We start from the raw sequence: 72089 nt of genomic DNA, 5'->3' as shown, positions 1-72089 counted from the left end.
TTTTCTCTCCTCCCTCCTCCCTTGTACCATCACATATCACCACCACATCCACCATTTTATTATCAAAAATTTCTTGGATCATCAATTAAAGTGCATCAACGCGTTCCTCATTCCGTTCTCTACGCGATTATACTTGTTGATTATTGATTAGGGTATAAACCCTAACCCTAGAACTTTTGATTTTCCTTTATTTTTCTGTATTTTGATTATATTTTAATAGTATGATGATTACTTTTTGTTGTAATGGTGTTTGTATGCATAGAATTACTCATAAACACATGTTTTCGGTTTGATAAAATTGGGACAGCAGCTATTTCGTGTATTTCTGATATTGTGACTATTATAAAAGTTAAAATAAAGTATCTAGATGAGTTCCTCTCATTAAGACATTAATTTTAGACTCCGGATTCATGTCGTTTCGATTCCCGGAGCCCTGGATATGATCAAAGTGGTATTTTGTTAAGATTGAAATGTGATATTGGTATGAACCAGGTTTGGTCCGACTTTGTGACCATATTTGGTGACTTTAGGGTGTGTTAGTGTGTTAGGATCAATGATGGGACGAACTTTCATGTTCGGGTCATCTAAATCCGAGCCATGAATCACCCGTTGCGTCTAAAACACGATTTTGATTGAATTAAAGTTTCAATTGATGTCTTGGCTGATCACCACGACTTATGGGCTGTTCTTGGTGTGTTCTTGAGTGTACCAAAGTTTCGGGTGGTTTGATTAGGCGGAGATATATGTAAGGCTCGCCGAAAACCGACACACGGGGCTCATGATACGACCCGATGAACTTTTGATTTAAAACTTGTGATTAATTATTAAACTTATGATATAAATAATGAATTTCATTATCATTTAATTACTTATGATATAAAAAGTAATTATTATAATTTAAGACTTATGATATATATTTATTATATCATTTAATTATTACTTATGATTTAATTAACATTTTAATTAAACTTATAATTAATAATACTTTTATTATTAATGGAAAATACTTATGATAAGTATTAAACTTATATTATGAAATTATTATAATAAGACTTATAATAAGGATTAATTAATTATTTAATTATTATAAGGTTTAGTTATTATTTAATTATAATTTAATTATTAAATACTTATGATTTAATAATTAAAATTAGAAACTTATTGTGACGACCCGGAAATTTCTGACCAAATTTAAACCTAACCTTTATATGTTTCCGACACGATAAGCAGAATTTGTAATGTTGAATCTCAAAAAGTTTGGAACTACATTCATGTAATCAATTACCCTTTGACCATGTTCGACGATTCACGAACAATTATGTGTATATAGATATGTATATATAATATATAATATTAACTAAAAATATTAACAAAGTATTAGATATATGATACTTTAAATGAACGTATTTGTTTCGATATATTTATTGACATAATTAAGAGATAATATCAAATGATTGAATTATCAGATACATTATGATATGATTACGGGCCAATGTTATGAGGTCCACTGTGATTTAAGAAATCTATTCTTTTTGACAATATTCGGAAAATGGTAAAGTGATCTATAAGTAAAAACGTAGAGTGTAAATAACTTAGATGTTGGATATCGACAAGTTAAGTAACTCGACATTTTTCATTAAGATGATTTCATACGTTTATTAAACCTTTGGACTTTATCCCATGCTTCACCAACAGACTGTAATTTAAAAACTTGAAACCTATTATGAATATATATAATTCTACTTTTCTAAAATATTTTATGATATAACGATTTAAATTAATATTAAATATATTTATACGCGTATTATACGTACATAGTTTTATACTTTTACTATACTTTAACTTTACATTTACTTTACTTTTACTTTACTTTTACTTTAATAATTCACTTTAATAATTCACTTTAATAATTCACTTTAATAATTCATACTTTAATAATTCACTTTAATAATTCATACTTTAATAATTCACTTTAATAATTCATACTTTAATAATTCACTTTAATAATTCAAAAATCTATTATAAATAGAATTCAATAGATTTTATTATTTCATAGAAACTTGAAAATATATTTCTCTAAACTCTCTCAATCGAATTACATATATATATTTACTTAGTATTATTTCAAGATATTATTAGTATACATAAAATACTACGACGGAGTTATATTCAGACGATTTCAAAATAAATTTTCAAACGGGATAGAGCTAAGGAAATTATGGGTTATAGTTATGGAGGTTATGGGTATTGTTCGAGGGTATTGCTCGTGAGGTCAACCTAACGTTTATCATTTTCGTTGCGTCTACGTACTTTCCTGCAATATTGAATCACAATATTGATACGTGAGCATTCATATCTTATCTTTTATATATTAATAGTGTATCCCTGACTAGTGCTCGAGTATATATGATTATGCATGTTTGTATGCTTAGTTTCGTCGTTAAATAGTTTATGATAAATCACGAATTTGATACATATGCTACTGAGATAAGGTATATGATATGCATGTCGTTGAAAAGCTAAAGAAAAATTAATAACTTTTCATTTAGAAATTGTGTGGGTTCGATGAACGGATTAAAAGATATGGTCAACTGAATTATTATTAATTTTAATATTATTATTAAAACGATTATTATAATTGTTATCAGTTGATGTTATTACTAAAATTATCTTTATTACTAAAAATTAATATTTTTCTTGAACTATCATTTTATTATTTTTATCATTATTATTATTATCAATATTATTTTATCAAATAAATATGCGTACAAAGATATTTTTACCACACGTAATATAATTACATTAATAATACATACCACTATATTTTTATGATATTAAGTGAATTTTATAAATTTTATTACTTGAGATATATATAAAAGTATATTTTTATCATATATGAATTTAAATATAAATTTTTTTTTATTAATAAATGACTTGTATTATTTAGTATAATAAGATCTGATAAATATATTTAAATATATAAAACGACTATATATAAGTTATATAATAAACATGTATAGATTTTGGAAGTCATTTTGGGTTAATTTGACTTTTGCTGACTTTTGCATGTCGGTCTCGAGCATTAGGATTGTGATACACTACGACTTGACCTAAATTGTTAGACAGATATTAACCAATATATAAATATATATATACTTAATATAGGTTCGTGAATCCGAGACAAACCCTGCACTTGTTCAGTGCCGTCATATACATAATTGCTACAAAATACAGTATTGTGAGTTTCATTACTCCCTTTTTATATATATTTTTGGGCTGGGAATACATGCACTGTTTTATAACTGTTTTACGAAATAGACACAAGTACTAAAAACATATTCTACGTTGAGTTGTACCACTTTGTATATTTTTCCCTAATAGCTTGGTAACTACCATTTACATGCGGTATTGTAAACGCGAATCCTGTTGATAGATCTATCGGGCCTGACAACCCCAACCGGACTGGACGACCAGTATTCAACGGTTGCACAGTACTTCGTTTCAGTGACTACACTTGGTACAGTGTAGTGAGATTTCATAATAAAGGGAATATGCGACGTTGATTAAATGTTAAGTATGGTTACCAAGTGCTCAACCACTTAGAATATTTTTATTAAAACGTTTATGTATATGAAATCTTGTGGTCTATTACTATTACGAAAATGATTGATTATGATAAACTAATGAACTCACCAGCCTTTTGGTTGACACTTTAAAGCATGTTTATTCTCAGGTATTAAAGAAATCTTCCGCTGTGCATTAGCTCATTTTAAGGATATTACTTGGAGTCATTCATGACATACTTTGAAATACGTTGCATTCGAGTCATTGAGTTCATCAAGATTAATATTAAGTCAATTATAGTTGGATGTAATATGAAATGGTATGCATGCCGTCAATTTTAGATGTAAAGAAAGTTTGTCTTTTAAAAACGAATGCAATGTTTGTAAAACGTATCATATAGAGGTCCAATACCTCGCGATGTAATCAACTATTGTGAATCGTTTATAATGTATATGAACGGGTCCTTTAAGTTTGTATCAGAGCGGTGGTCTTAGCGAACCAGGTCTTGCATTAGTGTGCCTAACTGATAGTTGTTATGATGCATTAGTGAGTCTGGACTTCGACCGTGTCTGCATGTCAAAAAGTTTGCTTATCAATTCTAGTCGGAAATCATCTACTTATCATCCTTAGGAAATTACCTTCTTATCATCTTAAGTCTAGACGCGTTTTCCTGCATTTATTGCATAATAGTGTATAGACGGATTCTTATCTTAGCACATCTATTACTGTGAACTTTGATTGACATCTTTTCAAAGATTCTCCGTAATTTACGAAATTTTGGTATTATATATACATATGCAAATTATGTAATTGAAGAATACCAAATCTAAATTCTACAATCTATTTCATACCAAAATTTCTTTCCCTGATCCTACGAGATGGATCCCTCAACCAGTTCGAATTCCTCAGATTCTGACAGCTATTCTGATATGGATATCTACCTGAGCTCCGAAAGTAGCATCACCGGAATGGATCAACCAATTTCCCATCATCTATTTTGGATGAATTGGGGATGGGTCCGTAGTCAACTCAACCATTGGAGACAAGAAGAAGGTGATCCCTTCCATCCACCACATTGCCCTCTTGGCGATGAACCTGAAACACTTACCGGCGAACCTGTTCGAGACACCATTTTCTCACTCATTGCTAGAGTATCTCGTCATGATTATATACTATCCCATATTGCGAATCTTATTCATCCTCTCGTTCCAACCGCCAATCATCCCGGTGTACTAGCAGAAATTAATGAACTTCGCGCCCGAGTAGTGGCTTTGGAACACATGGTGCAAGGATTACAAACACCATCAGCAGCACCAGCAGCATAACCAATACCGCCAGTAACATCCACATCGCAAGCCTCAATACCACAAGCTTCAGCAGCATCACCAGCAGTTACCGGCAGTATCATCAGCATCAACAATATCGTCAGCACCACCATCACCGTCAGTACTGTCAGCATCATCAGCACTAGCAGCACCTATAACATCACGAGTTCCGTCAGTTCAAGAATCGCCGTGGACGTCATCATTGATCAACAACGAGTATTTTGTATCAACGAATTATGAAGTATTAACTCATTCTTCTGAAGAAATTATATATATATATTTTATATATATGAATGTTGAAACTATAAAAATCTTTCGTACTAAGCTATTGAATATGAATTGAAAAAGGGTAGATACTACTCAGTTAAATTCATATTACTAATATGCTATGATGTACATCCTTCGTTAACAACCTAACCATCGTAACTACAATATTTGATTCAATTAAATGAATTCGGTTTAATAATAAACCAAGTGTCTCATTCAATAACATGTTTGATTTTACACTTTCATCTTCAATGTACTCGAAACTTACTGGAAAACAACATTCGTATCTTGTGAAGTTAGCAAGAGTTCTTTGAGCATCAGCATAATTCACTAAGGAAATATCTATAAGAATACATATTGAAGTATAGATTACATTAGCGAAATACTCCGCGAAGATTATGTAATCTCTAATGTTTTGGAGATTATTCTTTACTAACCCCTAGCCGAAAATCAAATGAGCTTAATATGATATTAACTCATTAAATCTGTATTACATCTGAAGAAAATATACATACATATATTTTCATAAAGACTGTAATGAAAAATTCTTGTTCAAAATATTATTTGTGACATTTTTTTTAACGGGTAGGTAATACCCGAGAGATATATAAATGCAAAATTAATATATTACATTCTTCGATTCTAATTCAGTAAATCATCAACTATACTCCCTATTTTCACAACAGTATACCTTCTTTTATAAGAAATCAAAACAACCATACTCATTCAAATTCAATCACCTATTCTGATTTTTGAAATCTCAGAATGCAACTCGAGATATAAGCAAAACCATCACTCTTAGATCCTTACATTTTTTTCAAAGCTATACTTTGACTTCAAAACTGTGATAGAACATCACTTTTAATTGTAACACTCAAAAGGATACGAGAATCAATCGAGATTTATGACGAATTTATCCTTTGGATATTGACAATGACAAGCTGCATTTATAACGCTTCGAAATTTCGGAAGACACTTCAAATAAGGAACAATCGATATGATGATCCAATCACACATTACCCGAAGTCTTGTACCTGAAAAACTCTCGAACCCAAAGTCATAGTTTAACACGTACCCGCGTTGAATTCTTTAGCATTTATTAGTAAAAACAACTTTACGATTCTTTTCAAAGTAGCCAGTTTTGTCACAGCTCCAACAAGTCAACTTCGACTTTTCAGTAAAACTAATTTTATTATAACTTCGATAGATATGCTGCCCTTTCACCATCGTTACTGGGGAACCTTTCATATCTCACCACATTAGCAGTAAACTTATCAACAACTTCATTAACCTTCGACTTAAACCTCTCCGAAAAGTCACTATACTTATTCATTGAAACTCCATCTCTTACTCATCCGCATCTTGCAACAAGAATTGCCATACCAATTACTGAAAATCAGCAATCAGTATTTTAAAATCTTGCAGCGTTTCTACTTCAATAGTTATATATACATATAACGTCTATCTCCTAAACTTACACACTTCGAATGTGAAGTTTCTGAAAAACATCTCAAATTGTGAATTAGTTCTCGAAATGCTAATGAAGCAGCAGAAACTGTAAATGATGTTAACAGTCAAAAGTTTGATGACAAAGAATAATGTGTTGGTAAAGCCCAGAAAAAGAGAAGAGTTGGTACTGAACAATGGATTGAGCAGACCGTGAAGTAGAAAAAGGACAAATACAAGGACCAAAGTCTGTATTTAAAGAATCTTGATGATTCTGTTTCTGACAAAGTCATTAACGAATACCTTGCTCCTGACTCTAAACCTTTGCGGACCTTATTCTTCATCATCATCTTATCTTAAATATTATAAGATATCTTCGTATCTCTCATTATACATATTCTCCATATTTCTGAAGATATTTTCATAACTATTCTTATCTGAGATCATTTATCTCTCCATAATATCTGCAACATAAAAGAAACTGTGTTGGTTTCTAAATTCTGAAGAAAAAAAAATTCAAATATGAATGTTTTGAAATAGTGTTGGGAACTGAAGCATGAGTTAGTATAATATAATGACACTTGATCAACGTGATTATATTACAGTAATTCATGCTGAGTTTCTAATGGAACGTGATGATTCACAGAACATACCGTCATCATGTGCTATTTATACGACTCTTACATTCTACCAAATCTCCAAACATATTAAGAACATATCTTCTTGATAGTTCTATCTTTCCGGATATTCTGGTAATTTGCCAAATCAAGATTGTACCATTACGATTTCCTTCTAAGAACATTAACTATGTTCATCCAAAACTTCATACCTACTAATTCTGGACCATTATTCGCTTGACTTAAAGCCGGGAAGAGACAACAAAAGTATGAAACTCTGAAATGTAAGGGAGAATATAAAGTCCAATAACAACACATAAATTACAACCGTGTATATCAATATTTATCGCAACATAAAGACACGGAAGAATTAAAAACACTATAACCCCAAGGGCGAAGTAGAAGAAAACAGATTCCTCCGGTGGAAGTTGGAAAAGGAGAATGATTGTTGCGATAGTAAGGATAAGGACAAGGATTAGAACTGGATTAAGCATTTTCGCAATCTTTTGAAATTGGAATTGAGTATAGAAGTGGTAAAAACTAATGGAATGAAAAAGGTAAATATATAAGGGAAATATCAGACGTAGTAATCGGGACAGATCATCGCATTTAATTAAAGAGATCCTAATTTCCTTAAATCTCGAAGAAACAGATCTTATAGATTTCCAAGATTTTTTTTTAATCCCTTGAATTCCGGAATTCAACCATGACTACGTCAAAAATTATGACGAAACTTATTTTCCTCATTCCACTATTTTGTGATAGCTTTACTCATACGCTTCGAGTAATCGGATCATTTTATCCATATTACTCTATGGTAATAAAATCCTATCTATCAAAACATATCCGTCATGAAAACATTTTTATGGTTAGCCATGACGACCTCGATCAAATTTTGGGACGAAATTTCTTTAACGAGTAGGTACTGTGACGACCCGGAAATTTCCGACCAAATTTAAACCTAACCTTTATATGTTTTCGACACGATAAGCAGAATTTGTAATGTTGAATCTCAAAAAGTTTGGAACTACATTCATGTAATCAATTACCCTTTGACCGTGTTCGACGATTCACGAACAATTATGTGTATATAGATATGTATATATAATATATAATATTAACTGAAAACATTAACAAAGTATTAGATATATGATACTTTACATGAATGTATTTGTTTCGATATATTTATCGACAGAATTAAGAGATAATATCAAATGATTGAATTATCAGATACATTATGATATGATTACGGGCCAATGTTATGAGGTCCACTGTGATTTAAGAAATCTATTCTTTTTGACAATATTCGGAAAATGGTAAAGTGATCTATAAGTAAAAACGTAGAGTGTAAATAACTTAGATGTTGGATATCGACAAGTTAAGTAACTCGACATTTTTCATTAAGATGATTTCATACGTTTATTAAACCTTTGGACTTTATCCCATGCTTCACCAACAGACTGTAATTTAAAAACTTGAAACCTATTATGAATATATATAATTCTACTTTTCTAAAATGTTTTATGATATAACGATTTAAATTAATATTAAATATATTTATACGCGTATTATACGTACATAGTTTTATACTTTTACTATACTTTAACTTTACATTTACTTTACTTTTACTTTACTTTTACTTTACTTTAACTTTAATAATTCACTTTAATAATTCACTTTAATAATTCACTTTAATAATTCATACTTTAATAATTCACTTTAATAATTCACTTTAATAATTCATACTTTAATAATTCACTTTAATAATTCATACTTTAATAATTCACTTTAATAATTCATACTTTAATAATTCACTTTAATAATTCATACTTTAATAATTCACTTTAATAATTCAAAAATCTATTATAAATAGAATTCAATAGATTTCATTATTTCATAGAAACTTGAAAATATATTTCTTTAAACTCTCTCAATCGAATTACATATATATATTTACTTAGTATTATTTCAAGATATTATTAGTATACATAAAATACTACGACGGAGTTATATTCAGACGATTTCAAAATAAATTTTCAAACGGGATAGAGCTAAGGAAATTATGGGTTATAGTTATGGAGGTTATGGGTATTGTTCGAGGGTATTGCTCGTGAGGTCAACCTAACGTTTATCATTTTTGTTGCGTCTATGTACTTTCCTGCAATATTGAATCACAATATTGATACGTGAGCATTCATATCTTATCTTTTATATATTAATAGTGTATCCCGGACTAATGCTCGAGTATATATGATTATGCATGTTTGTATGCTTAGTTTCGTCGTTAAATAGTTTATGATAAATCACGAATTTGATACATATGCTACTGAGATAAGGTATATGATATGCATGTCATTGAAAAGCTAAAGAAAAATTAATAACTTTTCATTTAGAAATCGTGTGGGTTCGATGAACGGATTAAAAGATATGGTCAACTGAATTATTATTAATTTTAATATTATTATTAAAACGATTATTATAATTGTTATCAGTTGATGTTATTACTAAAATTATCTTTATTACTAAAAATTAATATTTTTCTTGAACTATCATTTTATTATTTTTATCATTATTATTATTATCAATATTATTTTATCAAATAAATATGTGTACAAAGATATTTTTACCACACGTAATATAATTACATTAATAATACATATCACTGTATTTTTATGATATTAAGTGAATTTTATAAATTTTATTACTTGAGATATATTAAAGTAAATTTTTATCATATATGAATTTAAATATAAATTTTTATTTATTAATAAATGACTTGTATTATTTAGTATAATAAGATCTGATAAATATATTTAAATATATAAAACGACTATATATAAGTTATATAATAAACATGTATAGATTTTGGGTCAATTTGACTTTTGTTGACTTTTGCATGTCGGTCTCGAGCATTAGGATTGTGATACACTACGACTTGACCTAAATTGTTAGACAGATATTGACCAATATATAAATATATATACTTAATATAGGTTCGTGAATCCGAGAAAAACCCTGCACTTGTTCAGTGCCGTCATATACATAATTGCTACGAAATACAGTATTGTGAGTTTCATTACTCCCTTTTTATATATATTTTTGGGCTGGGAATACATGCACTGTTTTATAACTGTTTTACGAAATAGACACAAGTACTAAAAACATATTCTACGTTGAGTTGTACCACTTTGCATATTTTTCCCTAATAGCTTGGTAACTACCATTTACATGCGGTATTGTAAACGCGAATCCTGTTGATAGATCTATCGGGCCTGACAACCCCAACCGGACTGGACGACCAGTATTTAACGGTTGCACAGTACTTCGTTTCAGTGACTACACTTGGTACAGTGTAGTGAGATTTCATAATAAAGGGAATATGCGACGTTGATTAAATGTTAAGTATGGTTACCAAGTGCTCAATCACTTAGAATATTTTTATTAAAACGTTTATGTATATGAAATCTTGTGGTCTATTACTATTACGAAAATGATTGATTATGATAAACTAATGAACTCACCAGCCTTTTGGTTGACACTTTAAAGCATGTTTATTCTCAGGTATTAAAGAAATCTTCCGCTGTGCATTAGCTTATTTTAAGGATATTACTTGGAGTTATTCATGACATACTTTGAAAGACGTTGCATTCGAGTCGTTGAGTTCATCAAGATTAATATTAAGTCAATTATAGTTGGATGTAATATGAAATGGTATGCATGCCGTCAATTTTAGATGTAAAGAAAGTTTGTCTTTTAAAAATGAATGCAATGTTTGTAAAATGTATCATATAAAGGTCAAATACCTCGCGATGTAATCAACTATTGTGAATCGTTTATAATGTATATGAACGGGTCCTTTCACTTATGATATGGTTAATAATTCTATATTAATTAATAATACTTATGATATGACTTAAAATTTATTATTAATTAATAATACTTATATTATGATTAATATTTAATTAATTAATTAAATACTTATGTTATACTAATTATATCATTTAAACTTATGTTAACTTTAATAATTCATTTTAATTTAATTAAACTTATGTTATGACATAATTATACATATTTGACTTTAATAAATATTATAACTTATATTATTATTATAACTTACACTTTTAAAAGTAATGTTGACTATGTTTGACCAAGGTTGACTTTTGAGTTGACTTTCGGTTGACTTTGACTTTTGTTGACTTTCTAAATAAGGAAACTTTCCTAACTTAAAACTTTCTAAAAATAGAAACTTTCTAAATTTGGAAACTTTCCTAAAATAGAAACTTTCCAAAAATAGAAACTTTCCAAAAATAGAAACTTTCTAAAAATGGAAACCTGCTAAAAATAGAAACTTTCTAAAAGTAGAAAGTGTGTGTCCGTATTGGTTTAAATTATTCATTGTGAGTTGAACAAAAATATTCCCTAGTCTGGTAACTGTAATCACTGGTTTCTACTGGTGAACGCGAATCCTACGGATAGATCTATCGGGTTTGACAACCCCATTTCGAGCTAGTCGCGCTAGCAATTTATAATCAGAATGTTTAGTACTTCGTAATTTGTTGTAGATACACTTGTTCGATGTATATTATTTATTGTGTTTGGCAAGGGTAAATAAATGGTTAAGTGGTTACCAGGTGGCTCACGGAAAATGGAATAATGTTTTTATATGTTTTCTAACATATAATTTAGTGGTCCAAAAAGGAGTTTTTATGTTTTCAAACATAAATTTTTATGGTTTAAATTAGATATTGTTTACAATATTAAACCTATAATTCACTCAACATTTTTGTTGACCGTTACTCGCATGTTTTATTCTCAGGTTCATGATTGATTGCTTCCGCTGTGCTTAGAGAGTCTGCATATTTATGATGGCAGCTTTTGTTAAACATTAACTTGCATTCTATTTTGATACATTTAATAGTGGATGTTGTTGACTTTGTTTTGGTCAACTTTTGGTTAAGTAATAATGTATGGTTTTTCTAAACTTACACATTTTGGTAGGTTTCCTTTATAGGAAATCATTTTTAAATAAAGAATGCAAGGTTATTTATTAAATTCATATAGAGTTATGATCAAGCTGTGGGACCAAGTGACGGAGCCGTTAAGTGTTTTGACGGGGACATCACAGTTGGTATCAGAGCGTTAGTTGTAGGGAATTTGGCTGCATTGATGTCGTTACCCGAGTAGATAGGGTGCATTAGTGAGTCTAGTCTACAGCCTGACCTATTATATATTATTATATGTGATTATTTGTATCGTATTGGTATGTATATTGTTATCATACATACATCTCTTTTATGTTCTGAATCCAGGAGGAACTCCCATTCCGATTTAAACGTATTCTCCGACTCACGCGAGTTTATCTTTCATAAGAACACCTCGGATAGTGAAACCGAGGGATGTCATTCTTGACTTCTGAAATTCTCGACATTCCTATGTCATATAATATGGTTATGTATATAATGTTTGAGTTATATTACGCGAGATGTCATTCTTGACTTCTAAAGGCTCGACATTTCAATGCCAGCTATTATGTTTAGGTATATAACATTCTTACTATATTACGTGCCTTTGTGCCGTTGTGCTTTGGTTTTTGAACCGGAAAACGTCATTCTTGACTTTTAGATATTCTTGGTACTTCGAAGACATTTTTATGTCATCGTTACTCCTATTCATTACTTTTGATGTTTTGTCTCTTGTGCTATCCTTAGCACATTGTTTAAGAAATCATTTTAGAGAAATTGTGAGGAAATTCGAGGTTGATCGCGTGTCCTGACCTCATGTAGTGCTATTGGAATGGAACTATGAATTAGTGAAATATAATGGCGTCAGGCCAACGTGATTATATTACGTTAATTCGTAAAGAAGTCCCAATATTGTGACATGAGGAATAGAAAGCGAGTCAAAGAAAATTTTTACACCACTCATTCAGAAATTCTGATGTATTACATGGGTAGGGAAAACATTCGTTATCTTATTTGTTGATATATGAGAAGCTCGTTTTAACCGGATTATCTATCTCATGCCCTATCCTCCATAACTCGCTTGTTAGCAACTGCTTCGTACGGGAACAGTTTTGGCCCAAGGACTTATGTCCTGATAATAGTCAAAATAACATTTAACTCATTGGTTTTCATGACCTCGTAACATTTGTTGGTCAAATGTCGCACGACGATTCAAGTCATTTACTCGATCTTTCACGATCTTACTTCAACTTGTAACCTCTGAAATACAGATACTCTGTTTATCATTGGGAGTTTTACACATTTGTTTAATTGGGCGGTTCTCACGGGATTTATGGGTGAATAGAAGTAACGAAATATTTTGTCATGTATAAAATTTATAAAAATCATATATGTATATATGGATTCAAATGAATAAATTTACCCTTACCTATTTTGGCTAGTATATTCTAAATTATACCTACAAAATTATTTTAAGACCACTCATTTATTGAGCTGTTTTGACTAAGTCAATTTGTTTTATATAAAATGGTACACGTTGTACATACTTCTAAATTTACTAAGAACTTCGTTCCGTTTATGTTGTCACATCAAACGTTCAAAGCTTTTTCAAAACTCCTTTGATTGATTTTATCAAATTTTCGCATTACCCTACAGAGTGTTTGGATCACAGTTCTTCTCATCCTCCGTTTAAGGATGAAACTTACCCTTAAGTTCATTGATAGAAACTCTTACACCACTTTGGATTCCGCTTTTACAAAATTTGTAGGAAAGTCTTTGCGCTCATAAAATTTTCCCCTCTTATGGTTGGACATGGCGCTAGGTGGGTTTCTACCCCAACTGTTGTTATAGTGGGTATCATGGATATATATTTCACTAGACTGTTTGAGGAGTTTCTACTCTCAATATTCGCTGTCAACCACAACACCCTCGTAAATATCAATCCTAGGATTCAATACTTTGAGGTGCACGAAATTATCTTTGGAGATTCATCTCACCTGGAGGCGGCCATTATTTATAACCCATGATTCGCATTCTTTTCATCCGCACATAAATTTAAGAATATGGATGAATCCTAGATTTCCTCGCTCATTGTACAAGGAAGTACACTCTCGTTGAAATATCATACCTTTCGTACGTCTTCCTTTCAGAAATGTAATGAAAATTTACTTTGAAGTCCATGATCCTCGTTATCTCCTTTGAGAGGATTGCCTTAAATATTTATGCCACCGATGTGACTACTCCATATATTTCTTCCTTCATTGTTGTAACTATATTTCATTCGTTCCAGTTCGTCCCCTTAGGGAGCTTCTGTTTTGTTTGTTAAGAACAAAGGTGGTTCATTCCGATGGTGTATTGATTATCGCGCGTTGAACAAGCTTACGATTAAGAACCATTATCCTCTTTCAAGAATTGATGATCTGTTCGATCAACTTCAAGGTTCGTCCATTTATTCTAAGATTGATCTTCGTTCCGGTTATCACCAATTACGCGCTAAAGAAACTGATATTCTGAAAACCGCTTTCCGTACCCGTTATGGTCACTGCGAATTTCTTGTTATGCCGTCTGGATTGACTAATGCACCTGCTGTGTTCACGGACCTCATGAACCTTGTGTGCAGACCCTATCTAGACAAATTCGTTATCGTTTTCATCGACGACATCCTTATTTATTCCAAGAGTGATGAAGAGCACGAAGAACATTTGAAGTTGGTGCTTGATTTGTTGAGAAAAGAAGAATAGTACGCTAAGTTCTCTAAGTGTGCTTTATGGTTAAGAGAAGTTCAATTTCTTGGACATATTATTAGTAAACATGGAATACAAGTTGACCCTGCTAAGATTGAAGCGATTGAAAAGTGGGAAATTCTGAAAACTCCTACTCAAATTCGTCAGTTCCTAGGTTTGGCAGGCTATTATAGAAGGTTCATTCAAGATTTCTCTCGTATAGCGAAACCTCTGACTGCTTTAACGCACAAGGGGAAGAAGTATGAGTGGAATGATGAACAAGAGACTGCTTTTCAAACTTTGAAGAAGAAGTTGACTACCGCTCCGATATTGTCACTACCTGAGGGTAATGATGATTTTGTTGTTTATTGTGATGCTTTGCGTCAGGGCTTTGGTTGTGTTTTGATGCAACGAAAGAAAGTTATTGCATACGTGTCACGTCAGTTGAAGATTCACGAATAGAATTATACAACCCATGATGTAGAATTGGGAGCTGTTGTGTTCGCACTCATGAATTGGAGACATTACTCATATGGGGTCAAAAGTACTGTGTACACTGATCACAAAAGTCTTCAACATATCCTTGATCAGAAACAGTTGAATATGAGGCAACGAAGATGGATTGAGATGTTGAATGATTTTGATTGTGAAATTTTATATCATCCGAGGAAGGCTAATGTTGTGGCCGATACGTTAAGTCGTAAAGAGAGGACTGAACCTCATAGGTTTAGGGCCTTAAATATGACCATTCGAACAAACCTCGCAAGGCAGATTCTTGAGGCACAACAAGAAGCCTTGAAGGAGGATAATTTTGTAACGGGGAGGTCCGAGGCTTCAGTAAACAGTTAGAGGTACGAACCGATGGTACTCGATATTTTACGGGACGCCTTTGGGTTCCGAAGTTTGGTGATCTGCGACAACTTGTTTTAGATGAGGCTCATAAGTCTAGGTACTCTATTCATTCCTGTTTCAGGAAAGATGTATCATGATCTTAAGGAGTTGTATTGGCGGCCTCATTTGAAGGCTGATGTGGCCACGTATGTGGCTAAGTGTTTGACCTGTGCTAAGGTTAAAGCTGAACATCAAAACCGTCAGGACTTTTGGTGCAACCTGAAATTCCCGAGTGGAAGTGGGAAGGTATTACGATGAACTTTATTATGAAGTTACCGAGAGTTGTGGGTGGTTATGATACCATTTGGGTGATTCTTGACCGACCCACTAAGTCAACTCACTTTTTGTCGATTAAGGAAACGGATTCGATGGAGAAGATCACTCATTTATATTTGAAGGAGATTGTTTCTAGATATGGTGTTCCTGTACCTATTATTTTAGACCGAGACAGTCGATTTATATCGAGGTTTTGGCAACCCTTTACCGGAAGCTTTGGGAATTAAATTGGATATGAGCACCGCTTATCATCCGCAGACGGATGGTCAGAGTGAAAGGACCATTCAAACTTTGGAAGACATGTTACGAGCATGCGTAATTGATTTTGGTAATGGTTGGGATAGATACTTGCCGTTGGCTGAATTTTCTTATAACAACAGCTATCATGTAAGTATTAAAGCCGCACCGTTTGAAGCTCTGTATGGTAGAAAGTATAGGTCTCCTGTCTGTTGGAATGAGGTTGGGGATGCTCAACTCACAGGTCCAGAAATTATTTATGAGACTACCGAGAAGATCGTACAGATTAAGAAAAGATTGAGAACCACCAGAAGTTGGCAAAAGATCTATGTCAATAGGAGAAGGAATGATATTGAATTTCAGGTCGGTGATCATGTTATGTTGAAGGTATCACCTTGGAAAGGTGTGGTACGTTTTGGTAAGAGGGGAAAGTTGAATCCTCGTTTTGTTGGACCGTTTGAGATTATTGAGAGAGTTGGACCCCTGGCTTATCGTTTGAAATTGCCACAAGAACTCAGTGCTATTCACGACGTTTTTCAGTCGAATTTAAAGAAGTGTTTGGCCGAGGCCGATAAGACAATTCCTCTGGAGGAACTTCATGTTGATAAGCAACTTTATTTTATTGAGGAACCTGTTGAAATTATGGACCGAGAGGTTAAGACTCTGAAGCAGAGTAGAATTCCTATTGTCCGGGTTAGATGGAACGCCAGACGCGGTCCCGAGTTCACTTGGGAGCGTGAAGGTCAGATGAGGCAGAAGTACCCGCATTTGTTCCCAAATGACGAGGAAACCCCTGCACCTTCTTAAATTTTGGGACGAAATTTCCGTAACGGGAAGGTACTGTAACGACCCTACTTTTTCCATTATCTTTTACCGTTAATTATTTAATGATCGTTAACTGTTATTCGTGCCACATCATTTCTATGACCTATATTATTATTTTTGTAATAATATATTAATTATTATGTGTTAAATGAATATTTGTATTCATATTTTAAATCGTACGTTTCTACGTGTCGCGGATTTCTGTTCGGCGAATCTTTTCGGTTTTCAAACCAACGGGCAAGTTTTTGGGATATTTAAATCCTAATTATTTTAAATATGATGTTTTAAGATCATATTATTATATATAGTATTTATATTTATTTTTCGTCGCGTATTCGTTATCTCTCCGAAATTTTAATCGCGTAAGCGTGTTTTCGCGTTTCGGGTTTCGTTCGGGCATTCGGGCCACAAGGTTTCTTCCATTTATCAACTAGGCCCAATATGGGGCCCACCCATCCCATTTTTAGACGAATGAGGGAGGAGTAATACTCCCTTGTTTGCATTTTTGCTTTTCATTTTATTTCACACTCATTTTTAGCAATATACTTAACCTAATATTTTCTCTCCATTTTTCTCTCCTCCCTCCTCCCTTGTGCCATCACATATCACCACCACCTCCACCATTTGATTATCAAAAATTGCTTGGATCATCAATTAAAGTGCATCAACGCGTTCCTCATTCCGTTCTCTACGCGATTATACTTGTTGATTATTGATTAGGGTATAAACCCTAACCCTAGAACTTTTGATTTTCCTTTATTTTTCTGTATTTTGATTATATTTTAATAGTATGATGATTACTTATTGTTGTAATGGTGTTTGTATGCAAAGAATTACTCATAAACACATGTTTTCGGTTTGATAAAATTGGGACAGCAGATATTTCGTGTATTTCTGATATTGTGACTGTTATAAAAGTTAAAATAAAGTATCTAGATGAGTTCCTCTCATCAAGACATTAATTTTAGACTCCGAATTCATGTCGTTTCGATTCCCGGAGCCCTAGATATGATCAAAGTGGTATTTTGTTAAGATTGAAATGTGATATTGGTATGAACCAGGTTTGGTCCGACTTTGTGACCATATTTGGTGACTTTAGGGTGTGTTAGTGTGTTAGGATCAATGATGGGACGAACTTTCATGTTCGGGTCATCTAAATCCGAGCCACGAATCACCCGTTGCGTCTAAAACATGATTTTGATTGAATTAAAGTTTCAAGTGATGTCTTGGCTGATCACCACGACTTGTGGGCTGTTATTGGTGTGTTCTTGAGTGTACCAAAGTGTCGAGTGGTTTGATTAGGCGGAGATATATGTAAGGCTCGCCGAATACCGACACACGGGGCTCAAGATACGACCCGATGAACTTTTGATTTAAAACTTGTGATTAATTATTAAACTTATGATATAAATAATGAATTTCATTATCATTTAATTACTTATGATATAAAAAGTAATTATTATAATTTAAGACTTATGATATATATTTATTATATCATTTAATTATTACTTATGATTTAATTAACATTTTAATTAAACTTATAATTAATAATACTTTTATTATTAATGAAAAATACTTATGATAAGTATTAAACTTATATTATGAAATTATTATAATAAAACTTATAATAAGGATTAATTAATTATTTAATTATTATAAGGTTTAGTTATTATTTAATTATAATTTAATTATTAAATACTTATGATTTAATAATTAAAATTAGAAACTTATGATATGATTAATAATTCTATATTAATTAATAATACTTATGATATGACTTAAAATTTATTATTAATTAATAATACTTATATTATGATTAATATTTAATTAATTAATTAAATACTTATGTTATACTAATTATATCATTTAAACTTATGTTAACTTTAATAATTCATTTTAATTTAATTAAACCTATGTTATGACATAATTATACATATTTGACTTTAATAAATATTATAACTTATATTATTATTATAACTTACACTTTTAAAAGTAATGTTGACTATGTTTGACCAAGGTTGACTTTTGAGTTGACTTTCGGTTGACTTTGACTTTCAGTTAACTTTTGTTGACTTTCTAAATAAGGAAACTTTCCTAACTCAAAACTTTCTAAAAATAGAAACTTTCTAAATTTGGAAACTTTCCTAAAATAGAAACTTTCCAAAAATAGAAACTTTCCAAAAATGGAAACCTGCTAAAAATAGAAACTTTCTAAAAATAGAAAGTGTGTTTTCCGTATGCTGTTCCGATCAAACCGATGCATGTTGAGTATTGTTCTATGTCTACTTACAACATGTACAATAGCTATCATAATAAGACTTGACCTAAGTTAGTTATTTATATCGACCTGCTTTATTTATAGGTCGGCGTTGTGATCATTCCTGATCACTTTACTTCGATTGATGTTCGCTTATTTGTATGGTTACTTCATTTGCTATTAAGGTGAGTTATAGTCCCATTTTCTATTTTAAATCTTTTGGGATGAGAATACATGCAATTTATTTTATATTTTGGACACAAGTGGAAATTGGTTTAAATTATTCATTGTGAGTTGAACAAAAATATTCCCTAGTCTGGTAACTATAATCACTGGTTTCTACTGGTGAACGCGAATCCTACGGATAGATCTATCGGGTTTGACAACCCCATTTCGAGCTAGTTAGCAATTTATAATCGGAATGTTTAGTACTTCGTAATTTGTTGTAGATACACTTGTTCGGTGTATATTATTTATTGTGTTTGGCAAGGGTAAATAAATGGTTAAGTGGTTACCAGGTGGCTCACGAAAAATGGAATAATGTTTTTGTATGTTTTCTAACATATAATTTAGTGGTCCAAAAAGGAGTTTTTATGTTTTCAAACATAAATTTTTATGGTTTACAATATTAAACCTATAATTCACTCAACATTTTTGTTGACCGTTACTCGCATGTTTTATTCTCAGGTTCATGATTGATTGCTTCCGCTGTGCTTAGAGAGTCTGCATATTTATGATGGCAGCTTTTGTTAAACATTAACTTGCATTCTATTTTGATACATTTAATAGTGGATGTTGTTGACTTTGTTTTGGTCAACTTTTGGTTAAGTAATAATGTATGGTTTTTCTAAACTTACACATTTTGGTAGGTTTCCTTTATAGGAAATCATTTTTAAATAAAGAATGCAAGGTTATTTATTAAATTCATATAGAGTTATGATCAAGCAGTGGGACCAAGTGACGGAGCCGTTAAGTGTTTTTGACGGGGACATCACACAACGTTTATATCATAATCAAATCATCTTTTACTAATCACCTTATAATCATGACATTATACCTCATCAATAATATAATGAGCCCCATCCTATAGAAAAAAAAATAACAAAGCATCACCCATTAAAAATCTAAATAATTGAGTGATTGGATCCACTAGTCCACTACAAGGAAACTTTCGGTACCTTTACTCTTTTTTTTTTAAACCGAATAAAAAAAATAAAGTAGACAACATCATCATTCAGTTTACTTTATCTCATTTCTTCATGTTTCTTTTACGGTGAACTAAAGAAAAAATATAGAGTTAGCAAAGAACTGCAGAAAGAAGGAGAATTTTATTGGTTCAATCATTTGGTTAAGGAATAGAAAAATATGACGCAGGTAGTTGGTGATATGGTTCGAAAACTGAAATAGATAGCAGGTGGATGGTGTTTCTTTTCGGTGGTTTGAGGCTGGAAACAACATAGAATAAGGGTGGTGTTCGTTGTGTCGAAACAGAATTAGATACAGGAGGTATACGCATCTTACATATATAATAAATGTTTTATTTTAAACCGATATAAAATGGGCGAAGAGAAATAGGAAAAACAGAAGAGATATAGATGTAGAGAGAGAGAGGGAAAGAGATGAAGGTTTGTTGTTCACGTTAAATAGAAGTCAGGAAACAAGCATTTTCAGTAGGTCGTGTGATGATTTGGGTTGTTCATAGTGGAAATCATGTATCAAGTATGTGCGTAATTTATTTCTAGCTATATGACTATATATAGAGGATAGGTGATGATCGAAGTGGTTTAGAAGTGGTGAAACGGGTCTTCGAATCACAGCAACAACGGTAGATGGTAAAGGTTATAATGAGTGTGTTTTGATTTCTTTAACGTAAATGGAAACAAACGGGAGTGGAAATGGGTTGTAGTTTATGGTGATAGTTGTGATAAATGAAGTGGCGATAGTTTATTGTGGTGGTTGTCGGTGATCGTACATGGTGATAAAAGAAGATAGAAATGGAATGGAGATGGTTATGAGAAGTGATGGTTTAGGTGGTATGATGGCTCAAGTTGACAGGAAATAAGAAAGTAGCCCGAGTTGTTGATTCCCATTTACACTTGTAATCTACATATATATATATATATATATATATATATATATATATATATATATATATATATATATATATATATATATATATATATATATATATATATATATATATATATATATATATATATATATATATGAATATGTATATTGTATATGTGATAGTGGGTTAAGGAGTCAAAAAGCCAATAGTAAAAGAGTATCCATAATTTAAATCTCGTGAACTCTTCTTGGTTGTATACTACCGACAGTTCTCACGGACTGTGTATCGTGCGAAATCAGTGGCGGATAAAAGTGTTCAGAAAAATCCCTAATTTTTATATTAATTATCTTTATTTATTTTGGTCATTATGGTATAAAATTCAGTCATTAACTATTAAATAAAAATTACACTAATTATTCACTCCTAACCCCAAGTAAAATATAAAAAGTTTTAAAATTTAATAACTAGATCCTAAATACATTTTTAGTAAGCCTAAAGTTTATAGAACTCATTTTCGAATCACCATATATTTTAAAATCATATAAGTTTGAATTTTAACTTGCTTAATATCAATCGAATGACAATTGAGTGTTACTGTTGTTTACTAAATAGATTCGAAATCACAAAATATATATTTAATATACTTTATTCATATATATATATATATATATATATATATATATATATATATATATATATATATATATATATATATACATACATATGTTTTAAATATTAATTATCATAATATCATATTTTTATTTTTATTTCACATACTTACTTTTAATAACTAAATCATATAATCTCTTTCAAATTTTATATATATATATATATATATATATATATATATATATATATATATATATATATATATATATATATATATATATATATATATATAAACTTATATAGCATCTATTTACAAATAGTTATTCGTGAATCGTCAGAACTGGTCGAAGGTCAAATGCATCAATGTAAACATTTCAAAATTTTTAAGACTCAATATTACAGACTTTGCTTATCGTGTCGAGTTCATATTAAGATTAAGTTTAAATTTGGTCGGAAATTTCTGGGTCGTCGCAGTATCTACCCATTAAAGAAATTTCGTCCCGAAATTTGAGTGAGGTGGTCATGGATAACAATAAAAAAAAAATTATGAACCATACGAGCTATAAATTAAAGTTTTATCATCATTGAGTAATATGGATAAAACAATTCGATTACGCGAAGAGTATAAGTGAAGCTATCACAATAGAGTGAAATGAATAAAGTAAAGTTTCGTCATATCTTTTGACGTAGTCAGGGTGGATTTTTCGGAATTCATGGGATTAAAGAAAATCTTCTAAATCTATATAAGATTTGATTCTTCGGTAAATCAGGAATAAGATCTACTTTGGTTAAATGCGATAATCTATCTTGATTGTTCTGTTGGGTATTTCACTATAAATTCACCCCCTTTGTTTCCTTTATATTTTGGAGTTCCATCCTTTTGTTTTCTCTTTTCGACTTTAAGTCAAGCGAATAATGGTTTAAAATTTGTAAGTATGAAGTTTTGAATGAACTTAATGTTCTAAAGAAGAAAATCGTAATGGCACGATCTTGATTTGTCAAATTACCAGAATACAAGAGAGAAGATAGAACTATCAGGGAGATATGTTCTTGATATGTCTATATATTAGATAGAATGTAAGAGTCGTGTAACATGGCACATGATGACGTTATGGTCTTTGAATCGTCACGCTCCATTAGAAACTCAGCATAACTTACTGTAATATAATCACGTTGATCAAGTGTCATTATATTATACTAACTCGTGCTTCAGTTCCCAACACTACTTCAAAATCATTCATAATTTAAACTTGAAGGTTTACAGAATATAGAAACTAAACAGTTTCCTTTATGGTGTAATACAGATGACGTGAAAAGATAACTGATTTCAGCTAAGGATAGTTATGAGAATATCTTCAGAAATATCGAAGATATTTATGATGATATTTTGGAACTTCTAAGATCGAAGGTTGATGAAGAAAATTCTTTCGCAAGGATTTAGAATAAATAAGGAACAAGATATTCGCTGAAGAGTTCATCAGATACAGAATCATCTGAATTCGTTAAGTACATGTTTAGTCCTTGTGATTTATCCACAGTCTCCCTTATAGTTTGCTCAATCCATTTTTCAGTTCCAACTTTTCTGAGCTTTGCCAACATACTATCCTTTATCATCAAACTTCCGACGGTTAAGGTCGTTTACCGTTTTTGCTGCTTCATTCAACTTTTTCAACATTTAGAGTATTGATTCGTAGACTGGGTGCTTTTCAGAATTTCAGAATGGAAGATCATGATTCTAAGAGATAAATGTTATATGTATACATATAACTATTGATGTAAAAATGCTGGGAGATTCGAAATACTGATTGCTAATTCTCGGTAATTGATATGGCAATTCTCGTTATAAGATGTGGATGAGTATAAGGTCTTAATGAATAAATATAATGGTTCTTCGAAGAGACTTAAGCCAGTGAGTAATGAAGTTACTGGAAGTTTACTGCTAATGTGGTGGAATACAAACGGTTCTCCGATAATGATGACGAAGGCAACTTATATATCATAATTATAATAAGGCTAATCCGAATGAAAGTCGAAGTTGACTTGTTGGAGCTGTGACAAAATTTGCTAATTTGGAAAGAGATTTCAAAGTTATTTTTGGTAATAACAACGTTAAAGGAATTAGCACAGCTACGTGTTAAACGTTTACTCAGTTTCTGAGAGTTTTCAGGTGCATAACTATATGCATCTATCTTTTCTTCCGTAGACGAAGTGCGGTTGGTTTCTCCTCTCAATCTAGGTGTTTCCAAGAATCATGAAAGGTTTGAACACAGATTGTAATCATCAAGATACAAATGAGGTTTAAGATGAAATCAAGTGGCAAACTTGAAGAATTATTTAGTTTCATATGTTATAATCAGTATTTTAATTCATTTTAATTGTCCAATATTATTCGTTCACAGTCGATAGTCCACAGTTAATAGTACAATCATTCATATATAGTTTAATATATAATATTCGAATTAATTAATACGTATCGTGACCCGTGTACATGTCTCAGACTCGATCACAACTCAAAGTATATATATTATTGTAGAATCAACCTTAACCCTGTATAGCTAACTCCAGCATTACTGCATATAGAGTGTCTATGGTTATTCCAAATAATATATATAGATGCGTCGATATGATATGTCAAAACCTTGTATACGTGTCCCGATATTTAAAGTGCGTAAAATAAATAACAGAAATTAAATGACGATAAATAAAATTGCGAGAATATAAATTGCGATAATTAAATTGCGATAAATAAAATGTAATCAGTTAGCTAGGAATAGTTAGCTAGGAACAGTTAGCGTGGATTGTTAACAAAATTTCTCATAGTTAATTTGTTTGTTTCTAACAAATTTTATTTTGTCCAACGTTTTCTTCTTTATGCCACTTGTTGGATTCTGATTTGTCAAAATCCAAATATGAAATTGAATGAAAATGGTTATTCTACGGTGAACGGATATGTATATCGGTGGTTGTAAATAGGATAGTAAATGACTGTTGAATCAGATTTGAAGAATGTACAGTGTAACTTATTAATGTGAAATCTAAATATTCCTCGGGTATTACCTACCCGTTAAAATATTTTCACCATTAACAGTTTGTACAAAAGAATTTCTAATTACAATCTTTATGAAAACATATATAAATATATATTTTCTTCAGATGTAATCATGGATTTAATGAGTCAATATGATATTAAAATCATTTGATTTACCATTAGAACAAGAATATATAATCTCTAAAACATTAGAGATTACATAATCTCCATGTCGAATGAAGATAAAATAGATAGAACGATATGTAGTACGTTGATTATACTCGAGGTACAGAATGAGATGTTGAGACATGGATTGTTGATGGTACTGGTGCTGTTATTGATGGTACTGTTGGTGCCGGTGTTGTTGCTGAAGCTGGTAAATTTTGCACCATATTCTCCAAATTGATTACTCGAGCGCGAAGTTCGTTGACTTCTTCTATTATTCCGGGATGATTGTCGGTAGGAACGAGTGAATGAATAAGGTTTAGAATTGTAGATAGTATATAATCATGGCGGGATATTCGGGAGATGAGGGTGAAAATGGTGTTTCAGACTGGTTCGCCGGTAAGTGCTTCAGGTTCATCGCCAAGAGGTAAATTCGGTTGGAGAAAAGGATCGCCTTCTTCGCGTCTTCATTGATTAAGTCGACTACGAACCCATCAGATGAATTGATGATGGTTGGTTGGGTGATCTATTTCGGTTATACTGTTTTCAGAGCTCAGGTGGATATCCATATCGGAATAGTTGTCGGAATCCGAGGAATTCGAACTGGTTGAGGGATCCATCTCGTACGATCAGATGGAGGATTTTCGATAAGAATTAGATTATAGGATGTAGATTAGTATCCTGCAATACATAATTTACATATGCATAAATAATACTAAAATCCCATAAGTTACAGAGGAATCTACAGAATCTGTCAGGCAAATGTAACAATAACAGATATGCTAAGATATGAATTAGCAGATATGCTAAGATATGAATTTTGTCTATACACTATTCATGCAATCCTTGCAGTATGATGTTTCTAGACTAAAAATGATAAGCAGGTAATTTTTTGACAAAAATGATAAGCAAAACTTTTGACATGCAGACACGGTCGAAGTCCAGACCCACTAATGCATCTAAACAACTACTAGTTAGACACACTAATGCAACCTGGTTCGCTAAGACCACCGCTCTGATACCACATGTCATACCCCGTCCTAATCCATTTGGACGAAGTCACCAACATCTGGTCCCATTGCGATGATCGACTCCAAGTAATGTCTTTAAATTGAGCAAATGCACAGCAGAAGATTTCTTTCATACCTGAGAATAAACATGCTTTCAAGTGTCAACCAAAAGGTTGGTGAGTTCATAGGTTTATCATAAAATAATAAAATTCATCATTTTAATAGACCACAAGATTTAAATGCTGCATGGTGCAAATGGGCCCGAATCCTATACCCACCTGTAATGTACATGCGATATCTTTTAAATACAGTACACCTTTCTTGTATACGAAACCATTTTTCATAAATCTTAGTAACCGTACATATCTCGTGTACAAAATATCATACACATAACCCGTGTATAAAATCAATCTCTCGATACATAACATTCACTTTGCTTTCATAGCTTGGCTTGGTAACCGACCTTAACATATAATGCGCATAAATAATATCCCCAAAATAGAACATCTCGTCTGTATAATATATAAACCTCGAAGTACTAAACACCACACCCACTAGCTCTTCCGTCTAGTGAACATTCTGGGTGGGGGTGTTAAACCCGGTAGCTACCTTTAGGATTCGCGTGAATTAGGGCCATACCCGATTCTAATTCTTAGGTTACCAAGCAATAATAATCAGGGAAAATATTCACAACAATTAGTGGCAATTATAACGTCCAACTAATTTAATAATAATCCACGGAACTTATGTCTGCATAATAATTCATTCAAGGAATGTTTTGCTTGTGTCTATCTCGTCAAACATTTATAAAAGCATTTCATGTATTCGCAGTTCAAAATATATTTCAAAAGCATTTAATAAAGCAGTTGTAAAAACAGCGCATGTATTCTCAGTCCCAAAAATGTAATGAGTAAAAGGGAGCAAATGAAACTCACCATACTGTATTTTGTAGTAAAAATACATATGACGACATTTAACAATGCAGGGTTGGCCTCAGATTCACGAACCTATATCATTTGTATATTTATTAATATACGTAGTTGTAATCCAACAAAAATATATATATAAATTTATCAGTTATATTTCTTTTTATATTAAAAATATATATATGTTTCTTATATTCATTTTGTTATATAAAAATATTAATCTTGTTATGTTATGTATTAAATAAACTGTTAATATATATATATATATATATATATATATATATATATATATATATATATATATATCAGTTGTATATTAATAATAATAGTAGTCAAAATAATATTAATAGTGGTAAAAATGATAATAATTATAATACTTACTATTACTAATAAGATAATAATGTTAATAATTCTCTTAATGATAATATAATGTTATAAATAATTATAATTGTAAAAATTTTACTTTTTCTGTTATTAATAGTTATGATACTTATATTTATGATAATAATAATAAATTCAATTATGATAGTTATAATAATAAATATAATATTATAATAATAATAACATTAATAATCACAATAATAACAATAATAAACATAATAATAAACATAATAATAACTAATAATAATAGTGATAGAAATAATAAAAGTTTATACCCTCTCCAAGCTTTTTCTAAAAAGAAAAGTCCTAGACAAGACTCGAACCCGCAACCTCTCGAAACCCCAACAACCCTCCCAACCATTCCACCATTTTTATTTTTCTTTAATCATACCCACATTAAAATTTATATCCCGTATCTCTATAACTCGGCCCAAATAATTTCGGCCCAATATTTCATCCAGCATACGACTCAAAGGCAGCCCAACAAAAGCCCACTCGATCAAGAAACACATTCTAAATAATGGCCTAGTCCGAGTCATTAATAAGCCCAACAGGCTTAAGACAGCTTCTATTGTTTTAAAATATATATATATATATATATATATATATATATATATATATATATATATATATATATATATATATATATATATATATATATATATATATATGCAGTCGCCTAGATTCGAACTCATGACCTCCTGTCTAACAAGCACATACCCAAATCGTTGAACTACACAATTGTTTCTTGCTATAACTTGCGCCTATAATTTTTTTTAGGCAGTCACAGGCTGTTCTTCTTGACAAAACCAAAAACCCATCGATTATCAACATCATCAATCATCAAATTTATATCATCACCTTCATACGTTATCCATCTCATCATCATTATATATTATCATTATCAACATCAACGTTTATATCATAATCAAATCATCTTTTACTAATCACCTTATAATCGTGACATAATACCTCACCAATAATATAATGAGCCCCATCCTATATAAAAAAAAAATAACAAAGCATCACCCATTAAAAATCTAAATAATTGAGTGATTGGATCCACTAGTCCACTACAAGGAAACTTTCGGTACCTTTACTCTTTTTTTTAAACCGAATAAAAAAAATAAAGTAGACAACATCATCATTTAGTTTACTTTATCTCATTCCTTCATGTTTCTTTTACGGTGAACTAAAGAAAAAATATAGAGTTATGATAATGCTAAAAACGAACATATATTTCATAGCATTATTCCTCAAGAAAGACAAGCTTTTAGTTGCAATTGTTCTATTTACAAGTGATATTCGTTTAAATAATAAAAGGTGAAGACAAAAGACAGATTCGACGAATTGAAGACGCAAACGACCAAAAAGCTCAAAAGAACAAAAGACAATCAAAAAGGTTCCAATTATTAATAAGAAACGTCTCGAAATTACAAAAGTACAAGATTCAAAACGCAAAGTACAAGATATTAAATTGTACGCAAGGACGTTCGAAAATCCGGAACCGGGACCAGAGTCAACTCTTAACGCTCGACGCAACCGACTAAAAATTACAAGTTAACTATGTATATAAATATAATATAATATATAATTAATTATATTAATTATATATATATTATATATATATTATTAAAACCGTCGGCAGCAAGAAACTCCAAGGGTGTGAGCTGTAAATACATCCTCCGCGACTCGCGGAGTTTGAAGGGGTTTTTTTCCGCGAGTCGCGGAGCCCCAATTTTCAACTCTGGCTATAAAGCCAACCGAATTCTGATCAAATTTGATCATCTTTTTCTTCCTCTTCATACGTAAAATTTATATTTATATTTATAATTTATATTTTAATTTTAATTATAATTCTAATAATAAGGGTATGTTAGCGAATGTTGTAAAGGTGTAAGTCGAAATTCTGTCCGTGTAACGCTACGCTATTTTTAATCATTGTAAGTTATGTTCAACCTTTTTACATTAATGTCTCGTAGCTAAGTTATTATTATGCTTATTTAAAACGAAGTAATCATGATGTTGGGCTAATTACTAAAATTGGGTAATTGGGCTTTGTACCATAATTGGGGTTTGGACAAAAGAACGACACTTGTGGAAATTAGACTATGGGCTATTAATGGGCTTTATATTTGTTTAACTAAATGAAAGTTTGTTAATGTTAATATAAAGATTTACAATTGGGCGTCCCTATAAATTACCATATACACTCGATCGGACACGATGGGCGGGGTATTTATATGTACGAATAATCGTTCATTTAACCGGACACGGGAATGGATTAATAGCCACTAGAATAATTAAAACAGGGGTGAAATTACATTCAAGGGTAATTGGTGTAATTGTTAACAAAGTAGTAAAACCTTGGTTTACACGCAGTCGATAACCTGGTGTATTCATTAAACAAAGTATTAAAACCTTGTTACAATTCGAATCCCCAATTAGTTGGAATATTTATCTTCGGGTATAATAATAATTTGACAAGGACACTTGCAATTTATATTTATGACTGATGGACTGTTATGGACAAAAACCAGACGGACATATTAAATAATCCAGGACAAAGGACAATTAACCCATGGGCATAAAACTAAAATCAACACGTCAAACATCATGATTACGGAAGTTTAAATAAGCATAATTCTTTTATTTCATATTTAATTTCCTTTATTTTATATTTAATTGCACTTCTAATTATCGCACTTTTATTTATTGTTATTTAATCGCACTTTTAATTATCGTACTTTTTAATTATCGCAATTTTATTTTATCGCATTTTTATTATTAGCAATTTCATTATCGTTATTTACTTTACGCTTTAATTTAAGTCTTGTATTTATTTTATATTTTACATTAGGTTTTAACTGCGACTAAAGTTTTAAAATCGACAAACCGGTCATTAAACGGTAAAAACCCCCCTTTATAATAATAATATTACTTATATATATGTTTGTATTTTTATAAAAGTAAACTAATATAGCGTTGAGCTTTGTTTAAAGATTTCCCTGTGGAACGAACCGGACTTACTAAAAACTACACTACTGTACGATTAGGTACACTGCCTATAAGTGTTGTAGCAAGGTTTAAGTATATCCATTCTATAAATAAATAAATATCTTGTGTAAAATTGTATCGTATTTAATAGTATTTTCCTAGTAAAATAATAACTATTTTATATACCACCTCGCATAACATCAAGTATTTTTGGCGCCGCTGCCGGGGAACTATCTTAAAAGCCGGAAGCGCAACGCTAATATAAAAAGAATAAAAAAAAAAAAAAAAAAATTTATCTACTTTTATTAAAATTCGTTTTTGTAAAAATACGTTTTAATTATTGAAAAATATAAAAAGAAAAACAAAAATATAAGCATTTTTAAGATTTTGTTAAATATTTAAGTTTTATAAGTTTCTTTATTTTTATTTTAGTTTATAAAAATATAACTTTTGTTTTAATATCTTTTATTTAATTAAAAAAAACAGAAAACAGAAAATAAAAAAAAATATATATAAAAACGCGTAAAAATTTCAACCCTGTCAGCTGAAATTCTGAACCCCGCGACTCGCGGGGTTTTCCTCATTAATCACCGCAACTCGCGGAGATCATCTGACACGCGCACAGGAAGCCCTAATTCAGCATTAATTACGGTTTTTAATTAATTATTATTAATATTTAAATCTAATTATTATTATTATTATTATTAGTTTTAGTTTTATTTTTACTTTTTATTTATTTATGTATTTAGTTTAATTAGTTTTATTAAATTATAAAATTAATAGTTTTATAAAATAAATAATATAAAAATAATATTTTTATAAAAATTGTACTTTTTACAACTTTTTGTATATTTTTATATTTTGTCCCTTTTTAATCGTTGTAGCGTAATATTTATATTTTTCGCTCATATTTAATTTTAAACTTAGTTTTTGCTATAGTTATTTTTACTCCTATATTTTTAGGCTTTGCCGTAGAATTCCTTAAGTGCTTTTCCTTTAGACTAAGATTTAGGTGCTTTAGAATTTTGCGACGCCTTTTTAAGTTTTAGTTTCTTTTTAAGTTATTTCCATTTGGGATTTAGTTTTTCCTTGTAAGCTTTAATATTTTTAGACACCTTTTACTATGTACCAATTATCATTCCAATTAGTAATTTCAATTTGCGATTATAATTTTAAGTTAGTTGTAGTAATAAGGTTAAATTAGTTAAGTATTTTTAAGTTTTTATAAGTTTCTTTTATTTTTCCGTCACCTTTTATTTTTCAACCATTTTTCTTTTTCGACCTTTTGCGACGAACTCTTTTTCTCTCTTATTTCTCGCCATTCTAGTTTTTAGGACTTAGAATTTTTTCTACTTCTTATCTAAATTTCTTAAAATTACGAAAATTTATTTTAAGTGGTTAAATTAATAGACATCAAAATTTTCTGGTTCGTAGTAATAGTTGGATTTGTACGTGGACCGGGTTATTGGAGCCAAACAGTCCTCAATTATATTGAGACCAAACGAATCCTGCCCCTCTGCTGCATCTTTTGGCTATTCGAAACGTGGGCAAAATCAGAAAAGTCTATTGATTGGATAACTTATTATAATTTTTCTTTCTTTTTTAAAACTAATAGGATATTCAGTGAATGCACCGAGCAAGACGTTCACCACCTTTTGTACGTTCACCACCTGTAACTCGATCAAGACATCGTTTAACAAATATAACCGCCGTTGATTTTTCTTTAGAATCGTCATCCAGTCGACCAAGTACTTCAGTTCAAATTTCCGATAATCCATTTTTTGAACCCGACCTCACAATTGAGAATCCAGAGAATATTCAGGAACGGTTCGTAGATCCTGAACCACTAAACTTTCCTCCGGAACCACCAATCATTCAAACAGAGATTGTTGAGGAACGAACCATTAAAACAGAATCATCTAGTGATACCGATTCAACAAATTCAATTATGGAGAATCTGGAACCTTTAAGTATGGAAGACCGAATGAGAGCTAAACGCACTGGCCAAGGTCACGCAATTACTCATCCAGACATTAATGCGCCAGATTATGAAATCAAAGGATAAATTCTACACATGGTGACTAATCAATGCCAATTTAGTGGTGCGCCGAAGGAAGATCCAAATGAACATCTACGTACCTTTAATAGGATCTGCACAATATTTAAAATACGAGAAGTGGAGGATGAACAGATATATCTCATGTTATTTCCCTGGACTTTAAAGGGAGAAGCCAAAGATTGGTTGGAATCGTTACCTGAAGGGGCGATCGATACATGGGACGTTTTAATTGACAAATTTCTTAAACAATTCTTTCCTGCATCTAAAGCCGTAAGACTTCAAGCAGAAATTGTTACGTTCACACAAAAACCAAATGAAACTCTATATGAGGCGTGGACAAGATATGAAAAGTTATTAAGAGGATGTCCGCAACATGGTTTAGACACCTGTCAAATAGTACAAATATTCTACCAAGGATGCGACATCACTACAAGAAAAGACATAGATATAGCAGCTGGTGGTTCTATTATGAAGAAAACTGAAACTGATGCTTACAAAATTATTGATAACACTGCTTCCCACTCACATGAGTGGCACCAAGAAAAAGACATCATTAGATCATCTAAAGCAGCTAGAGCCGATTCTAGCCATGACTTAGATTCCATTTCGGCAAAGATAGATGCTTTCGAGAGACGAATGGAAAAGATGACTAAAGATATTCATGCTATACGAATTAGTTGTGAGCAGTGTGGAGGACCACATTTGACAAAAGATTGTCTAAGTATTGAATTAACAATGGAACAAAGAGAGAATATTTCATACATAAACCAAAGGCCTGGAAATAATTATCAGAATAATTATCAACCGCCAAGACCGATTTACAATCAAAACCAGAATTATAACCGAAATATTCCATACAATAACCAACAAGGTCCTAGCAATCAACAAGTATCCAATAATACTTATAATCAGCAAAGACCTAATTTTCAAAACAAACCACCACAACAAACCGATGATAAAAAGCCGAATTTAGAAGATATGATGACAAAGCTAGTTGAAACTCAAACGCAGTTTTTCACATCTCAGAAACAAACAAATGAACAAAATGCTCAAGCATTTAGGAATCAACAAGCTTCGATTCAAAATCTGGAACAAGAAGTGAGTAACCTAGCAAGGTTAATAGGTGAAAGAAAACCGGGAAGTCTACCTAGTGATACAAATGCTAACCCCCGGAATGAAACAGCTAAAGCTATTACCACAAGAAGTGGTACAACACTTAAATCACCTGAAATACCTGTAACTTCTGATGAAACTATTCCTACTCCACAAGAACCACAACCTGATCAAGATAAGGAAAAAGAACCGGTAGTTGAAAAGGTTAATGAAAATAACACAGTTAAGGATAAACCTTATGTTAAACCATACCAACCACCACTTCCTTATCCGAGTAAAATGAAGAAAGAGAAACTTGAAGCCGAGCAATCCAAATTCTTGGATATGTTTAAACAGATAAATGTAAATCTTCCTTTCATTGATGTGATTTCAGGAATGCCAAGATATGCTAAATTCTTGAAAGATCTAATCACGAATAGAAAGAAAATGGAAGAACTCTCGGCTGTTACTATGAATGCTAATTGTTCAGCAGTGCTGTTGAATAAGATACCAGAAAAACTATCTGATCCAGGAAGTTTCACAATTCCATGTTTTCTGGGTAGTCTTAGTTCAATAGAAGCATTGGCAGACTTAGGTGCTAGTATAAATCTAATGCCGTATTCACTATACGCTAAACTAGACCTTGGAGAATTAAAACCAACAAGAATAAGCATACAACTAGTCGATAGATCAATAAAATATCCTAGAGGGATAATGGAGAATATGCTAGTTAAAGTTGGTACTTTAGTATTTCCAGTAGACTTTGTTGTTTTGGACATGGAAGAAGATTCTCAAGTTCCTCTCATATTAGGAAGACCATTCTTAAACACGGCTAAAGCAATGATAGACGTGTTCGGTAAGAAACTGACCCTAAGTATAGAGGATGAGAGTGTTACCTTTTCAGTTGATAGAGCAATGCAACAACTACAATCTGCAGATGATACATGTTATTATATTCAAACTATAGATGCACATGCAGAATTATTAGAAGAATTTCCAGAATTACAAGGAACAGGAGAATGTTCTTTAGGAGAAGGTAATGAACCAATTGATGAAGCTGAAATGTTAGCTACACTTATAACTAATGGATATGAACCAACAACAGAAGAAATTCAAATGCTAAAAGAAGAAGACAGATATCGATATAAATCATCGATAGAAGAACCTCCGAAATTAGAGTTAAAGCCACTTCCAAACCATTTGGAATACGCTTATTTACATGGTGAATCTGAATTACCTGTAATAATATCATCTTCTCTTACTGAAAATGAGAAATCACAGCTCATTTCTGTGTTGAAAGCTCATAAACCAGCCATTGCATGGAAGATTCATGATATTAAAGGAATAAGTCCTTCGTATTGCACACATAAAATCCTTATGGAAGAAGGTCATAAAACGTATGTGCAACGCCAAAGAAGACTAAATCCTAATATGCAAGATGTAGTTAAGAAAGAGATTATTAAACTGCTAGATGCAGGTTTAATTTATCCAATCTCTGATAGTCCATGGGTAAGCCCAGTTCAATGCGTGCCTAAGAAGGGTGGCATGACTGTCATTATAAATGAGAAAAATGAGCTTATTCCTACTAGGACTGTAACAGGATGGCGTGTATGTATTGATTATAGAAAATTAAATAACGCCACCAGAAAAGATCACTTTCCCTTACCTTTCATAGATCAAATGTTGGAAAGATTAGCCGGAAATAGTTACTATTGTTTTCTAGATGGATTTTCCGGATATTTTCAAATTCCAATAGCACCCGAAGATCAAGAGAAAACCACATTCACGTGCCCTTATGGTACTTTTGCTTACAAACGCATGCCATTTGGACTTTGTAACGCACCTGCAACCTTTCAAAGGTGTATGATGGCGATTTTTCATGACATGATAGAAGAATGCATGGAAGTATTCATGGATGAATTTTCAGTCTTCGGTGATACATTTAAATCATGTCTAGTTAATCTGGAACGAATGCTAATTAGATGCGAAAAATCAAATCTAGTACTTAATTGGGAGAAATGCCATTTCATGGTTAAAGAAGGCATCGTTCTTGGACATAAAATTTCAAAAGAAGGAATTGAAGTGGATAGAGCTAAAGTAGATGTAATTGCTAAACTTCCACATCCCACCAATGTTAGAGGAGTTAGGAGTTTTCTAGGGCATGCCGGTTTTTACCGACGTTTCATAAAAGATTTTTCTAAAATTGCCACTCCTATGAATAAACTCCTAGAAAAGGATGCGCCATTCATCTTTTCAGATGAATGTATCAAATCTTTTAATATTCTTAAAGAAAAACTCACTAATGCGCCGATCATGATAACACCAAATTGGAATCTACCATTTGAACTAATGTGCGATGCAAGTGATTTTGCAATGGGAGCCGTTTTAGGACAAAGGATTGAAAAACGATTTCAACCTATATATTATGCTAGTAAGACATTACAAGGAGCACAAACGAACTATACAACTACTGAAAAAGAACTCCTTGCTATTGTCTTTGCTTTTGACAAATTTTGATCATATCTCGTTCTAGCAAAAACGGTGGTCTATACCGACCATTCTGCTCTTAGATACCTATTTTCAAAACAAGATGCTAAACCAAGATTAATCCGTTGGATCTTACTCTTACAAGAGTTTGATATTGAAATCCGAGATAAAAGAGGAGCAGAAAATCTCGCCGCTGATCATCTTTCTCGTCTTGAAAATCCCGAATTAGAAGTTCTAAATGAATCGGCCATACAAGACAACTTTCCTGATGAATATCTATTGAAGATAGATTATAAAGAAATCCCATGGTTTGCAGACTATGCAAACTACTTAGTTTGTGGATTCCTTGAAAAAGGATTATCGTACCAAAGATGAAAGAAATTCTTCAGTGATATAAAACACTATTTCTGGGAAGATCCACATCTGTTTAAAAGTTGTCCCGATGGAATAATACGCCGATGTGTATTTGAAGATGAAGCTAGTAAAATATTAAACCATTGTCACACAGGACCAACAGGAGGGCATAATGGGCCTCAACTAACAGCAAGAAAAGTTTATGAAGCTGGATTCTATTGGCCTACAATTTACAAAGACGCACACCTTCTTTGCAAATCCTGTGATGCATGTCAAAGGACCGGAAAAATAAGTCAACGTGATGAAATGCCACAAAATGTCATCCAAGTATGTGAAGTATTTGACATTTGGGGTATTGAATTTATGGGTCCATTTCCAAAATCTCATAATAATCTATATATACTCGTAGCCATTGATTATGTATCTAAATGGGCGGAAGCACAAGCTCTCCCAACTAACGATGCACGAGTTGTAGTCAACTTTTTAAAACGTCTTTTTGCAAGGTTTGGAACACCGAAAGCTTTAATAAGTGATCGGGGTACTCATTTCTGTAATAATCAACTTGAGAAAGTTCTTAAAAGATATGGAGTAACTCATAAAATCTCCACCGCATATCATCCACAAACAAGTGGACAAGTTGAAAATACCAACCGAGCTTTAAAACGTATTCTAGAGAAAACCGTAGGATCAAATCCGAAGGAATGGTCCATTAAATTGGAGGATGCACTCTGGGCTTTTAGAACAGCCTACAAAACTCCAATTGGAACCACACCTTTTAGACTTGTTTATGGAAAAGCATGTCATCTTCCAGTAGAAATTGAACACAAAGCATTTTGGGCTTTGAAGACATGTAATCTTGATTTACATGAAGCCGGACGTCTACGATTAAGTCAACTAAATGAATTAGAAGAATTAAGACATGATGCATACGAAAATTCATTAATCTATAAAGAAAGAACGAAGAAATGGCATGATAAAAGAATCAGAAGTTCAAAAGAATTTAAAGAAGGAGACAGAGTTCTTCTTTTCAATTCACGATTCAAGCTATTTCCTGGAAAATTGAAATCAAGATGGTCTGGACCATTCATAGTCAAAAGAGTTTTCCCATACGGAACGATAGAATTAATAAATTCAAATGGGATTGAATTTAAAGTTAATGGTCACAGAGTTAAACATTACATACATGGTCCGGTGGAAGTCGACAACGAAGTTAATCACAATTTCGACACCACAGCTAACTAAGTGTGGGGAGAATAAAGTCTTTAAAGGATAATATGTATTTCTGTTAGAGTTAGATTGTCTGTTTTCGTGTAGTTCTCGAAAATGGAACACGTATGGTCTTTCCCTAGCAGACCCTAAAGAACTAGTCTTCTCCCCCCATTCTGAATTTTTATTTTTTTAGGTTTTTACGAAATGAAGACTGCCTGTGAACTAAACCATGGTCTAATGCTACACGCTTTGATCACTAAAAGAAATAATGACATACTACCGAGTGAATTAGTATCAGTAATCAGAGAAAGAATGGACGGAGTTAGAAAAGGATCCAGATGCGAAGATAATAAGTTACAATTTGGTAAAGGAAAATCAAAATCCGCAGCGAAAAGAAGAGCACGACACCTAGAACGATGTCACAAATGCGGAAAATGGTCACATGGAGGTAAATGTTCAAATAATCAAACCTATTCAAATACCGAATTTGTTACTTTATGCAGAGACGGACCGTTCATATGTTTAGAAGAAAAGACAATGAATGCTCGAGGTTACGCCTATGCAGCCATGGAAAACCAATTAAACCGACTATCTTATGAATATAATAGATCATATAACTAAGAAATCTATTTCACAGGTATGTTTGTAAAGTTTTTATTTTTATTTTTATTTTTAACCTTTTGATAATAAACGCTAATTTGTTCACTAAAAAGTATTAAATTGGTATTAAATAAAATTAGGTTTGGCGACCGAAATTATTGATATCATTCAAAAATTTATTACATCACTGCGAAATTTAACGTTTATTCTTAAGGTATAAATATCTTTAATCAATCAACCCAAAATATTTCAAAAATTCGTCATGAGTTAAATTAGGTCTTGGAACCGAAATTACTTTACCGAAAAGAGGGGCGCATATTTTTGATAATATTTGATTGATTAAAGTGGGATAAAAAGACAAAAAGATTTTTAATTTTATTTTTACCATGTTTTTAAAATTAATATTTAAATCTTAAATTAATATTGTAAACTTTGTAAAAACAATATATTTAAAATTGTAAATATTTGAAAAATTAATATAAGTTTGGTATGAATTTATAATATGAATTTTTAAATTAAGTTTGGTGTGAATTTTTAATTTTTAAAATATGAAATTTTAATTTTATGCAATTCAAATTTTAAGTTTGGTGTGAATTTTTAATTTTTAATTTTTAATTTTGAATTTTATATTTAAGTTGTGTGAATTTAAAAACAAAAATTTACTTTATCTCATTAAGTTAAAAATATGATTTTTAAAATTCGTCGTAAGTTGAAGACTAGGTCTTTGAACCGAAATTGCTTTACCCAAGGAAGGGACGAGAACTTTTATTATCATTATTTTTAATCTTATTGATTTAAAGTATGCCAAAAACATTAAAAAACCCAAAAATCTTAGCTTTTAAAACAATCGCTACAAAAAGACAAATTTTAAAATTTTGTCGAAGGACGGACTAGGACATCGATCCGAAACGACCTCGTCCTAAATAACAAGGGAAACAAAATTTTAAAATTAATTTCTTAATTGTTTTCAAAAGTTAATGATTATAAAAAAAAAAAAAAAAAAAAAAATACCAAACTCCGCGACTCGCGGAGTTTGGAGCCTAAATCTCCGCGAGTCGCGGAGGGACCAAATTACAGAAAAAAAAATATAAAGAGCTGAACGATCAGTTCACTCTCCCACACAAAACACAGCAAAAATACTGCGAAACTGCACCCGAAAAAACCCGAAAATCACCCCCAAAAATCCCAATTTTTAACCGTTAATCACCAAATTTTTTGCTAAAATCATGTTGAGAAGGATGCTATCTAAGAATTTCTCAAGAAAAACGGTAAATTTCTACACCTAAACACCATTTAATCCGAATTTTGGTGTTCTTGAGCTATTTTTTCCCCAATTTAATTTTGATGCTTTTTAGTGTAATTAGACTTAAATTGTTTATGTATTATGCTTGTATAACCTAGATTGATGCTGTTTAACATGATTAGAAGCCTTAAACTTCAAATTTTGAATAATCTAGGGTTTGTGTTCTTGAGCAATTTGGGGCTTTTTGATATAAACAGGTTATGGCCGATTTTTGTCATGAATTGTTGCTAAATTGAGTAGTGTAACATGTCTAGGTAGTTAAATGATCCAAACTTTGAGCCTAAACATGATTTTGAGAATTAAAGTGGACTTTTTCAAGTCCAAAATTCATGAACTTGATTTTTGAAAGATAATGCCATTTGAGACTTGTTTAATTGCTAGTAATGATTATTTTGACATATTATTTGAGTTGAATGCTTATGAACTTGGCGAAAATTTTCGTATATGCTTATTTGAAAAAGTGTAGATTTGATAAAAATGTGAAAATAAGCTTAAGTTTGATATAAATTGATAATGTCATTGTAATTATTTTGATTGATGATTTTGCTGACACTAATGCATATTTGGATGCACAAAATTTGTGTTTGATGTGTTTTGCAGAATGAAAGGGGTGAATCTTCATCCCAAGCCCGCCATGCTCCTGCTGAGAACTTGGAACAACAGGAGGTGGATAACTACTACAAGCAGGATGTACCTCATCCAGTCATGACCTTTTCCGATATGCATTTGGAAGAATTGCACCCGAACCTGAGATTTGACAGACTTTGGATAGATTATCCAAAATATCAACGGGGTTTGCATACTCTTCATTCCAAGGTTGTTGAGGTACCGAGGGTCATAGAATGGGGACCCTTAGAAGCTGTAGAATTGGCCGGGCCAATTAGGGAATTACTAGTACAGAGGTATGGTAATTCTTCTTTTAATGACTGGTTATGTTTATTCACCATACGCAGACCTGTATATAAAGTATGGTGTGAAGAGTTGTTATGTAGTATAGAGTTGAATGATCGGGTAGCTAGTTTAACCGATCGTTCTTTTATTAGATTTTTGTTAGGCGGTTCGATGCGCCACATGTCTTTACTGGACATGGCTCAGGCTTTACGTATATATACGCCTGAGGAGTTAGCGTCTGCCGATTGTAGAGGATTGATACTAAACGGTAGAAGGATAGATGAGAATTTTGATACACACGGTGTGTGGAGTCAAATGACAAGCCATCACCGTTTCAAAGGGGGAAACTACTCTTATTTGGATATAGATAGAGCCGAATTAAGAGTAATACATAGGTTTTTAGCTAATTCGATTACACAAAGGGGTAAAAACAAAGAAAAGGTAAATGAACAAGATTTGTTTTACCATATGTGTATTCGAGACCCACAGAGCGCTGTAAGTATACCATATTGTGTGGGTTATTATTTATCAGCTATGGTTCGGGGGATGCGACCACATAGCATAATAGGAGGTGGTATTTTTATTACTTTGATTGGTGAATATCTCGGTGTGGATATAAGTCGGGGGGGATTATTACTAGAAGAGCCGAAACCCCGCGACACTATAGGTTTAAATGTATACCATGGTGCGAAAGTTTTGAAGCGGCGAAATAACGCCGCAGTACGATACCATGGTAGACATCCACAGGTGGAGAGAAACCAGGAACAAGGTAATGTAGGAGGGGGGAATGAGATGCAAGAAATGCATAGGTTTATAGCTTCTCAGGAATACGAAAATGCTAGACATAGAGCATTTGAAGATTGGCAAGTTCATCAGAACCAGATCATAGCGCATTGCCAACATATAGGTAGAAACTATATTCCTACACCAAAACCCGTCTTCCCTCCTTGGTCGATAGAGATGCAGCCACCATATCCTACGTATGACCCTGCCGAAGCATTCTATAGCACTTATGGTTATGCCTGGAACCCCTATTGGTACCAATATCATCCTTAGTTTACTTATTATTTTTTTAATTATTTTGTAATTTGTAATTATTGATACATTTAATATTTTTGTTAATATTGTAATCATTTTTATAATTATCTAACTTTTATTCTTAGATTTTAATAATTTTTGAATGTGGGGTAATAAACCAAACTTCAAAAATATGTATATATGTTTGCAGTTTATCTTATGTACACAACAGGGTAAAACAACGCATTTTCAAAGACTGGCATTAAGTTCAGCAAAAGCAACTAATTTTGACGACAAGATGCAAAATATATGTGAAATAACAACAAGACGGAATGAACAAATGATGTGCACCATTTATCATTCAGCAAACAAACGCCAATATATTTGGAAACTTTGGTAAAAATTTAATCATTTTCACACAAATCACCCTCAATAATTTAAATTGTTACTGATTTCTTGCAAATGAGGGCATTGCAAGATCTTAAGTGTGGGAAGGGGTTAAATTCTTTCGGATTTTAAAATTTTTATATTAAACACTTGGTTACCATTAAAAATACTAGTAAAGCAGTAGTTGTATTAGAATCTAGTGCTCTCTGATAATAAAGAACAGCCCTAGTCTTATATACTGACTACCCAATTCTAGTAAAATTTTTCAATCAAATGAATTAAAATCATGTTTATACATATTTATGAACGATAAAACTAGGTTTTAACACCGAAATTATTGTTACCTCGGAAAGGACATAAATTGAGAAACAAACTAAAATGTTAAAATTCATTTAAAATGGAATAGAGGACGATAAAAAGAAAAATAAAAAGCCAAGTGTGGGAAAATTTACCAAATTATTTTAAACATATGTCACATATATCTGTAACAAATAACTGAAAATACTTTTGCTTTGGACTAAACTAAACTGTTTTACCCGATGAAAGAAAAGAAAAGATGGATCTACACGATGAATCAATTCCATCACTAAAAGGAAGTAAAGTCTTCCGAAAAAGACACGCGCTTCTTGATTTAGGTCATGAAGTTGTCGTCCAGACCAGCTGTAGGTTGACGAAAAATCTAGAAAAGTCATCACTAAAATCAGCAGGAAATCCACGGACCTCAGCATTAAACAGGGTCGCCAAGTGGTCAGATTTATCCTAACCATGAGAAGGATTTATCTCGTACAATGGGGAGGCACCGTGCAAATTAGCTTGATAAGACTAATGAATCAGATCCCCAGAAAGGATAATCTCCTTAAAGATTAAAAATCAGCTTTTAAGCCTGATATTACTCAATCCTTGAGATTGACCTTAAAGATTGAGAATTACAAACTCATGGAATTCGATGATATCTAAACTCGAGCTTGAACGAGAAAATATTTTGATCAAAAATACAAACCGATTTGTTTTCTGAAAACCCATTTTCAATGCGTTCATTACCATTGAACGTAAAATCCTAGGAATTCACCTGGAATTCATTAGGTCACCTGAACCAAATCGGGTGTCAACCGTAAGAACGGTGGTTGCATAGTGGTCAAAGACAGGACCTTGTGCCATACCGAAAAATTATAAGGGTGAGCTTTACTATTGCTCCTACCAAGGATAGTAATTGCGTCCGACACGTTATAGACCATAATCAAAAGCATGTCACGGGACATTGCCTTAAATAGTTGCTTGTTCAACGCTTTCCTTTACAACCGGACGGTAGTTTGCCGAAAGGTAATATACGGGACAAGTAAACTGGACGTGTTGCTTTCCAAATACAAGGTTAGCAAGTGGGTGACACAAAACCGCAAGTTTTGAGCTAAAATTTTCAAATCTGAAACCCACCAAACCCACAAAAATATTTTGCAAACACCGGTAAAGGGTTATTCCGGAAAACTTATCTAGGGTAAAAACTAGATTTAATTTTCAAAAGATCAAATGTTTTCATAAAGATCCAATTTCCTTAATGGATCTAAATTTTTATAGTCATGTGGGACTGTAAACCATATCGTTACTACCATTGTTTATACCGCCGTATAGAAATTACTGATGTACAAAGTGTGAAGAATAAAGAAGTGATTCTAGTATTTCAAGACAATATTGCTTGAGGACAAGCAACGCTCAAGTGTGGGAATATTTGATAATGCTAAAAACGAACATATATTTCATAGCATTATTCCTCAAGAAAGACAAGCTTTTAGTTGCAATTGTTCTATTTACAAGTGATATTCGTTTAAATAATAAAAGGTGAAGACAAAAGACAGATTCGACGAATTGAAGACGCAAACGACCAAAAAGCTCAAAAGAACAAAAGACAATCAAAAAGGTTCCAATTATTAATAAGAAACGTCTCGAAATTACAAAAGTACAAGATTCAAAACGCAAAGTACAAGATATTAAATTGTACGCAAGGACGTTCGAAAATCCGGAACCGGGACCAGAGTCAACTCTTAACGCTCGACGCAACCGACTAAAAATTACAAGTTAACTATGTATATAAATATAATATAATATATAATTAATTATATTAATTATATATATATTATATATATATTATTAAAACCGTCGGCAGCAAGAAACTCCAAGGGTGTGAGCTGTAAATACATCCTCCGCGACTCGCGGAGTTTGAAGGGGTTTTTTTCCGCGAGTCGCGGAGCCCCAATTTTCAACTCTGGCTATAAAGCCAACCGAATTCTGATCAAATTTGATCATCTTTTTCTTCCTCTTCATACGTAAAATTTATATTTATATTTATAATTTATATTTTAATTTTAATTATAATTCTAATAATAAGGGTATGTTAGCGAATGTTGTAAAGGTGTAAGTCGAAATTCTGTCCGTGTAACGCTGCGCTATTTTTAATCATTGTAAGTTATGTTCAACCTTTTTACATTAATGTCTCGTAGCTAAGTTATTATTATGCTTATTTAAAACGAAGTAATCATGATGTTGGGCTAATTACTAAAATTGGGTAATTGGGCTTTGTACCATAATTGGGGTTTGGACAAAAGAATGACACTTGTGGAAATTAGACTATGGGCTATTAATGGGCTTTATATTTGTTTAACTAAATGAAAGTTTGTTAATGTTAATATAAAGATTTACAATTGGGCGTCCCTATAAATTACCATATACACTCGATCGGACACGATGGGCGGGGTATTTATATGTACGAATAATCGTTCATTTAACCGGACACGGGAATGGATTAATAGCCACTAGAATAATTAAAACAGGGGTGAAATTACATTCAAGGGTAATTGGTGTAATTGTTAACAAAGTAGTAAAACCTTGGTTTACACGCAGTCGATAACCTGGTGTATTCATTAAACAAAGTATTAAAACCTTGTTACAATTCGAATCCCCAATTAGTTGGAATATTTATCTTCGGGTATAATAATAATTTGACAAGGACACTTGCAATTTATATTTATGACTGATGGACTGTTATGGACAAAAACCAGACGGACATATTAAATAATCCAGGACAAAGGACAATTAACCCATGGGCATAAAACTAAAATTAACACGTCAAACATCATGATTACGGAAGTTTAAATAAGCATAATTCTTTTATTTCATATTTAATTTCCTTTATTTTATATTTAATTGCACTTCTAATTATCGCACTTTTATTTATTGTTATTTAATCGCACTTTTAATTATCGTACTTTTTAATTATCGCAATTTTATTTTATCGCATTTTTATTATTCGCAATTTCATTATCGTTATTTACTTTACGCTTTAATTTAAGTCTTGTATTTATTTTATATTTTACATTAGGTTTTAACTGCGACTAAAGTTTTAAAATCGACAAACCGGTCATTAAACGGTAAAAACCCCCCTTTATAATAATAATATTACTTATATATATGTTTGTATTTTTATAAAAGTAAACTAATATAGCGTTGAGCTTTGTTTAAAGATTTCCCTGTGGAACGAATCGGACTTACTAAAAACTACACTACTGTACGATTAGGTACACTGCCTATAAGTGTTGTAGCAAGGTTTAAGTATATCCATTCTATAAATAAATAAATATCTTGTGTAAAATTGTATCGTATTTAATAGTATTTTCCTAGTAAAATAATAACTATTTTATATACCACCTCGCATAACATCAAGTTAGCAAAGAACTGCAGAAAAAAGGAGAATTTAAATGGTTCAATCATTTGGTTAAGGAATAGAAAAATATGACGCAGGTGGTTAGTGATATGGTTCGAAAACTGAAACAGATAGCAGGTGGATGGTGTTTCTTTTCGGTGGTTTGAGGATGGAAACAACATAGAATAAGGGCGGTGTTCTTTGTGTCGAAACAGAATTAGATACATGAGGTATACGCATCTTACATATATAATAAATGTTTTGTTTTAAACCGCTATAAAATGGGCGAAGAGAAATAGGAAAAACAGAAGAGATATAGATGTAGAGAGAGAGAGGGAAAGAGATGAAGGTTTGTTGTTCAAGTTAAACAGAAGTCAGGAAACAAGCATTTTCAGTAGGTCGTGTGATGATTTGGGTTGTTCATAGTGGAAATCATGTATCAAGTATGTGCGTAATTTATTTCTAGCTATATGACTATATATAGAGGATAGGTGATGATCGAAGTGGTTTAGAAGTGGTGAAACGGGTCTTCGAATCACAGCAACAACGGTAGATGGTAAAGGTTATAATGAGTGTGTTTTGATTTCTTGAACTTAAATGGAAACAAACGGGAGTGGAAATGGGTTGTAGTTTATGGTGATAGTTGTGATAAATGAAGTGGTGATAGTTTATTGTGGTGGTTCTCGGTGATCGTACATGGTGATAAAAGAAGATAGAAATGGAATGGAGATGGTTATGAGAAGTGATGGTTGAGGTGGTATGATGGCTCAAGTTGACAGGAAATAAGAAAGTAGCCCGAGTTGTTGATTCCCATTTACACTTGTAATATATATATATATATATATATATATATATATATATATATATATATATATATATATATATATATATATATATATATATATATATATATATATATATATATATATATATATATATATATATATATATATATATATATATATATATATATATATATATATATATATATATATATCTTCTGCATATATGAATATGTATATTGTATTGTATATGTGATAGTGGGTTAAGGAGTCAAAAAGCCAATAGTAAAAGAGTATCCATAATTTAAATCTCGTGAACTCTTCTTGGTTGTATACTACCGACAGTTCTCACGGACTGTGTATCGTGCAAAATCAGTGGCGGATAAAAGTGTTCAGAAAAATCCCTAATTTTTATATTAATTATCTTTATTTATTTTGGTCATTATGGTATAAAATTCAGTCATTAACTATTAAATAAAAATTACACTAATTATTCACTCCCAACCCCAAGTAAAATATAAAAAGTTTTAAAATTTAATAACTAGATCCTAAATACATTTTTTGTAAGCCTAAAGTTTATAGAACTCATTTTTGAATCACCGTATATTTTAAAATCATATAAGTTTGAATTTTAACTTGCTTAATATCAATCGAATGACAATTGAGTGTTACTGTTGTTTACTAAATAGATTCGAAATCACAAAATATATATTTAATATACTTTATTCATATATATATATATATATATATATATATATATATACATATATTTTAAATATTAATTATCATAATATCATATTTTTATTTTTATTTCACATACTTACTTTTAATAACTAAATCATATAATCTCTTTCAAATTATTATATATATATATATATATATATATATATATATATATATATATATATATATATATATATATATATATATATATATATATATATATATATATATATTAAACTTATATAGCATCTATTTACAAATAGTTATTCGTGAATCGTCGGAACTGGTCGAAGGTCAAATGCATCAATGTAAACAGTTCCAAAATTTTTAAGACTCAATATTACAGACTTTACTTATCGTGTCGAGTTCATATTAATATTAAGTTTAAATTTGGTCGGAAATTTCTGGTTCGTCACAATACTTCTCAAAATCCTTGTTCAATTCCTTGTATAGTTGCTATCTTATTATACTTATAAAACTTATAAAACTTGTAAAAACTAGAACTTATTTTGGTGAACACCAAGCTTGTTTGAAAAATTAATCTAATCTTTCTAACTTAACTCTAATAATACTTATTTATATGTATTATGATGTTATATTATGTTAATATAAGAACTTATAACTTGTACATATGAAGAATAACTTGAAACTTAACATATATCCTTTAATCTCCATTCGGTAAAAAGCGGGTTGTTTTGGGTTGGGAATTAAAAACCTATCTTAGACTTTGAGTTCGAGGCTAAGACTTTGGAAATATGTTAATATATGTAAATAAGACTTCCAGTATTTTTTCATGATTTTAGACAAAGTGGAAGTACTTTATCAAAAATCATATATTGGGTGGATGCCGGGATTTTTCCAAATCTGTCCACCGACACAAAAAGTGGGTAAAGCTCTAAATATTACTACTTGGAATGAACTTTTCAAATTGGTTTTGTAAAATTTACTTCTTAATGAATCCATAGCAATTTGATTCACTTTAAACGGAGTTGTAATGAATATTTGGCGAGCAAAATAAAATCTGCTAAAATTAACGTTGTATGGACGAAATTTATATTATAAAAACTATATTAACCATATCCTTATTAACTTTTCCTATATCCTATATATATTTGGACATGTTATTAGTATTATAACAAAATATTATAATCTTGGTTAATTCTGTGATTGTATATATGTATAATAATATTCTTTGTACGTCCTAACACAATAAGTATACAATACGTTTTGATAAATCCTAAGACATTACGTACACAATACGTCTTAGTTAATTCTAAGACAATACGTATACAATACGTCTCTGGGTTGATGCAAAGACAATACGTATACAATAAGTCGTGGGGTAATTCTAAGATTATATATATATATATATATATATATATATATATATATATATATATATATATATATACCGATTATTGGACTGTTGGACTTTTTGGACTATTTTGGACTACTAACAAAGGACTACTAACAATAGACTACAAACATAAAATGTTAAAAATTATTATATAAGTATTCTATGAACTTGCTTTATTTTATTCATATGTCGTATTATTATTATCTGAATCGTTATTATTGTTATAGGTTCGTGAATCCAAGGACGACGGTCATATTTTTAATAAGTTGAAAACTAATTATTAATATACTTTTACTACTGTGAGTATATAGTCCCATTTTTAAACTCTAAAAATATTTTGGGATGAGAATACATGCATTTTATGTTTTACGCCATGGACACAAGTACTTAAAATATATTCTACGTTGAGTTGTACCACCTTGCATATCTTCCCTAATAGCTTGGTAACTCCCTAATAGCTTGGTAACTAATATTTACATGTTGTAAGAACATGTAAGCGCAAATCCTATTGATAGATCTATCGGGTTTGACAACCCCAACCGGGCTAGTCGCTCTAGTATCGTAAACGGTTGCATAGTACTTCGTTTTTACTACACTTGGTACAGTGTAGGGAGATTTCATAATAAAGGGAATATGCTACATTTATGGTTAAGTATGGTTACCGAAGCGCTCAACAACTTATAGAATACTTTTATACACTTGCGAGTGTACATATATTTATAACTATGAAATCTTGTGGTCTATATTTATATCAATGATAAACCTATATATCTCACCAACCTTTGTGTTGATTGTTTACGCATGTTTATTCTCAGGTCCTTAAGAAAGTCTTCCGCTGTTGCATTATCTGAGCAAGCTGTGCATGGAGTCTCATACTTTTATTTAAATAATGTGTTGCATTCAATAAAACCTTTGTCATGTATTATATTGGACTATTACGTCACGTGTGTATTATTTGGAAACCGATGTATTTTGGGGATTTTTTTCTTAAATAATCGCCCACTTGTTTAAAACATTCATTATGTATAATAATGATGTGCTTTTTATGAAACGAATGCAATATTTTCTAAAACGTATCATATAGAGGTCAAATACCTCACTATGGGACCAATGAGAACATACTGCGTTTATAGTAATATGGACGGGTCGTTTCAAGAACACACCTCCCGCTGAAGAATCCAATACACCCAGCGTGTGATCATCAATACCTTGATAAAAGATTTTCAAAATAGGATCAATGTCTAAACCATGTTGAGGACAGTTGCGTAACATCTTCTTCAATTGGTTCCAAGAATCATGTAGTGATTCATCAAATTTTCTGAGCAAAGGAATTAATCTCAGCTTTCAACCTTGCAACATTAACTGGCAGAAAATAACGTGTGATAAACTTATCGCGAAGCTGGGTATAAGTTGTAATAGAATTTGATGGTTGAGTTTTCAACCAAGCCCTCGCGTCTCATGTTAACGAGTAGGGAAAAATCTTAAGTTGAATACAGCTGCACTCACATCCTTGTTCTTATAAAGGCCGCATAACTCATCAAGCTATTCACTGCCGTGATGAATAGGAGGTGGTAATGCTGCTGGTGCAGATTGCCTAGCAGTCCACATTGGTTGATCATTAGGATTTGTACCCATGTCTGCTTCCTCTTTAACAAACTCTGAATATGAAATATAACAGGGTAATGCTGCAAACACTCTAAGATTGAATCCTCTTCCTTAACCCTGTTGCGAGTGTGATAAACTCTAGACTGTTCCAGAGTTCTGTTTCACCAACATGCGATCACACCATAACAAACAAGCACGTTTTCGAAACAAAACAAATAACAAATAGTAACTTTTGTAGAAACAAGTTCCACGAAAAAGATCGAACAACTAAGAGTTTTGAATCCCAAACCAACACCGCTCCCCGACAGCGGCGCCAAATATTTGATGTGTTGAACATAACTTATAAACTTAAAAAAGATAATATTAACAACGATTAACACACAAGTATGCAACTATCCTAGTCGTACATTAAAAGCTAATAGCAACACAAGGATCAGTAGTTTTGAAAATTTTAAACTATTAATTACTCGTATTAATTATCCTAAATAAATTGAGGATTTGAGATGAAATTAAGTTTAAAACGAAAATAATGCAGAAAGTAAGTAAACAAGAATTCAATGGAGACAATAATATTCACTTAGAATCAATTCTCAAAGATCCGGATTGCTATAATTTAAACCGTTATAATAATTGATTTGTTGTGACATTGCAATTATCTGTCGATTCTCACAATTTCTTAATTAGATTCTTAAGTATACCTGTCGTTATCCTAGTTCTTAAGTATATATATATAAATGATGCTAATAAAACTACTCAAACAGAAAATGAAAAAGAAATCCAAAAAAGGTGATCCTACTTTCTATTAGATCATTTCCAATGGGCTTCACTTTTTTTAGTTAGATGAGGTGGCAGCACATGCGGCGACACTTCTTCCAACATATTTTCAACCTGTTTCCTAAAAGGCCCCTATAAAATAATAAATATTTATTCTGTAATATTGAATGTTTGCATTAATACCAATGTGTAACTCTTTCTTCTTCTCACTGCACATAATATAACTTTCTCTTACTTCTTCATCTCCCAAGGTTCTAAAACTAATACCCCCAAAAATTTTAATCAAAGATTACTTCCGGCTACTTGCAAATTACAATACACGGCCACAACCATTAAACTCGTTATCCCTCTACAAACGTAACTCACCTAACTTCACTGGTGTGTGACCACCGACGCGTCGCCGCTTGTATTAAAACTCAACTTGTCAGAAACGGGTTTCCGGCCACCCTTTTATCTTTACTTGGCCACATACTGATGAACGCAACACTTGTCGCTCGATGTCTTCTCTAAATACACCTTTACATTCGATAAACCACAATATATATTAATCATGTACAATCAGTAAATCATTTCTTTCTAAATTTCTTTGAATTCATAAAAAATTAAGAAAACACATCATATCTATTTTCTTTTGAAACTTTGAGATCTTTAATATCATCACAATAACAAATAATTCAATTTTTGTACCATCATCTCACCCAATCTCACAGAGACACAATTTCCTCATATAAAGCAAAAATTAGTACTCATGTATCATGTTTTCATGGGTTGAAGAAAAGAATGAGAATCAAAATAATGAAAGAATGAGAGTGGAAGAAAGAGGTTTTCATGGGTTTAGTTAAGTTGAAAAAATCAAATAAAAAGATGAAGAGAGACACGTATTCTGAAAGTGTAAATAATTTTAACATATACGGAGTAAAATGGATAGTGTAGAATCTGCTCCCAAACAATAAGGGGTATTTTAGGAAACAACTTTAAAATATGGTGGAAGTAAAAATAATGTTAGAAATATCAACATCCAAAAAAAAAGGTTACTTTTTTTTTGACCAATTATATTTTTGTAAATTATTTTATATATTATATTATTAATTTATTTTCTTTATCCCCAACTTTCCATTATATTTTAACATATTACTCTACTCAATATTTAATACAAAAAACTGATTCACACGGTTATAAAATGTCAGAAACTAAGATTGATAGATGACAGTCGAATTGCACTTTTTATCAAAAAGTGTCAAACTGCATGTGACGGTCTTACATAATCATCATAACATAACATACTATTACAAAATCCAATAACATCATCCATTGATAAGAGTAAACTTTTTATCTTCCCTGTTTTTTCAATATAGATTTACAACGAAACGGTTAGGAAAAAAACCCACCATGATTCCACCGATCACAGAACCGACATCCACCGGCAACCCAAATACTGAACAATTTCCGTCATCAAACGGTCGGAAACTCGGTAACATTAGCGGTCAACTGAACCGTTGGTCCAGAGCTCGAGTGATCAGATCAGGCCGAAAACTAGACCGCCCACCCGTTCACCATCAAACCGCCACACAACACGTTGATCAGTTACCAAAAGAAATTAATGTTTCTATTACTAGTCCCTCATCTTCTTCCTTATCATCATTGGAAGATTGTACGTTAAAAGAATCGGATGATGATGACCTAGTGGCTAAAGGGAAAGAGATATATATGGTTTCTGATGGGTCGGGTCGGACTGCAGAGCATTCGGTTAATGCTGCGTTGGGTCAGTTTGAACATTTTATGGTTCATCGTGGATGTTCGGTTAACACTCGTTTATTCTCTGGGGTAATATTTTATAGTATTTATTTTTTTTAGATAAATTTGATTATGGAATTCATTTTCTGAAATGCTTAAAATATGTGATTTTGTTACGTGAAGCTGTAGTGGTCACCATAGATTGCAATGATTGCAAAACAACTTTGTAATTGTAGTTCTACTTTTATGTGTATGTTTGTAATGAAACACCAACAACAAAACCCAATACCGTATAAGTGGATTATGAGAATGTGAGATGTAGACAATATTTCATACGCGAATAAAGATAAGTTATTTCTTCACCCAGAGTGAAAACACTTTCAAAAGTAGAGAAAGTCATCCCTCTCTTTATCCGACGGATAGAGAGATTGCTTCCGCTCCGGCCAATAAGTAGAAAAAAATTTTTTAAAATAATAAAATTGAGACTCCATGAAAATGGTAAAATCAAATTTTCATGGGTTTTAAATCTTGCCTGAAATTTACTCGTAATTTAGGCTTTAAGAGTCAGTAAGACGCCAATAAATCGACTCTTGTTGTCGACTCAATAACTAGAGTCGTATGTTTGTAATGAAACATCTCAAGATACACGATTGATTAAATTTTGAGTCTCATTTTTTAGTGAATATGTATTCCGGGATGGGAGGTGATCCTCACACATCACTTTTTGATTCATGTACACATAATTATCTATTTTACCCTTAATTGTACTTACAATAAGAATATAACTTCAACTCTCAAGATTAATCTATGAGCATAACTGTGAATTTATGAGACAAAAAAGTGTACATGAATTAAAAAGTGGTGTGTGAGAATATCTCCTTTTTGAGATGAGGAGAGTAATGAATAAAATAATAACTGTTCATGGTGCAGCTGTTATAAGCCTGTTATTTGACCCAAGAATTTCAAATAAGTATAAGCAGAAGCATGTCAAACAATATAAAGACACCCGAAGCAAAGTCTAATCAAATCTAACTCGTTTTTTTTTTTTTTTTTTTGTATCAGATTAATGACATAGAACGACTCATGGAGATCATAATGCAAGCAGCAAAAGAAGATGCAATACTCATTTACACACTAGCCGACGAAAAAATGGCCGCTTCAGCTCGACACGCTTGCAAAGTATGGGGTGTGAGTTCCATCGATATACTTAGACCAATTATAGATGCAATCGCATCCCATTTAGGCGTCTCACCTTCTGGGCTTCCTCGTGGGGCCCCGGGAAGGAAATTTCCATTAACCGATGATTACTTTAAAAGAATCGACGCTATCGAGTTTACAATAAAACAAGATGATGGAGCTTTACCTCAGAACTTGCACAGAGCTGATATTGTCATTGCTGGTGTTTCACGATCTGGGAAGACTCCATTGTCGATTTATTTGGCTCAAAAAGGATTTAAGGTGGCAAATGTGCCTATCGTTGTAGGTATTGAGTTGCCCAAGAGTTTATATGAGATTGACCCGAAAAAGGTGTTTGCTTTGACGATAAATCCTGTTATGTTGCAAACGATAAGGAGAGAACGAGCAAAGAGTTTAGGGTTTGTTGAAGATGAGAAAAGTAGTTATGCAGAGATGGTTCATGTGAGGGAGGAGCTAGATTATGCTACTAAGATTTTCGTACAAAATCCTACTTGGCCCGTCATCGGTAAGTATGCACCCGCCTTTTTCGTACTCTAATTAATGGTAAACTTTTTACTTTACTGATAGATGATGTAGAAAAATTGAGATGTTGGGTAATGGGTAATGGGTCAGATAGGGTTGTTTCTGGTGCTAATCGAAATGGGTTGGACAGGTTAATGCATGAACTAAAACCTCTGTTTATCTATTATCTATTATTATTATTATGCTAATATATGTATTTGTCATTTATCTGGTTAAATTATAAATACTTGTCTTTATGCTTTCTCAGGTATATAAAACATATAAAGTCAGAAACTTATTGTGTGATTTTAAAATACTGTTTTAAGTTGATTATTAACATGATTTATTGGTGACCACAGAAGTAACTGGGAAAGCAATTGAAGAAATAGCCGTCATCGTTTTAAGACTTTACCAAGACAGGAAGCAAAATTCGTCCATACCAGTTATCTCGAGAATCTACTAGGTACACTTAAAGTTCATACTAATAAATGTTGTACAGCTATTAAGAACTTAAGGTATTTTCTTATGGTATATACACTATATATTAAGATCTGGTTATTCTGTCATATACTGATACATAAAAAGGCAATGAAACTGTGAGGTGTGAAAACAGACCTAAGTTTAAATCCGGGGAGCACTGTGTGTCGTGGATGTCAGTTTTTGGTGTCTTCTTGATGTATGACTTGATGTATGACTGAGCGTTGATTGTACTGAACGTTAAAAACTGAAATTGGGGAGAAAGTGGGGAAGTTGTGTAAAGAAAATAATATTTATATCATTTATTATTTATTTTAAAGTTAGATAAAATTAATAAAATAAATTTGGATTACATGAAAAAAAAATTACAATTCATAATTAAAAATTAAAATACACTTTATAAAACATCAAAGCTAATTAATAAACTTTCAACTAAAATTCAAGTAACTACGTACTCGTGATCGTGTTCGCGTATAGAACAAAGGTGTTCTACCAAATTGGATGGTAAACCTTCATGTACCTTCCCATCGTGTAATTCCTTCCTCCTCTTATACGTGTCAAACCTATCGATCCAACTAGTTTGCATGTTCACAACGATACAACCGGTTCATAAACCTCAGCATTCTCAGTAATGTTATACTCGTTATCTTCAACAATCTTATTGTGCTATGCATGCATACATGAACCTTTGAATGAAAACTCGCGTTGGTTGTTGTAGTAGCTCGCGCCGGTCGTTGTAGTATATGCAAACGCCCCTTTCAATACCAAAGGTTCTCTCAACATCTTTGTAACATCCCGTCTTTTTTCCGTTACTTTCCGTTTAATTACTCTAAAGTCCGTTATGTAATTTTAACATCTTCCGTTAATACGTGTTTTAAAATATTTCGTTTAGGTAATTCACGCACTCGCTTCAACTTGAGGGACTAAACTTGCCAAGCGACCAAACTTTTGACTAGGTCAAATGGTCAAACCTTATCCCTTCCATTCATTCATCTCCTCCTCTTTTTCAATACTTCAACTTTTTCTCTCAAACTCCAATTCAAAGATTCATCATCCATTTTCAAGTTAGCAATCAAACATCAAAACAAATTACATATTTAGAATCCTTGCATCTTTCTCTTCAATTCCATACCGATTTCGTCTAGTTTGGGTAACTTTCTAAAATCACTAGATTCTTTGTTCTTGATGTTTTTAACTTATAAAAGTGTTAATTAGTGTCTATGGCTCAAGTCTAACATGAATATATGATTTGTATGCGTGTTCTTGCCATTTTGATGTAACTAGCTTAAACTTGAAATGGGTGTGTTTAATCTTGAGATTTGGTTGCTTAAATGTTGTTAGATGTTAAAAGTGCATGTATTAAATGTGTTACTAGTATCACTAGCTTCAATTTGGTATGTAGGTTGACATGGAAAAACTTCATAAACATAATTGTTAAATTTATGATTTTGAGTTAGGGTTTGGTAGAAGTAAAATGAACTTTTGATGCATTAAATGCTTAGCAATGTTGGTTGTAAGTGTTTAGGTGTATTGTATGCGTAATTACCTACGAAACGGCTATCACATGTGTGCATTTAATTCCCGAATCATCAAAGTGCAATTATGAACTTGAAAGCATTTATGGTGAACATTTAATGAACTTTCAACTTGGATTTGATTATTGTAAATGATGATTTTGGTTGATGAAATGTGTTTAGTTGTATTCCTCGTTAAATTACCTTTCCAACGATGTATGGCATGCATTTTAAATGTTTTCGGTTCATGAGTTAGGTAAATTTGAAGTTTGGCTCGAGACTTAACAAATATTGCAAACATCACTTTTTTTCCAGGAATGCGCGCCGCGCATACCTTCGCGCGCCGCGCAAATGTGAAGTTTCATATGCTTAACCCCTTAGACTATTTCTGACCTGGTTCCACGCCTAAATGCGCGCCGCGCATACTTGCACGCACCGCGCATTCCCCCAGACCAAAATTTCTTTGTGTTTTACTTTTCACAAAAAATTTCCCGCTTAACCGCAACTCCGATTAACATGAAATTTGGTTAACATGCTCATATATGATTTCTCATCATGGGAAAATTGTCCGAGACCCGACCCGAACGTGTTGACTTTTTCGTTGACCTTGACTTGACCAAAGTTGACTTTCATTCAAACTTAACCAAATATTTATGCAATTGTTCTAACGTGCTTTTATACTTGTATCTTGCATGAAACTTGACAATTTGACTCACATGCTATATTAATCGAGTCGTAACGAACCATAGGACTAATTGAACACTTTAACCGACCGTGTTTACCGATATTGATACAATCTATTGTTTAGGTCGAGACTAGCATTCTTTTTTGCACACGTTTACTTTGTAAAGTATATTTACCTTCGTGCACTCAAGGTGAGATCATAGTCCCACTTTTACTCTTTTAAACTTACATTTGGGATGAGAAAACATAAACGTTTCGTTTTACAATGTGAACACAAGTACGGAAACAAATATTCTACGTACGAGTTAGAACAAAAATCCTCAATTCGATTATCATTAGTTACACTTGTCGGGTGTAAGCGAGAACTATTGTTGTATTGTCATATGGGTTTGACAAACCCTCATTCGGACGGTTCGCTACCATTATTCGGATGAAATATATTTTCGAGAAACAGTGTAGGTTCTAACACTATGTGTATGGGGTTCGTGGAAAGTTAAGCCTTGATAATTGGGTGCTCGTGATAACAATTTTAGAATGGTTTACTATTATTTCAACGTTATAAATCTTGTGGTTCATTTGTACTTACTCACTTACTTAAACCTATGATTTCACCAACGTGTTCGTTGACAGATTTTTATGATTTTCTTAGGTCCTTGAACAATAGGTGTTGCATGCTTCCGCTCACTATTTTTTATACTTGTTTGGATGTCGAGTATATATGCATACATGGAGCATCTTTTGACTTACTTTTAAATCGTGTCGCATAGGTTTCATATGTACGTTAAACGTTGTAATGTAATTAGTCGTTGAACTACTTTTGTAAACTTGAAACATCTTTACATTTGAAATGAATGCGACATATTTTGGTCAAACGTCATTTTAAAGACTTATGACCACGTAACGGGACCTAAGTAGACGGCGCCGTCAATGACGATTTTGTCTGGTCGCTACAGATGGTATCAGAGCGTTGGTTGTAGGGATTTAGAGTTCATTGGTGTCAACCTCGAGTCATAGGGTACATTAGTGAGTCTAGACTACAACCGGCATATAGACTTGAAGTAGGAATTACTTGACTACTTGTGCATTTATACTCGAACTCTTCTATTCGTATCTAACCCTTATTTCATCTTAATCTCACGTAGTTTAATTTGATTGACACGCCACTTTGACTTTATGAGGTAATGTCGAATGCACATATGAATTAGGGTAATATAATTTTCGGGATTATATTACGGTGACTCATATGGACGTTCCGACATTATAACATAAAGAATTTAGGGCGAGTCATGGAAAATTTTCTATCTTTATTTCATATCACGATTAGTATTACTGAGAATACTAATCAACGATATTCTTGTGTCTTGAAGGAACAATGCCTCCTCGCCGAGTCCCACGCAATGAAACTCCCGAACAAGCTCTTCAACGAATGATAGCCACCGCCGTAGATGCGGCATGGCCGGTCACTCATCCAACAACAACAATAACAACAACCACAATAACAACAATGTAACATCCCAGCTAACACGTTCCCCGTAGCATGATATTGTCCGCTTTGCCCGTAGGCGCACAGATTTTTCTTGGCAACCACACACGACGAGCACTTTTCCAGGAGCTCACCCATCCTGGTAGTGCCCTCGCATGAGCACGCTTAACTGCAGAGTTCTCACGGGATCTGCTGCGCTTGTGGTCCCAAATCGCGTCATGCTAGGAAAGGTCTCCACACCCTTATAAGGCATGCTTCGTTCCCCTCTCCAACCGATGTGGGACGGATGTAACACGGGTGTTACAATCCTCCCCCTAATGGGACACAGCGTCCTCGTTGTGCACATTTTGTCCGGAGCCTGGCTCTGATACCATCTATAACATCCCAGCTAACACGTTCCCCGTAGCATGATATTGTTCGCTTTGCCCGTAGGCGCACAGATTTTTCTTGGCAACCACACACAACGAGCACTTTCCCAGGAGGTCACCCATCCTGGTAATGCCCTCGCATGAGCACACTTAACTGCAGAGTTCTCACGGGATCTGCTGCGCTTGTGGTCCCAAAACGCGTCATGCTAGGAAAGGTCTCCACACCATTATAAGGCATGCTTCGTTCCCCTCTCCAACCGATGTGGGACGGATGTAACACGGGTGTTACAGACGGATGTAACACGGGTGTTACAAACAACAATGGAGCCGGTAACTCAAATGAGGGATGCTCCTACAAAGCTTTCATGGGGTGCAAACCTCACACTTTCGATGGGACCGGAGGACCGGTTGCTCTCACTCGATGGTTTGAGCAAACGGAAGCCGTTTTTAGCATAAGCGGTTGCCGGGACCAAGACAAGGTCAAATACTCCACCCACACTTTTGCCGGTATCGCTCTCACGTGGTGGAACACGTATGTACAATCGGTGGGTACCGATGAAGCCCACGCTCTCTCTTGGCCCGATTTAAAAGAAAAGATGATCATCGAATACTTTCCCCGCGAAGAGACTCGAAAGCTCGAAAGCGAGCTAAGAAGTTTGAAAGCGGTCGGAAACGACCTCAACGCTTATAATCAACGGTTTGCCCAGCTAGCTCTAATGTGTCCAAACCTTGTAAATCCCGAGCCCCTACGAGTTGAACTTTACATGGATGGCCTTCCTAAGAGCATCAAACATGAGGTAATGTCATTGATGTGCGTAGAGGTGTATACAAAATAGTTATATTTTTACAAGAAAATACTATTAAATACGATACAATTTTACACAAGATATTTATTTATTTATAGAATGGATATACCTAAACCTTGCTACAACACTTATAGGCAGTGTACCTAATCGTACAGTAGTGTAGTTTTTAGTAAGTCCGGTTCGTCCACAGGGAACTCGCCAAGTTTAACGCTATATTTTTAAAACTATATTTGTAAATATATAAATATATAAGTAGTATTATTATTATAAAAGGGGGTTTTTACCGTTTAATGACTGGTTTGTCGATTTTAAAACTTTAGTCGCAGTTAAAACCTAATGTAAAATATTAAAAATAAATATAACTTAATTTAAAGCGTAAAGTAAATAACGATAATGAAATTGCGATAAATAAAAGTGCGATAATATAAAATTTGTGATAATTAAAAGGTACGATAAATAAAATGACAATAAATTAAAGTGCGATAATTAAAAGTGCAATTAAATATGAAATATATAAATTATGCTTATTTAAACTTCCGTAATCATGATGTTTGAAGTGTTGATTTTAGTTTATTATCATGGGTTAATTGTACCTTGTCCTGGATTATTCAATATGTCCGTCTGGTTTTGTCCATAACAGTCCATCAGTCATAAATATAAAGTGCGAGTGTCCTCGTCAAATTATCTTTATATCCGAAGTCAAATATTCCAACTAATTGGGGACTTAAACTATAATTACACCAAGTGTCCTTGTATATAATTCACCCCTATTTTAATAAGTCCATTAACTATTAATTCATTCCAGTGTCCGGTTAAATGAACGATTATTAGTACTTATAAATATCCCGCCCATCGTGCCCGATCGAGTGTATATGGTTATTTATAGGTACGTCTAATTGTAAATTTTTATATTAAATTAACAAACTATCATTTAATTAAACAAATATAAAGCCCATTAATAGCCCATAGTATAATTTTCACAAGTGTTGTTCTTTTGTCCAAACCCCAATTATGGTACAAAGCCCAATTACCCCGTCTTAATATTTTAGCCCAACATCACAATTACTTCGGCTTAAATAAGCATAATAATAACTTAGCTACGAGACATTAATTTAATAAAAAAATTAAACATAACTTACAGTGGGTGTTATTAGCGTAGCGGTACACGGACAGAGTTTCGACTTACAAAACCTTAAAACATTCGACTAACCTAACCTTATTATTATCACTAACTTAAAATTAAAATTACAAATTGAGATTAATATTTGGAGTGATAATTGATACATATATTATGTATATAGAGTAGGAAATAGAAAAAGATGTAAAAAATTCGATCAGAATGCGCGACTTTTATAGACCCACATTTCACTGTAGACCTCCGCGAGTGCAGATATTTTGTTCACAAAAGTTCCGCTAGTGCGGAGGTATGGATTACAGCTCATCTCTTAATTTAAACGTGGGCTGCTGTATTTTTTTAATATATATATATATATATATATATATATATATATATATATATATATATATATATATATATATATATATATATATATATATATATATATATATATATATATAATATATATATAATTTATATAATTATATATATTATATAATATTCTTGTGCATATTTGGCTTGTAATTTTTGGTCCGTTGCGTCGCGCACTGAAAGTTGGTTCATGTCTCGGTTTCGGATTTTCGAACGTCCTTGCGTACTATTTAATATCTTGTACTTTGCGTTTTGCGTCTTGTACTTTTGTAATTTTGAGACGTTTCTCATCAATAATTTGAACCACTTTGATTGTACTTTGTACTTTTTAGCTTTTTGGTCGTTTGCGTCTTCAATTCGTCGAATCTGCCTTTTGTCTTCATCTTTTATTATTTAAACGAATATCACTTGTAAATAGGACTATTGCAAATAAAAGCTTGTCTTTCTTGAGGGATAATGCTATGAAATATATGTTCGTTTTTAGCATTATCAAATATTCCCACACTTGAGCGTTGCTTGTCCTCAAGCAATATAGTCTTGAAATAAAAATACTAGAATCACTTCTTTATTCTTCACACTTTGTACATCAGTGAATTCTATACGGCGGTATGAACAATGGTAGTAACGTTGTGGTTTACAGTCCCATATGACTATGAAATTTTAGATCCTTAAGGAAATTGGATCTTTATGAAAACATTTGATCTTTTGAAAATTCAATCTAGTTTTTACCCTAGATAAGTTTTCCGGAATAACCCTTCACCGGTGTTTGCAAAATGTTTTTGTGGGTTGTGTGGGTTTCAGATTTGAAAATTGTAGCTCAAAACTTGCGGTTTTGTGTCACCCACTTGCTAACCTTGTATCGGGAAAGCAACACATCCAGTTTACTTGCTCCGTATATTACCTTTCGGTAAACTACCGTCCGGTTGTAAAGGAAAGCGTTGAACAAGCAACTGTTAAGGCAATGTCCCCTGACATGCTTTTAATTATGGTCTATAACGTGTCAGATGCAATTACTATCCTTTGTAGGAGCAAAAGTAAAGCTCACCCTATAGTTTTTCGGTCTGGCACAAGGTCCTGTCTTCGACCATGATATGCAACCACCGTTCTTACGGTTGACACCCGATTTGGTTCAGGTGACCTAATGAATTCCGGTGAATTCTTAGGATTTTACGTTCAATGGTAATGAATGCATTGAAAATGATTTTTCAGAAAACAAATCGGTTTTAATTTGATCAAAATATTTTCTCGCTCAAGCTCGAGTTTAGATATCATCGAATTCCATGAGTTCGTAATTCTCAATCTTTAAAGTCAATCTCAAGGATTGAGTAATATCAGTCTTAAAAGCTAATTTTTAATCTTTAAGGAGATTATCCTTTCTAGGGGTCTGATTCATTAGTCTTATCAAGCTAATTTGCACGGTGCCCTCCCCATTTTACGAGACAGTTCCTCTCATGGTTAGGATAAGTCTGACCACTTGGCGACCCTATTTGATGTTGAGGTCCGTGGATTTCCTGCTGATTTTAGAGATGACTTTTCTAGATTTTTCGTCAACCTACAACTGGTCTGGACGACAACTTCTTGACCTAAATCAAGAAGTGCGTGTCTTTTTTCGGAAGACTTTACTTCCTTTTAATGATGGAATTGATTCATCGTGTAGATCCATCTATTCTTTCAAAAGTATTACAATAAATCGGGTAAAATGGTTAATTTTGTCCAAAACAAAAGTATCTTTGTACAAAATATGTGATATATGTTTTAAAGAACTTGGTAAATTTTTCCCACACTTGGCTTTTATTTTCCTTTATTTGCCTTTTTATTGTCCTCTATTCCATTTTAAATGAATTCTAACATTTTGGGTTGTTTATCAATTTATGTCCTTTTCGAGGTAACAATAATTTCGGTAGTTTTATTGTTCATAAATATGTATAAACATGAATTTGAGTTCATTTAATTGAAAATTTTGAAAATTTTTACTAGAATTGGGTAGTCAGTATATAATACTAGAGCTGTTCTTTATTATCAGAGAGCACTAGATTCTAATACAACTACTGCGTTACTAGTATTTTTAATGGTAACCAAGTGTATAAGTTAAAATTTTAAAAATCCGAAAGAATTTAACCCCTTCCCACACTTAAGATCTTGCAATGCCCTCATTTGCAAGAAATCAGTAACAATTTAAATTATTGAGGGTGATTAGCGTAGAAAAATGATTAAATTTTACCAAAGTTTCCAAACATATTGGTTTTTTTTTTTGGTATACTTTAAATCAATAAGATTAAAAATAATGATAACAAAACTTCTCGTCCCGTCCTTGGGTAAAGTAATTCGGTTCAACGACCTAGTCTTCAACTCACGACGAATTTTAAATATCAAATTTTTAACTTAATGAAATAAAGTAAATTTTTGTTTTTAAAATCACACCAAACTTAAATTTAAAATGCATAAAATTAAAAATCCATATTATTAATATTTTTATACATACAAACTTATATTAAAAATATTAATTTTTCAAATATTTACAAACTTAAATATATTGATTTTAAAAAGTTTATAATATTAATTTAATATTTATATATTAATTAAAAAAACAAAGTAAAAATAAAAATTAAAAATCTTTTTGGTCTTTTATCCCACTTTAATCAATCAAATATTATCAAAAATATATGCCCTTCTTTTCGGTAAAGTAATTTCGGTTCAACGACCTAGTTTTACTCCTGATGAATTTTTGAAATATTTTGGGTCGATTGATTAAAGATATTTATACCTTAAGAATAAACGGTAAATTTCGCAGTGATGTAATAAATTTTTGTATGATATCAATAATTTCGGTTACGCATACCTAATTTTATTGAATACCAATTTAATACTTTATAGCGAACGATTCAGCGTTTATTATCAAAAGGTTAAAAGCAATAAATAAAAATAAAAACTATACATACTTACCTGTGAGAAAGAATTCTCATAGACCTACTTTAGCCGACTCATAGGAGAGTCGTGTGATTTGGTTCTCCATAGCTACGTATGCATAACCTCGACTCTTTAATATCTTTTCTTCTAAACATATGAATGGTCCTTCTCTGCATAGAGTAACAAATTCGGTATTTGAATATGTTTGATTATTTGAACATTTACCTTTGTGTGACCATTTTCCACATTTGTAACATCTTTCAAGGTGTCGTGCTCTTCTTTTTGTTGCGATTTTGATTTTCCTTTACCAAAATGTATCTTATGATGATCTTTTCTGAGTTCTTTTCTTACTTCGTCACATCTGTTTCTTATTACTGACACCAGGTCACTCGGAAGTGTGTCATTATTACGTTTAGTAATCAAAGCGTGTAGCATTAGACCATGGTTCAGATCAAAGGAATTCTTCATCTCGTAAAACCTAAAAAAATAAAAATTCAGAATGGGGGGAGAAGACTAGTTCTTTAGGGTCTGCTAGGGAAAGACCATTCGGATTCCATTCTCGGAAACTACACGAAAACAGAATATCTAACTCTAACAGAAATATATATTACCCTAAAAAGATTCGAACCTTCCCACACTTAGTTAGCTGTGGTGTCGAAATTGTGATTAATTTCATCTTCAACTTCCATTGGATTATCTATGTAATGTTTAACTCTGTGACCATTAACCTTAAATTCAATCCCATTTGAATTTATTAACTCTACTGTTCCATATGAGAAAACTCTTTTGACTATGAATGGTCCAGACCATATTGATTTCAATTTTTCAGGAAATAGCTTGAATCGTGAATTGAAAAGAAGAACTCTGTCTCCTTCTTTAAATTCTTTTGAACTTCTGATTCTTTTATCATGCCATTTCTTCGTTCTTTCTTTATAGATCAACGAATTTTCATATGCTTCATGTCTTAATTCTTCTAATTCGTTTAATTGACTTAACCGTAGACGTCCAGCTTCATGTAAATCAAGATTACATGTCTTCAAAGCCCAAAATGCTTTGTGTTCAATTTCTACTGGAAGATGACATGCTTTTCCGTAAACGAGTCTGAAAGGTGTGTTTCCAATTGGAGTTTTGTAGGCTGTTCTAAAAGCCCAGAGTGCATCCTCCAATTTCATGGACCATTCCTTCTGATTTGATCCTACGATTTTCTCTAGAATACGTTTTTATGCTCGGTTGGTATTTTCAACTTATCCACTTGTTTGTGGATGATAAGCGGTTGAGATTTTATGAGTTACTCCATATCTTTTAAGAACTTTCTCAAGTTGACTATTACAAAAATGAGTACCCCAATCACTTATTAAAGCTTTCGGTGTTCCGAACCTTGCAAAAAGACGTTTTAAAAAGTTAACTACAACTCGTGCATCGTTAGTTGGGAGAGCTTGTGCTTCCGCCCATTTAGATACATAATCAATGACAACGAGAATGTAGAGATTATTATGAGATTTTGGAAATGGACCCATAAAGTCAATACCCCAAATATCAAATACTTCACATACTTGAATGACATTTTGTGGCATTTCATCACGTTGACTTATTTTTCCGGCCCTTTGACAAGCATCACATGATTTGCAAAGAAGGTGTGCGTCTTTGAAAATTGTAGGCCAATAGAATCCAGCATCGTAAACTTTTCTTGCTGTGATTTGAGGCCCATAATGCCCTCCTGTTGGTCCTGTGTGACAATGGTTTAAGATTTGACTAGCTTCATCTCCAAATACACATCGGCGTATTATTCCATCGGGACAACTTTTAAATAAATGTGGATCTTCCCAGAAATAGTGTTTTATATCACTAAAGAATTTCTTTCGTTTTTGGTACGACAATCCTTTTTCAAGGAATCCACATACTAAGTAGTTTGCATAATCTGCAAACCATAGAATTTCATTATAATCTATCTTCAATAGATATTCATCAGGAAAGTTGTCTTGTATGGCCGATTCATTTAGAACTTCTAATTCGGAATTTTCAAGACGAGAAAGATGATCAGCGGCGAGATTTTCTGCTCCCTTTTTATCTTGGATTTCAATATCGAACTCTTGTAAGAGTAAGATCCAACGGATTAATCGTGGTTTAGCATCTTGTTTCGAAAATAAGTATCTAAGAGCAGAATGGTCGGTATAGACCACCGTTTTAGCTAGAACGAGATATGAACGAAATTTGTCAAAAGCAAAAACAATGGCAAGGAGTTCTTTTTCAGTAGTTGTGTAATTTGTTTGTGCTCCTTGTAATGTCTTACTAGCATAATAAATAGGTTGAAATCATTTTTCAATCCTTTGTCCTAAAACGGCTCCCATTGCAAAATCACTTGCATCGCACATAAGTTCAAACGGTAGATTCCAATTTGGAGTTATCATAATCGGCGCATTAGTGAGTTTTTCTTTAAGAATATTAAAAGATTTGATACATTCACTGAAAAGATGAATGGAGCATCCTTTTCTAGGAGTTTATTCATAGGAGTGGCAATTTTAGAAAAATCTTTTATGAAACGTCGGTAAAAATCGGCATGCCCTAGAAAACTCCTAACTCCTCTAACATTGGTGGGATGTGGAAGTTTAGCAATTACATCTACTTTAGCTCTATCCACTTCAATTCCTTCCTTTGAGATTTTATGTCCAAGAACGATGCCTTCTTTAACCATGAAATGGCATTTCTCTCAATTAAGAACTAGATTTGATTGTTCGCATCTAATAAGCATTCGTTCAAGATTAACTAGACATGATTCAAATGTATCACCGAAGACTGAAAAGTCATCCATGAAAACTTCCATGCATTCTTCTATCATGTCGTGAAAAATCGCCATCATGCACCTTTGAAAGGTTGCAGGGGTGTTGCAAAGTCCAAATGGCATGCGTTTATAAGAAAAAGTACCATAAGGGCACGTGAATGTGGTTTTCTCTTGGTCCTCGGGTGCTATTGGAATTTGAAAATATCCGAAAAAACCATCAAGAAAACAATAGTAACTATTTCCGGCTAATCTTTCCAACATTTGATCAATAAAAGGTAAGGAAAAGTGATATTTTCTGGTGGCGTCATTTAATTTTCTATAATCAATACAAACACGCCATCCTGTTACAGTCCTAGTAGGAATAAGCTCATTTTTCTCATTTGTGATGACAGTCATGCCACCCTTCTTAGGTACGCATTGAAATGGGCTTACCCATGGACTATCAGAGATTGGATAAATTAAACCTGCATCAAGCAGTTTAATAATTTCTTTCTTAACAACATCATGCAATAGCTGGTTTATGAGCTTTTAGTACAGAAATAAGTTGAGATTTTTTATTTTCAGTAAGAGAAGACGATATTATTACAGGTAATTCAGTTTCACCATGTAAATAAGCATATTCCAAATGGTTTGAAAGTGGCTTTAACTCTAATGTCGGTGGTTCTTCTATCGATGATTTATATCGATATCTGTCTTCTTATTTTAGCATTTGAATTTCTTCTGTTGTCGGTTCGTATCCATTAGCCATAAGTGTAGCTAACATTTCAGTTTCATCAATTGGTTCAGTTCCTTCTCCTAAAGAACATTCTCATGTTCCTTGTAATTCTGGAAATTCTTCTAATAATTCTGCATGTGAATCTATAGTTTAAATATAATAACATGTATCATCTGCAGATTGCGGTTGTTGCATGGCTCTATCAACTGAAAAGGTAACACTCTCGTCCTCTATACTTAGGGTCAATTTCTTACCGAACACGTCTATTATTGCTTTAGCCGTGTTTAAGAATGGTCTTCCTAATATGAGAGGAACTCGAGAATCTTCTTCCATGTCCAGAATAACAAAATCTACTGGAAATACTAAAGTACCAACTTTAACTAGCATGTTCTCCATTATCCCTCTAGGATATTTTACTGATCGATCAGCTAGTTGTATGCTTATTCGTGTTGGTTTCAATTCTCCAAGGTCTAGTTTAGCGTATAGTGAATACGGCATTAGATTTATACTAGCACCTAAGTCTGCCAATGCTTCTATTGAACTAAGACTACCCAGAAAACATGGAATTGTGAAACTTTCAGGATCAGATAGTTTTTCTGGTATCTTATTCAACAGCACTGCAGAACAATTTGCATTCATAGTAACAGCCGAGAGTTCTTCCATTTTCTTTCTATTTGTGATTAGATCTTTCAAGAATTTAGCATATCTAGGCATTCCTGAAATCACATCAATGAAAGGAAGATTGACATTTATCTGTTTAAACATATCCAAGAATTTGGATTGCTCGGCTTCAAGTCACTCTTTTCTCATTTTACTCGGGTAAGGAAGTGGTGGTTGGTATGGTTTAACATAAGGTTTAGCCTTAACTGTGTTATCTTCATTAACCTTTTCAACTACCGGTTCTGTTTCCTTATCTTGCTAAGGCTGTGGTTCTTGTGTAGTAGGAATAGAATCATCATAAATTACAGGTATTTCAGGTGGTTTAAGTGTAATACCACTTCTTGTGGTAATGGTAATGGCTTTAGCTGTTTCATTCCGGGGGTTAGCATTTGTATCACTAGGTAGACTTTCCGATTTTCTTTCACCTATTAACCTTGCTAGGTTACTTACTTCTTGTTCCAGATTTTGAATAGAAGCTTGTTGATTTCTAAATGCTTGAGCATTTTGTTCATTGGTTTGTTTCTGAGATGTGAAAATTTGAGTTTGAGATTCAACTAGCTTCAACATCATGTCTTCTAAATTTGGCTTTTTATCATCCGTTTGTGGTGGTTTGTTTTGAAAAATAGGTCTTTGCTGATTGTAAGTATTGTTGGATACTTGTTGGTTGCTAGGACCTTGTTGGTTGTTATATGGAACATTTCGGTTATAGTTCTAATTTTGATTGTAGATCGGTCTTGGCGGTTGATAATTATTCTGATAATTATTTCCAGGCCTTTGGTTTATGTATGAAACATTCTCTCTTTGTTCCATTGTTAGTTCAATACTGAGACAATCTTTTGTCAAATGTGGTCCTCCACACTGCTCACAACTAATTCGTATTGAGTGAATATCTTTAGTCGTCTTTTCCATTCGTCTCTCGACAGCATCTATCTTTGCGGAAATGGAATCTAAGTCATGGCTAGAATCGGCTCTAGCTGCTTTAAATGATCTAACGATATCTTTTTCTTGGTGCCACTCATGTGAGTGGGAAGCAGTGTTATCAATAATTTTGTAAGCGTCAGTTGCGGTTTTCTTCATAATGGAACCACCAGCTACTATATCAATGTCTTTTCGTGTAGTGATGTCGCATCCTTGGTAGAATATTTGTACTATTTGACAAGTGTCTAAACCATGTTGCGGACATCCCCTCAATAACTTTCCAAATCTTGTCCATGCTTCATATAAAGTTTCTTTTGGCTTTTGCGTGAACGTAACAATTTCTCCTTGAAATCTTACGGCTTTAGATGCCGGAAAGAATTGTTTAAGAAAATTTTTAACTAAAACGTCCCACGTATCAATCGCCCCTTCAGGTAACGATTCTAACCAATCTTTGGCTTCTCCCTTTAAAGTCCAGGGAAATAACATGAGATATATCTGTTCATCCTCCACTTCTCTGATTGTAAATAAAGTACAGATCCTATTAAATGTACGAAGATGTTCATTTGGATCTTCCTTCGGTGCACCACTAAATTGGCATTGATTAGTTACCATGTGTAGGATTTGTCCTTTGATTTCATAATCTGGCGCATTAATGTCAGGTTGAGTAATTGCGTGACCTTGGCCAGTGCGTTTAGCTCTCATTCGGTCTTCCATACTTAGAGGTTCCAGATTCTCCATGATTGAATTTGTCGAATTTGAATCACTAGAGGATTCCGATTTAATGGTAGGTTCCTCAACAATCTCTGTTTGAATGATTGGTGGTTCCGGAGGAAAGATTAGTGGTTCAGGATCTCTGAATTGTCCCTGAATATCTTCCGGATTCTCAATTGTGAGGTCGGGTTCAAAAAATGGATTATCGGAAATTTGAATTGGAGTACTTGGTCGACTGGATGACGATTCTAAAGAAAAATCAACGGCGACAATATTTGCTAGATGTCTTGATCGAGTTACAGGTGGTGAACGTACGAAAGGTGGTGAATGTTTTGCTCGGTGCATTCACTGAATATCCTATTAGTTATAAAATAAAAATTATATAAGTTATCAAATTAATAGACTTTTCTGATTTTGCCCACGTTTCGAATAGCCAATAGATGCAGCAGGTAGCCAGGACCCTTTAAATCGGAAGCCCACAACTCGCCACTAACAAATCCAACTATTACTACGAACCAGAAAATTTTGGATGTCTATCAATTTAACCACTTAAAATAATTTTTCGTTGAAATTTAAAGAAATTTTAGAGAAGAAATAGAAAATTCTATGTCCTAAAAACTAGAGTGGCGAAAAATAAGAAAGAAAAAGAGCGCGTCGAAAAACGTCGAAAAATAAAAGGTCGAAAAATAAAAATAAGAAAGAAAAACGTCGAAACTTAAAAGTCTAAAACTAAGAATTAAATGTAAGCTTAAAAGAAATTCTATATCCAAAATGGCAATAACTTAAAAAGTACTAAAATCTTAAAACGGCGTCGCAAAAATCGAAAGCACCTAAATCTTATTCTAAAGAAAAATCACTTAAGGGATTTTACGGCAAAGCCTAAAAATCTAGAAATAAAAATAACTATGGCAAAAACTATGACTTAAAACTAAATACGAACGAAAAATACAAATATTACGAATAAACGATTAAAAAGTTACGAAATTTTAAAAATAAAACTTAAAGTTGTAAAAAAATACAATTTTTATAAAAATATTATTTTTAAATTAATATTTTATAAAAGTATTAATTTTATAAGTAATAAAACTAATTAAAACCTAAAAATACAAATTTAATTAACTAAAACTAATTAATATTTTAATTAAACCCTAATTAATAATAATAGATAAATAAATAACCCTAATTTCGTAACTAATGCTGCAATGATTTTGACCTGTCAGATACCTCCGCGAGTGCGGATGCCAAGTGGCAAAAAGTACCGCGAGTGCGGATGCCACAGATGCAGGTCGAATTTTTTAGGCTCAGTTTCTATTTTTTTAGAGACTTAAAGTTATATAGTTTTTATGTTTTTATATTTTTGAAATTTAAAACTTATGTAAATATACTTTTACAAAAATAATGTAAAAACTAATTTTTTTTAATAGGGTCTCGCTTCGGCGTTAAGTGTTGTTCCCCGGCAGCGGCGCCAAAAATACTTGATGTGCGTAGAGGTGTATACAAAATAGTTATATTTTTACAAGAAAATACTATTAAATACGATACAATTTTACACAAGATATTTATTTATTTATAGAATGGATATACCTAAACCTTGCTACAACACTTATAGGCAGTGTACCTAATAGTACAGTAGTGTAGTTTTTAGTAAGTCCGGTTCGTCCACAGGGAACTCGCCAAGTTTAACGCTATATTTTTAAAACTATATTTTTAAATATATAAATATATAAGTAGTATTATTATTATAAAAGGGGGTTTTTACCGTTTAATGACCGGTTTGTCGATTTTAAAACTTTAGTCGCAGTTAAAACCTAATGTAAAATATTAAAAATAAATATAACTTAATTTAAAGCGTAAAGTAAATAACGATAATGAAATTGCGATAAATAAAAGTGCGATAAAATAAAATTTGTGATAATTAAAAGGTACAATAAATAAAATGACAATAAATTAAAGTGCGATAATTAAAAGTGCAATTAAATATGAAATATATAAATTATGCTTATTTAAACTTCCGTAATCATGATGTTTGACGTGTTGATTTTAGTTTATTACCATGGGTTAATTGTACCTTGTCCTGAATTATTCAATATGTCCGTCTGGTTTTGTCCATAACAGTCCATCAGTCATAAATATAAAGTGCGAGTGTCCTCGTCAAATTATCTTTATATCCGAAGTCAAATATTCCAACTAATTGGGGACTTAAACTATAATTACACCAAGTGTCCTTGTATATAATTCA

At 32.3% G+C, this 72089-nt stretch overlaps 1 protein-coding gene across 1 annotated transcript; it reads left to right on the top strand.

Moving 5' to 3' along the window:
* Nucleotides 1–52279: 52279 nt before the first annotated feature.
* Nucleotides 52280–54981, top strand: LOC139844293 (probable pyruvate, phosphate dikinase regulatory protein, chloroplastic). Its single transcript, XM_071834512.1, has 3 exons — nucleotides 52280–52731; nucleotides 53704–54343; nucleotides 54699–54981. The coding sequence occupies exons 1-3, from the start codon at nucleotides 52297–52299 to the stop codon at nucleotides 54800–54802; spliced, it is 1179 nt and encodes a 392-aa protein (XP_071690613.1). The 5' UTR covers nucleotides 52280–52296; the 3' UTR covers nucleotides 54803–54981.
* Nucleotides 54982–72089: the final 17108 nt, after the last annotated feature.

Source organism: Rutidosis leptorrhynchoides, chromosome 4 (genome assembly GCF_046630445.1).
Source record: "Rutidosis leptorrhynchoides isolate AG116_Rl617_1_P2 chromosome 4, CSIRO_AGI_Rlap_v1, whole genome shotgun sequence".
NCBI lineage: Eukaryota > Viridiplantae > Streptophyta > Magnoliopsida > Asterales > Asteraceae > Rutidosis > Rutidosis leptorrhynchoides.
The sequence above is the reverse complement of the archived record's forward strand: the minus strand, read 5'-3'. Positions and strand labels throughout refer to the sequence as shown.

What these genes read in the sequence shown, in the direction of transcription:
- LOC139844293 (XM_071834512.1), top strand. Translation starts at nt 52,297, where the DNA reads ATGATTCCACCGATCACAGAACCGACATCCACCGGCAACCCAAATACT. An exon ending in ACACTCGTTTATTCTCTGGG is followed by an intron (nt 52,732 to 53,703) that starts GTAATATTTTAT and finishes TTTTTGTATCAG; the next exon opens with ATTAATGACATAGAACGACT. An exon ending in TCCTACTTGGCCCGTCATCG is followed by an intron (nt 54,344 to 54,698) that starts GTAAGTATGCAC and finishes TGGTGACCACAG; the next exon opens with AAGTAACTGGGAAAGCAATT.